General features: G+C 39.7%; 3 protein-coding genes across 4 annotated transcripts in view; 1 reads left to right on the forward strand and 2 right to left on the reverse strand.

Annotated features, from left to right (window-relative positions):
- The window catches only part of kcnj3a (potassium inwardly rectifying channel subfamily J member 3a), a 23,782-nt gene extending 15,075 nt beyond the window's left edge, over window positions 1-8,707 (reverse strand). Inside the window, exons 1-2 of the mRNA XM_028591522.1 lie at window positions 7,867-8,707; window positions 5,966-6,182 (exon numbers count right to left, since the gene is read on the reverse strand). Of these exons, the coding sequence (XP_028447323.1) occupies window positions 5,966-6,182; window positions 7,867-8,544 (895 nt within the window). The 5' untranslated portion in view covers window positions 8,545-8,707. The remainder of the gene's footprint in view (window positions 1-5,965; window positions 6,183-7,866) is intronic.
- Window positions 8,708-18,101: 9,394 nt separating this feature from the next.
- galnt13 (polypeptide N-acetylgalactosaminyltransferase 13) lies at window positions 18,102-58,763 on the reverse strand. Of its 2 annotated transcripts, none has more exons than XM_028590944.1 (12): window positions 58,711-58,763; window positions 53,465-53,758; window positions 46,749-46,917; window positions 44,147-44,313; window positions 43,152-43,359; window positions 41,804-41,974; window positions 36,778-36,895; window positions 35,406-35,586; window positions 33,783-33,922; window positions 31,686-31,784; window positions 29,585-29,719; window positions 18,102-19,276 (listed from the first exon to the last, which is right to left on the reverse strand). In XM_028590944.1, exons 2-12 carry the CDS (start codon window positions 53,604-53,606, stop codon window positions 19,136-19,138), a joined length of 1,671 nt encoding a protein of 556 aa, XP_028446745.1. In that variant the 5' UTR covers window positions 53,607-53,758; window positions 58,711-58,763; the 3' UTR covers window positions 18,102-19,135. The 2 variants fall into 2 exon arrangements, with proteins under 2 accessions (XP_028446745.1, XP_028446744.1); XM_028590943.1 differs by lacking the exon at window positions 58,711-58,763 and adding an exon at window positions 58,259-58,698.
- A 1,972-nt stretch (window positions 58,764-60,735) lies between these two features.
- Window positions 60,736-61,928, forward strand: rprma (reprimo, TP53 dependent G2 arrest mediator candidate a). The gene has a single exon (XM_028591946.1). The coding sequence runs from the start codon at window positions 61,111-61,113 to the stop codon at window positions 61,417-61,419; it is 309 nt and encodes a 102-aa protein (XP_028447747.1). The 5' UTR covers window positions 60,736-61,110; the 3' UTR covers window positions 61,420-61,928.
- Window positions 61,929-72,089: the final 10,161 nt, after the last annotated feature.

Below are 72,089 nucleotides of genomic sequence, written 5' to 3' on the forward strand. Positions count from 1 at the left end.
TGTAGCAGTATGAAATAGAGGGGGTTGACAGAAATCTTTCAAAACAATCAAAATCAACACAAGACATTAAAGAGAAAAGTGTGTTTGTGATTTTATTGCCTTAATATGCCTCATAACCAAATCAGGAGATGAATAGTGACACTGTGTTCCCTGCACATCAGACATTCAGTGCATAATCCTTTACAAACATGGGGGGGGGTTATTAGAGTGTTCGGTAGCAGACTGTTTGCCTGCAGTACAAATGTGCCATGTCACCAAAAGAGTGAAATAAAGCCTAACTGAAAATTGTCTGAGCAAGGAAACACAAACATTTAAATGAACAAGACAGCAGAGTGTATCATTAAGTAAACTTCCTGAAAAAAACCTTTTCAACGCTGCTTAAAAAACATGTCTAAATATGACTTATTTGCAGCATTTTATGCATTTCACGGCAAGTGTAATGATCCCACTACACACATTTGCATGAAAGTCACATCGCTCCGAAAATAAGGGGTTTAATGAGGTTTATGCTGATGATACAGTTTATGCTCATGAATTATTGCGTTTCGTAGCTGATGAGTGAATTTAAAAACGCTTTGCAGAGCTTGTGAAGATCTGCCCCCATGTTAGACCCCAAACACAATACAACATTTCAGGGATAGACTAATGTGCTGACAGACTTCTTTCTGTTCGGTAATGAAAATGAGTTCCCCATGAAATAAATCATCAGCTTGTTCATTTTTGTTAGTTATTAGTTCTCTAATCTGAAAACTTCCTGTTCTTAAATGATATACATACACATTAGACCTTCGACATAAAGGAGCTGCAGCATTCAGGAGAGTTGTGTAACTGCATCACATACTAAATCAGCCCTGGAAATCATGAAATGAATTTAGTTGCAATACACTGATTAGTTCCATGGTTGGAGGAACCTAAACGTCTGTTACTGGCAGCTACAGTTTATTTTGGGTTCTCAAGAATCAGCTCCACTAATGAACAGATTGCCTTTGGCTTGGTATTTAAGCCTTTGCAGTGTTGAGCAGCATTAGTGGTATTAATGGGACATTTATCATAACTTGTGATGTATTTTAAGACTGCATGTAGTAGTTCTGAATCAGCTGATGAGTCAAAGTCAGTTCATCATCAAGCTCTGTAGTGGTAAGGGGAAAATGACCCTACAATGCTGTTATTATGTTATTATATCACAATTTGTGATTTATTTTTCACACGTTCATGATAAACTTTATTAGGCCTTTTCTTTGGATTCCATTTAGCTGCTCCTGGCATTGTGCATGCTGGCTCACTGTGCCATTAAATACATTTCTATCCACCTGTTTTTATACACATTTTAAATTTGTGCGTAGCCTCTTGGCTGAGGGGGGAAAGTTGGAATATTAATAAAGACAAAATGCGACAAAGTGTGATGGACAATTTTGTTTTCATAAATAAATCATGATGTACAGCACATGACTTGGAGCATTGGACTGAGGAGACAAATTAATACATGGAACATCATAAATGCCATATTTCCGTCATGTTATCCACATTGTTAACCATCATTTCAGGTTGACTGGAGCTCGTTTAATTACGTTAATTCTTCTGCAATGGTTCAATTTCACCAGACTGGAGAATTAGCACCACTAGCTGTTTCTCTTTCTCTCAACGCACCAACTGCTAACATTCGCACAGCAGCGATGGATGGAAACACGTTCATTCGCATTTTCATTCGCAGATATAATAGGATCGAACTAAGCAATCGTTAATGTCATTAGTAACACCTGTGGTTTCCTATAGTGACAAGTCAAAATGTCTGCTGTGAAAAAAGAGGAATACTTTCAAGATAGGTGAGTTACACAGTTAATTAAAGGCCCTGTGAAATCACACAGGTTTTTTCAATCACTCTGATTAGCCCAGAAGACTTAAAATGGTGTGCACGTTTTGCTACGGTTATCAACGAAATGTTTCCTTGAAACTGTAAAACGGTGCGCAACAGGCTTTGAGGTACGTTTTCTCTCGTTTGGTGGGTGCGTCTGAGGTGTTACCCAATCAGCAGCCACGTGTGCATACACAACACGGTGTTGTTTAAATACACTTTTTGCTACGTTTTGTTTGGGCTGAACGTGCCCTCTAAGCTCTCCCATGTTCAGCCCCGACAAAACGTAGGATCACGTTTTTTTTAAACTGAAACGAGGGTGCGTTGAGCACCCTGTTGTGTGAGCCTTTTTATTACCACGAGTTTACATTCACTCCTCTGCTGATTGGCTATCAACTGTGACACAGCCAATAAACGAGAGACACACACAACGAGAGAAAACATATCACACCGTTACGAGGAAACGTGTTCAACATGGAAACCGTAGCAAAACGGTTCCCATCATGTCACCAAACTTTATGGACCAATAAGAATGTTGTCCCGTCCTACAGGCGTTACAAAACAAACAGGCAGCTGTCAGTCAAGCCCTGTTCATACACACCGGTCCACAAAGTCCTGAGAAGAGGTCTAATTAGGCAACATAAGTGAAAACACCTGTGTGCGTGTCTACTGTAATAGTTTAAAAGGTGACATTATTACTGTAGCAGATATTGGCTTATCACAGATCAACCCTACATGTTACATTTACAGTGTCAACTACTATAATTTGTTTTGTTAATTATGTTTGGCAAAACAAATTATGTGTTTCCTTGCAATGTGTTTTTCTCGGGTAGTAAGCACTTAATTTATTTGTTGCATAATACTGAGTCGGTCAAGGTGGATGGTGGGCATACAAAGCACAGGACGGGGTGTATATTCTCAGTTGCTTATGTGGTTATGTTTAGGCTCCAAAAGCACTTTGGTTAATGTTTGGAAAAGATTGTTTTTTTTAGACACATTATTAAAGTAACTTTGACTTTTCAGTAATAACTCAAGATCAAGTGCTTTGAGTTATTTAACATAACCATAAAAAAAAAAATTCATAATGCTTTAGTTGTTAAAATAGATATTGTATTGCAGCAGGGTTATTTTGGAGTGTCAATGACACTTTCCAACCGTCCAAATTTTCATTATGCTGGTAAAAAACGTAGTTTAGGCAGCATTATATTTCTTGCTGTTGCAAATAAATAGTATATAAATGTAATTTATTGTGCACAGATATGTGCATATCACATAATAATTACAACTAAACAATACTGAGATAACACAACAGAAACTGTTTGTCCTGCAGACTCCACCGCAGCACAACTTAGCAGATGTAACTGCACTGCGGACTTTGTGAGAATTAATAAACAAACTGTTCATCTGTAAAATCTAGTAGGTGATTAGTAAGTGAAAATTTGTATTTCTTGTACACAATATATTTACTATTAATTGGTATTAGCACTAAACACAAAGCAATATCGGCTGAGACGCAGTCATTACTTGTTATTTACTCTTGCAGTGTTAAAATCCTATCATGCCTGCAATGCACGCATGATGTAGGAGTAACTCAGCTTTGTGTTATTGTACTGAGCTTCACATCAACAAAGTAACAGAGCGGTTGACGTGCTCACACACAGAGCCTGACATGCATGTTTGCTCTGTAGCCAATGACACTGTAGTAACTCTATAAAGATACTTATTGGGGAACGGTGCTGTTTGTGTTGCTCAACAGCTCAACCAAAATGTGCTATTACAGGCTTCATGTTTGTGCTTTTCTTTCTTACAGCTATCCAGTTTTGCAGAGCAAGCAGTCAGACAGTACATTAATTGCAACATGATGTAAAGCCAATTCATCCTCAGCAGCACATCTTCCCGCAGCCGCGTTAGAAAGCCAAACTCGATACCACAAAGCCACAACTGGCATTACTCCAGAAGAAAATCTGCTGCTACCAGACATCCTACATGTCTCATTTAGAAGGTGCATCATACTGAGGTGGTGATCAAAAAACACTTTGGGCTCCTATTCAAAAGGAATAGCTCATGCCTTTTTATACAATGTAGAGGTTGTCAAAGGTTACAGCAAAATGGAACAATTCTTAGCTCCTACGTGCTCTGTACGCGGTTCTTTTTCTTCTTTTCTTGTGCGTAAAGAGAACTTCAGTCAGTCCAAAATATGTTTGTGTGATCTTCAGTAACAAAAGGTTACTATGTCAGAAAGGGTACACTGTTGTGTCTCTTACTATCTAGTTAGGACAAAGAGTCAGTGATTGTGCAGCTTTAATCTGCAGTGGAGAGTATTTTCACTTCCAGACAATGTTTTTTTTTCCACACATAACAAAAAACAACAACAACATTGATTCGGGGAGTTGGGCAGCTTCTTCACTAGTAAACACCAAGTCTCATAAATATTTCATTTTATTCTTTCTCTGCTGTAACACCTGTTCTGGCAAGCACTTTATGGCACTGTAACGCCTCCGTGTACTTTTCATATTTCAGAAGAGATCCTCCTTAATATCAGGCGATGCTGTCAACAAAGCAATTTCATTAATGTTCAGCATTGCATGTTTGCCTGTCTTATTACTGAACTTGTGTTATGATTCCTATACCATAGGAATAAAAAAAATAACTAAGTTTAGGTGCAGTGCTGCAATCCTGAATACTCAAGGAGAGGTTGCCATGGAAACAGAGTTACATTGGCCAAAAATGAAAGCGTCTGAGGATTTAGACTTTCACTGTATATACATTTTTAACCATAGATTGTTTCTACATCAGCCTTTTACATAAATTTTACATAACCACAACTTCTCCTCCATGCAGATATTTCTACGACGTGAGAAAAAAACATGAGAATAACAATCCCAAAACATGAAGCCAAACCAGATTAATTCAAACTAAAATTGTGACTACTATTAATGATACAATGACAGATGAGTCTCTAACAGTCACTGGAAATGCCTGCTAATATATCAATGATAATTCAGTCGCATCGCCACACTGAATATTTTCATACCTTAAAGCAACTTGTACACAGCAGCAACGTTACAATTACACTCATAAAAAAACACTACATGTTTAATGGTTATTTATTGAATTAATAAATAGTTAACTGGGAGAAAGAAAAAAAAAAAAAAGGAACATCAAGTGTTCCAACGGTAGGCATGCAAACACTTCACCCACTGTACTGATACTCTATATTGTAATACATTAAAATCTATGTGCACCATGCTTGAGACTATGTCAAGTCTCATCAAAATGACATAAATGCTGCATGTCATGAACTAAAGAAACTGTATGTTAGATACATCTCAGCTGCAGTTTAGATACATCTCAGCTGCAGAGGAACTTAAATAAAACTGTACTAAATGATCAAAATGAGGAACTTAATATCTTTGCTAATTGCTGTCTGCGTTGTCAGCCTCCCTGTCACATCTCCATATGCTGTTTTCTCTGAACCAACCTATTACAACTGCTCCTCTGTTCACTCCATAACACAGTCTCAGCTGTGTCAAATAAACAGTTGAATTCAAAATGACCAAAGTGTAAAATTTTACTCAGGGCATTACTCAACTTGTGGACATGGAATTCCATAATTCCAAAGGGAACATAAAAAGCATATTATTATACCCTCTGAGAATAGTAGCCATGAGGTAAATGCTGTGCTGGCACAAAGGCAGGGAAATGAAATCTGTTTCAGATGAGACATGGACCCTGCAGGAAAGGCTCATGTAGCTTCAAACTTGGCTCTACTTCCCCAAAACCCAGAAGGTGTTATAATGCATAGATTAAATGATAGATAAATGATACCACTGCTATTACTAGCTTCTCTGTTTGCCACAGAAACAAACATTATTAAAATGCAATAAAGGGGTCAATAGTGAGTGTACTCGGATGGCAGCTATTAACGCCTCTGATTGAGCTCAATATTATTCAGGGGATTTGTTGCAGAAATAGATATTGCAGCACCTCAAAAACATTGTAAAGACAATACAACATTGAAATTACATTTAGCCTGCAGCCACAACATGCAGCAAAATGAGCTCTTATTTTTAACAGCAGGCCTATATAAAATGCATGCTTGTGGTCACTCACCTGTAGTCTCTACTATTCCTTCTAGTATCACCACAATTTCAAACTGCTCTGTTTGCATGGACCTCTGGGAGAGGTCGTAGAAAGGGCTTTTGGTGTCAATCACATGGCAGATCGTGAGTGGTGAGACGAGGAAGAGCTGGTCTGCCCCGGTACTGAAACCCACGTCCAGCTCCAACTGATCCAGCGGAAGAAACTCGCCCTCGGGCGTCTGGCGAGACTAAGGAAGCGTACAGGAAGAGACAGAGATGTTTGGTGGGGGAAGGAAGGGGTAAGACGGACTTATCTACAGCACATCAAGATCCTTTGGGGACTTTTTACATGTTATATGCAATCAGAGCAACCAATCAGCCTATTAGAAAAATTGCTATAATTTTCTTAAATGTAAATGTCTAAAGAGGTATCTATTTAGCAAGAATATCCATCTTAGCATGTGATTTAAAGTACCACTGGGACTTAAAATGTGTCATTTTTTTTAAAACTGAATCAAATCAACTGGTTTAAATTACTTGATACTGCTGGATTCATCTGCTTTCACTATTTACCTCCTGTGTCAGCACATGTAATCTAGAAATAATGCTTATCTCTCTTTATGAAAAAAACAAACAGTTTCAATAATTTGCTGAAATGGATATGGCTGCAGTGTGTCTTTGGTAAAACATACTGAGTTTATACTTACCTTACACTTTATACAGTGAATCTCCTACTGCAGATGAAAATTAGCCTGCATGGCTAAATCTGGCACATTTATATGTTGGACTCTGTGCTGATGTTGATTAATGTGTGTTGTTCCTTTTAAATAAAGAAATCTAAAAATCTTTAATATCACCGTATTCCTATTATATATATTCAATGCATTCTCGTGAACGGTTGATAAATTGGTGAATATTTGCATATTAAAGCCTTTAAAAGTGTTTATAGGCAAAATTGTGTATTTTGTAATGATAAAACCAGAATATGGCACTGAGAATTATGTTGTATATAATTTGTCGAAAAGGCAAAGATCCTTATATGCTCAAGTGAGATCTGGTGTTTTGCCTTTGACTGTTGAAACAGGACGATATGTTAATGTAGAAGAGGAAAAACGTATCTGTCCTATGTGCTGTTTGAATGATGTAGAAAATGAGTTCCATTTTGTTTTCTATTGTCCTTTTTATCGTGAGCAGCGTGATTTTTTGTTTTGTAGGATAAAAGCAGAGATTGATTTGGTAAATATGGATGATGCTGAAAGATTGAGATGGCTGTTCATGTATTTGTTCGAAGGATTTGTATATGCAACGGGAAGATGTTTGTTGAATAAGTGAATTTGTGGTGTCTTGTAATCCCATGTGGGATGGGCCAAGATGTTTGGCATGACACAGAAATAAAATATAACTAACTAACTAACTAACTATAGGTTTACTATAGACTTTTTGGAAGCCAGGAGGTGGACAGCAGGGAAATCCATAGATGATGTTCTCCTAATAAGGGACAGCAGCACTTAACACCAAGCTGTAACACACTACCACTTTAAAACATTTAAAAAATGAGCATATGAACACGTTCTTCTGAATGAACATGAAGGCCTCTTGGTAAACTTTGATGGATCATTTTCCCCCATCAGTTGTGCAAAATATGTAATTTGATTAATAGATAAAATGCCTTCCTTGCTATGGCTTGGTAAATGATAGCTCTTATGGTGACTTGTTGTCTTTTTGTATCTATTTGCATCATTGTAGTATTTGAAGCTTTGTCTATTAAATGCATCATGGCGTCATGTTAGGAGTAGGCTTAAATGCCAGTGTGTAGGCCTTTCAGCATCAGTTTCCTAAAAAAGAAAAAGAAAACATGGACTGGGCCATGATAAACAATGGGAATAGAACTAAAACATTGGACGCCTCCTGACTTAAAGTAGCATCACTTACTTTCAGCAATTTGCAGCGGATCTGTGCCGAGACCATATGGCTGTTACGCAGGTTGCCGACCCTGAACATGAGAGTTAGTTTTCCATCTCGCATAGAAATGACCGCATGTTCACTGAACATCAAAGTCTCGGCCCGTTTTTTGGGCTGAGACATCTTGATAAACATGCAGCCGATCAGAAAGGCATCGACGATCGATCCGAGGATCGACTGGAAAAGAAAGAGAATGATCCCCTCGGGGCATTTGTCAGTGATGTATCTGTAACCATATCCTATAGTGGCCTCGGTCTCTATAAAGAAGAGAAAGGCTGAGGGAAAGTTATAGACATTGGCCACACATGGAGTGTACTTGTCATTGTGGGCTCTGTTGAGGTCTCCTCTGATGTATGCGATGCACCACCACATAGAGGCCATGAAGAGCCAAGCGACTGTGTAGGTGAGGATGAAAATAAATAGATTCCAGCGCCATTTCAAATCTACTAGTGTTGTAAATAAGTCTGAGAGGTATCTGCTGGTTTCACCACCCAGGTTCCCATGCTGGACGTTACATCGCCCGTTCTTGTCCACGAACCGCTGCCTCTTCCTCTTTTTCTCTGGGGGAGGCTGATTGAATCCAGACCCGCTAGATGAGGTGGTCACTACCTGATAATCGTCCCCAAATTTCTTTCGAAGTGCAGACATACTACGATGACAGCAGTGAAAGAAATAACAAAGGATTCAATGATTATATAAAAAAAGTCTGGGTTGTAGTTGCTGCAGTCGTTAATGCCCGTGCGCAATGTCTCGTCTTTGGAAATAGGGCAATAAAAGTCCGCTGTCTTCGCCCCAGTTAGTCTTGCATCGTCCTCTTTCGCCACACGCTAGTTGGTACACTCTATAGCCATGAAATATCAATAATGTAAGAGTAGTTTACAAAACCCGAAGATAGAAGCCATATGAAAAAGAATAAGCGACGCACAGGATAAGGTATCCAAACGCGCCAGCCGCAGTCCAGGTTTTACAGCTTTATCAGTTGTTGCGTCGTGGATTACTCATCGCCCGTGAAGGTTGGGGCTATATCGACCTGTTCAAAACTGTACTCACAGAATAAGTTTTCATGCGAAAGTTCAAAATCCTTCAACGGCCCATAAAACACCAATATCTCTGCGTAATTAGTCGCTGGAAACTGTTTCCAGGATGAAACGTCTCTGTGCGCACTTGCGTCTGCGTCTGTGTTGGAGATTATTCGGTTTCCAGCCCTTCCTTTGTAATATGTATACATAGGAAATGAATTGCATCCAAGGACTGTGAAAAATGACGAGATGGAGGAAGAAAATCACTGTCCCACTGTCGTCATTTTTGGCTGCGCGCATCGACGCTGATTTCCAGGCTCTTTTTGGGCACCTTTTCCCCTGTCTTAGAGAAATGTCGACTGGATTTTCATGGTTCAGCGGTAGAGATCCACCAGATGCTCTTTTGGCTGCTTAGAGCCTTCTTTCCCGTCGATTTCCCTGCGCGGCTCCTGCGCACTTCCACGTTTCCAGTGATGCACTCACTGTTGCCTAGTGGTACTACAAAGACTGACAATTTGGAGGAGGAGGGAACGGGTTCGCCTGAAGTGATCAAATATGTAAAACTGAAGCCAAGATGTCATTTTGACTTTCAAATAATCACCCTAAACGCCACATCTTAGCCTATAAGGAAATAAATAGTCCTCTGTCTCTTTGCAACATTACCAAATCGGTTAATATGAACATAAAAATGGAAGAATAAAAACAGTATTTTACATCTTTATCTCTATGTTGCAAAGACACTCACATGAAGTATCCTGCTTTCCTAATGCTGAACAAATATCCTATGGTATACCTAATTTCCTTTTCAATGCAGTTTAAAGAAAAGTCCTCCCATCTGTAGTGGACATTTACAAATGAACCAAGTTTACTGGTTGTTATTCTGGGTCACCTGTGCTAACAGCCACGATGACCCCGCTTCCATTCCATGGGTGACTGCACCCACTTCATCCAGTGAATGCCATACACCAGAGATCTTAACAGAGTAACAAGTTAACACTCACAGCAAGCTGTATGAGATCTCAGGGGGGACAAAGAGCTGCAACCAGGATGCACTGCTCAGAATTCACTCATCTATTACCGAGATCATGGCCACAGAGGAATACACCCACACCATAGTTACCCTGGCTTTACACACTGTCTCTCGAACACACGAGGCACGATGAAGAACAACATACCAGCACCTCTTTCCTTCTCAACTTGATATATTGTGATGTTGTGTGTTGTACTAAATCAGCAATATTACTCCATGTTAAAAGCAAAATAACCACTTCATCAAGAAATCACTGATGACTGCAGCTTTGAAATTCACATGGTAGTCAGTTTTTGCTGGAAGTGTATCAGCAACAAAGCAGTTTGGGGCTCAATGTTGATTATTTTCACCCCAAAAAGACTAAATATCAGTGGATAGATAAAAGAGTAAGCCCTCCAATTGTTAGTCACCCACTGCAGCATTACACACTCTCATGTGAATATGAAACATCCTTTTTTTTACACTCTGCTGTCATGTCATGCAGCATCTGTTCATCATCTTTTATTTGCCGAAATATCCTAGAGTAAATGTCTACAGCAGCTTGTTGATATGATTTTTTTTGACCATTTTTGGATCCATTGTCTGAGCTCAGAGGGATCAATATGCTGGCAAGTCGGTCTGGTTCCAGGCAAAAACTACCTCTGCTATTATCCTGCAGCTCCCTGTGGTTTACCGCATGATATTCCATGTCCAGGCTGAGCCCAGCGTGCCCTACTGTCTAAATGGTAGCTTCTAACAGCACGAAGGCCTGACATAACTGTTTCCAAATGAGCAATTGCATGGCAGCACAGTGCAACGTTGATGTGCCTCCAAGTGTTGTCTGCGAGGCTCTGTGGTTCGGTCCTCTTGAGGGGGACAGACAGGAAAAGATTTCCCCTTCAGTCACAAGGCTGTCATAATTGCCAGGTAAACATTAGCTAAAGCTTCTGCAGGACTTTTATAATGAGTGCAAGGGGACACAGGTCATCCACCATGCATTCTGGCCCTCATTAGGAAGAAAAGGCTATTCACATATTTGCAGAGCAAAAATAAGGCTATTAGTTTGGACTGTATAACAGCCAGCCAGCCAGTACCAGCTAGACATTTTAATTGCTGTATTTAGAAAAAGCAATCAACTCCAGGATACAGTGTGTTGTGTGATGACACAATATGTATGTGCTACTATCTAGTGCCTTTTAGTTTTAAAGCCCCTGAAAACTTCAAATCAAAGTATTTCTCTATAACCTGAAAAATTCATGACTAGGTTTGGTTGGGTACTGACACCCGGTGCTAATACGGCACCGGTGCCTTAACGACCGTTATCTACCAGACCGAATAGCCATGCGGATTTCGGTGCCTCATTTTGGTGTTACTTAAAGATCCCATGACATTCTGCTTTTTGGATGGTTTTATATAGGCCTTAGTGGTCCCCTAATACTGTATCTGAAGTCTCTTTCCCGAAATTCAGCCTTGGTGCAGAATTACAGCCAATAGAGCCAGTCCCACAATGAGCTTTCCTTAGTATGCGCCATTTCTGTGTCTGTAGCTATGGAGGAGGAGAGAGCGGGGGGGGGGCTGCATGTTAACCAGGCTGCATGTTAAGCTAGTTAACACTACACTTGGCAGCAGGTAATTTTAGCCAGCCTCGTGCTGCATTCAAAGTTATTGGAAAATACCCTTTTCCCATCCAGTGGTTGTTTTTGTCATTTAACAGGAATTTACTGGTGAAGTAAGTTATTGTTATAAGTTATTGTTATTACATTAATATAAATCATTTAATTTTGACCCTGTGGCCTTAGCAATAAACAAGCCGTTTTATATATATATATATATATATATATATATATATACCGATACTTTTAAAAATATAAAAAAAACAATATTTAAAATATAAATATATTTAAAATATTTTTAAACGTAGCGGTTCAGGCACTGTTTAGGCACTGGCACCGTTTAAAAGTACTGTTTTAGTGGTATTTAACGATACCCAACCCTATTCATGACTGAACCTGCAACAATCAAAGTTTAAAACAAACATCTTTAGGTGTTATTTAGTAGGAGTTTAACTTTTAGAAGCTAATTTGCGTCATCAGAATTTTGTGGATTACATTTGATTAACAGTGGCCAAACAATCCACCAAATTCACATTCAAATGTTGCTAAATCCTGATTGGTGCATGTTAAGTATGACATCATCTTTTTCTAACTAAGTCACGCCCCATGTCAAACCTGTGAGAGGAGCACATAGAAAAAAGAAAAGAAAAACAGAAATCTATCATGTGAAAAAATCTAAATCTTGTGACCATGTAGGATCCAATCACTGATGGTTAGTTGATTCAGAATAATTTTTTGCAGGGCCTTTAAGTGATACAACAGTAAAATGTATGTAACAGACATGGTTATAGAAATGGATTATTGTCATGTGCAGTTTCTTTTTCTTTTCAAACCTAGGTGTTTTCATGTTTTTTCAAATTATAAGATCCCATTCCCATGTGGATTCAGTTCAACGTCAGTGAAAGTCCCAGAGAACATTTTACAATATAGCATGTCTCTAGAATGATCAGCCATAAGGGAGTCTATAGAAACCCGTATTTGAACCGGTATTCAAACACTCCCAACCCCACAGAAACACTTTTCTAATTCTGCTCAACACACAGGCTTTGTCACTGACAGCTAAATACAAGAATGAGGTTAAGGTCCGGGATGTTCTTGTCACACCCCAGGAGGCAGCTGATGTATAACACTGTGCACTAAATTAAAATATATGCAGATAAGTTCTTATCTAATAGCGGCTGAATGTTAAGGAGCTGCACATTTTGTTTCTACAAAGCAAAAAGGTTTTTTAGCATCATCCCCAGAAAACGACATCAACGAAACAAAACTTTCATCACCACCATTGAGCAGTGCACTGTATGTGGCTGGTTCTTCTTGCACTAGTGCAAGTCAAACTTCCATTAGTCAATGATCAGAAACACTTTGATGATCCTCTGTAACCCATTTCATAAAAATAGCCCGGGCGAAACCTGAGGGGCGGGTGGAGATGGGATTGATTTATTAATCTAATCAGAACAATGTAGGACACAAGATGCATTTGTCCTCCTCTCCAAATCAGCTCGGCTGGCACTTGAGGTCATCCTCCGAGAAGATCAGCCAATCACTTCAGACAATCTTCTGTAATTTTCCATCTTCCTTTATAATCTCTACAATCAGAGACAGAGCAGAGAAAACCGCCTCAGCTTTGATGTTGTCTTTGATGGATTTGTCCTTCTATTTCCCCCGCCACAAATTTACGACTTCCTCCCTAAATTTTCTCTGTAATCTTATTTTGCCGCTACAATATAGATTTTTTGAATTCTAAACCAACAATCTTCTTCTCATGAAATACATGCACTATGATTTTCTCCCCACAAAGATTAGGTTTTGACATGATGCTCACTTGATGCTGAAGCACTATCAGGCTCTCCTCCATGCTTGGCATGTAATGTTAAGCCATGTGGTGGATGAGCAGAGCAGCATCTCTAAACCAGTGATTCCATGCGGGTACAGCAATTGGGTAAAAATATGAAGCCTCCAAGGGGCACATGAGATTGTCAGCATCTTGTGGTAATCAAAGGACATTACAGCTCTTCATGAGCGACTGTGAAAGAAACAGCAGCATTTAACCACAAACTGAACCCTTGCTGGAGGCAAAATAGCATCTGATAATGACGTTGATACAGCCACACACAGTCATGTCAGATGAGGAATTATATAGGTACAAAAAAAGCGAATGAAAAAAATGAATATTGTTCTGGTGTAGTCTGCTGGTTTTTCTTTCCACAGCTGAAGCGAAGACCTTGTTAGTTGTCACTGTGGTCAAAAATAGCATCCGAACAGGAGTGTTTTGTGGAACAGCTCCTGGAGATTGATGATTGATTACTACACAATTACTGCTGAAAGCAGCAGGGCCCCTCCTCCTAATCACTGCTTTCATCGCTAAAAGAAGATTATCACATAGGAGAAGCTTGATAGAGGCACTTCCTCCCTGCGAATCAATAAAAATTACTCAAGCGATTGCAAGCATACGGCAGACATTTTCTCGGTTTAATCTCTAGGTTGGCTCGGCAGTTAAAAACATGCAGGTACTGTACGTTATTCTGTGTGTGTGTGTGTGTGTGTGTGTGTGTGTGTGTGTGTTGGGGGGGGGGGGGGGGGGGGGGTGTTAAACCATGTCTAATTAAAGCTGCTTTTCAATGCAGGCGCTCTGAAACTTCAGGTCCCCTTAACAATTAAGTGCAGGATTTCTCTGGTCTCGAGCAAGAAGAAAAGGCACATGCAGAGCATTGATTATCCCCCTAGTCCGCCTCTACATATTATTGGATTCACTTAGTTGATGGAACCCCATATGTTGAGCAAGGGAGAGACAGGCAGATCGGAGACACTTGGAGAAATGGGACAGAAATTGTAAAGCATTGTATTTGAAGTCGAGGCACGAAAAAAATGAGTCGTGTTAGGTTAGAGAGACAATCACATAACCAGATGGGAGGTTTAATTTCTGCTACGGTGTCCATGAAAGTTGCCCTGGATAAGAGCATCATGAGCAGGGTGTTTTCGAATTGCCGGAATTTACCCTTAAGTGCATGGGTGTTTTGCTTTTGACTTGTTGTTTTCCAATCATTTATAGATAAATGATGTGTCTGTACATATTTATGCTGTTACCCATAGGCTACTGTTACTACTAAATGATCGTCTTGTTGTCACTACAACATGGCTGTACTGTATGCCTGCAGTGGTTCAATTTGCCAATGGCATCTGAGGTATAGCATTGTCATACTCATACCCCAACTCAAATGATCTGACTGATCACTTGGCACAGAAAATATAGGTCTCATCATCAGTTACTTTCTGATTATCTTCATTTTCAGTATTGCTGTCTGATAGCACAGAGTTGCTTTGCTGCAGTTCCACGAAAGGGCAATTTCCCCTTGAAACTTAGTATATATTATTTTTAAATCATTGTATTGGTACTTTTACTAAAGTGAAGATTTTGAGTACTTCTTCCACCATAGGTTGCTGTGACATGAAGCAACTTCTATAGTCTTTTGTATGCATTGATTTATAGAACCAGCAACACAGAATGAGGCTAATCAGGAAAAAAACATGACTTGCAATTCCAAAACCTGCACCAACCTGCACCAAGGTGAAAATAAAGTATTATTCTCATATATACCTCGGGTCTCTAAAGACCCTATGAATGTTTACGAGAAAAACAACAGGAACACTGGAAAATTATTAAAACAAATAGTTTGAGGAATAACTCTAGGGCTTAACTGAATAAAATGAGTTGAATTATACAGCATGTTCTTAGTCTCTGAAGACCCGGGGTATGTGTTTAAAGGTTTAAGTCATAGCCACAGTTATAATTTTACTGAGCTTAAATGAGCCTATGCTTTATATAGTCCTGTACAACTGTACAGCCTCCATAGTGGGAAGCTCAGATCACGTACTAACCTTAGAGAGCCACAGTGAGCCACAGATAGCCACAGATAAGGCCTCCATTAGGGCTGTTATTTTAAAGCATCTCACCCGTTAATGGACTCCCCTGGCCCAGCCACAGACCCACTATCTTATCCTCACAGGCCCAGTTAACCAGTCTGAGTCTGGCTTCCTACAGGTGTGAGACTGTCTGAAACCACAGTCAGTCCTCACAGAGCCCCTGCTGAGGGTGTGGTAAGGTCCTGATGTGTTGTCAGCTCCACAACAACTATTAATACCTCTGCAATGCCTACTTTGGAGAAGTTTACAAATACTTATTTAAGTGAGAGAAATAAAAAGAAACAATATACGCAGTATGAATTATCAAAAAGGGGATACTTTTCTAGCTGTCCTATAGACTGCAAACTGCTTTTCTGCATGTATTAATATTTAGACCTACCATAACCCAAATGAATTATATATCATATAATACTAATAATACTACTACTACTAATAATAATAATAGTAGTATAATTGTAGATTAATGAAGTGTTAAAATTATGATAAAGTTGTTTGTAGCTTCACACTTAGCATAAAGACAGTGGTATAATCGTTTCATCTGACTCTCAAGAAGGTGCGTTTCTGAAAATGTCATAATATTCCTTTATTAATCAATTAGACCAGCGAAAGAATTATTTCACAAGTAGGATCAATGACTTATTTAAGTAAAAATGTCACACACATTAGGTGGTTCTATGTTCTTAAAAGTGTTGATTTGTAGTGGTTTTTTCAGTCTCATATCATCACCGTGAACTGAATGTATTTGGGTTTTGGACTTTTGGTCGGACTAAACAACCAATTTAAAAATGTCACTCTCTTTTTTTGCAGCTCTCAGATTTTGACAAAGTCAGAGCCACCTGAAAGGTCAAGCCTTCGTTGCTTACATGTACAGAATAATGAGCCGTGTCAGGAATACCTTCGTCAGCTGACGATGGCGTACACCCTTCCACATACTGGACAAAACAGAAAGGTAGCATCCATTACAATGTAGTTCTTCTAACATCCTGTTGTACGGTTGTTGTCCTCAATGGTCACTATGGAAAAGAAGCTGCTATTAGCGCCTTTAAAGCCCACACACTGAAGCCTGGTAATGAGATGTACGGGGGGTCTTAAAAGCTTCAACAACAAGGTTTATTAAACAACTGATGTATTGGTATGATGTGCTTCCTTGACACTGAAATTAATGCTAAATCTATGTTCAGTCTAAGTTTTTTTTTCTACAAAAAAAGGCAAAATTTACAAACAGGTAATGTCACTTTGCAACCAGTACATTGAAGTATTACATTCCTATTTTAACACCATGCACTTCAAGAAAATGAAAAACAATATATGTGTATTGGTAATTGAATTTTAGTCTGAATGCCAAGCAGGCACTTGGCAAGGATTCAGTATTCAAGCAGCTTTGATAGTATTTCAGCAGTAGTTGCTCCCTCATGTAGAGCTCACTTGAGGTCCTTAAGGTGGTCTGAGAATTGGTTATGTGGGGACGAGGATGATTTCCAAAACACACCGTAATTTCAAAATCCAAGGTAAGCACTGGTTTTTATTACCACGATTCCAAATAAAACACTACAATACTGAACCTTGTGATCTTTTCACTATTCAATGTTTTTTCTCAGTGTTCATGTTTTACAGCATCATAGAAAAATAATTGGTTCTGTATGTACAACAACAATGGTGATAGAAACCTGTTAACAGCATTATGTACAATAACATTTGTTGCCTGATCAACAATGAAAAGTACCTGTCACATTTGCATTGGTGAGTGTTGACATACTGAATGTTGACTTCACTGTAACGAAAAGTTTGAGCAAGCATTAATATGATGGTGACATATTCATGAGATATGACAGTTATTTATTATCAATACACAGTTTTTTACCCAAAATGAGAAGAGAAAAAAAGAACATTCTTCTTTTTAAACACCAAAAACATTCTAAAAACCAATAAACAACTTTCTAAAGGCACACGTAACTATCTGGCTCCAAGACATCATTACTTTTTAAAGACATTGGTAGTAGGAATCTGAAAACTTACAGAATCTTTAGTAATGACGCTCTCAGATAGCCGTGATGACACAGTGCAGTTAAAGTATTTCTGAACACAGTCAATCATTTAGGGAAAACTCCTACATTCATTTAAAATCAATGGCAGAGTTTCGATTACTTGCTTCTTCTTTTCCCGCAAACACTTCTTTCATTTCTTCAAAAAGCGTGTTATAAATAAACTTCCGTACAGATCCAAAGAGCTGCCTCACACTTCCATACTGTAATTCCTGTTTCACTAATATGGAACATTATGAGATTAATCCAGGAGGATGGTATAGCTGCACTCTATTAATTTGTTTTTAATATAATGGTTTGAAATATTCAGGATAATATTTGTTACCAAACATCTCAAGAAATCCACCTTAACAACTAGAGCCCGACCAATAAATTGGCAGATCAACTCATCACAGATATATTATCTGCCTATACGTCAGCTGATCATTCACAAGAAACTGTTACAGAAATGCCAAAGATACGTTTGAGGTATTTTAGAAATCGAGTGTCCATTACATAGTTTGTCCATCAGAGAGAACTGATAAGTAAAACTTGTAAATGCCTAAATTATGTTTTCTAATAGCCAAATTTGAGGAATTCTAATACATACACATATATATATATATATATATATATATATATATCCTTTGTGTTTGTTTTGATTTTGTATTTATTTGGTTTCTTACTACCAAAAAAATGGGTTTTACAGACCGCTTAAATCATTAAGGCTTATAAAAAAAGATAATTAAACGATAATGACGTTCCTCGGTCAGCAGCGCACTACAGAACGGACGTTGACGGGGCAACACTGGCTCTCAAATGTCAGTCACCATCTGGGGTTAGAAACGCCCACCAAGAGGCTCCAAGCTTAGACACTGTTTCTACAAATATGTCTGCAGTGTTTAATCATCTTTTTAAATATTGGAAAAATATACACAGCAGCTGAAATATCATTATAGTTTACATTTCCTTACACCAAAAGTGATGAGAATTTAAATTTCAGTTTGACTTTAAAACCAAAGATCAAATGTTTTAACCCTGAAATATAAATATCGGTATCGGCTTCACAGATCCAGTATTGGTCGGGCTCTGTTAACGGCATCACTTTGAATGTTATTTGAATGTACTTGAGACACTGATATGGAGAGAGGGTGAGCAGCAGTCATGACAACAGTCTTGTTTTTAGATTGCAGACCATCGCAGAGACATGCCTTGCAATATTCTTGTTATAAATGCTCTTCTGTTTATTTGTTTGGTTTGTCCAGCAGCTAAGCGGCAGTCTGAGCAGCACAGTGGATGCACGGCTAGCAGCTGGCTGACACAGTGTGAGTGCTTTGATTTCAATGTTGTCCTTGCACAGACCTCACACACCGATCTCCCTGCTTGGACACGACAAGGTCCCCAAAGCCACACCTTGTCGTGTCGCCCGAATGGCAGGTGCAGCTTCTCTCAAACCTGTGGCGAGCTGTAAAAAGAGACGGCCTTCATAATGGAAGATAAGCCGCTGCTGCCTGGATCTCTGTATTAGCTGGCCAGGCTGTTACAGGAAGAGGCGTATGGTGTGCTGTGGTAAGAGCCACCTGGCGAGGGTGTGGAGAGCCAGGACCAGTTAGGATGAGGATAGAGCGGTGGGGGAGAGAGAGATGAGGCGAGGGATCAGACGCTTAGGGTCATGTTACGGAGCAGCCACTGCTGAGCGCGGCTGCCGTTGCAGTCTCTCAAGGTGGGGACCATCTTGTCCTCCTCAGACGGCTTGTCCAAACACTGGTTGCTGTTCACATGCAGCAGGGTGAGTCGCTGGAGAGAGAAGGACGAAAACACAGGCAATTACATGTAAACGTATACACATTAATGTACAAACACACACAATACATATTTTTTTTCTGTTTTGAGAGTTATTTTAAACTCTTCTCGGGAGAAAGTTGAATCCACCTGGGTGACTAAGATGAACCTTCACAGACACACTTCCAAATATTGATTTCCCACATTTTACAAAAATACATTCCGACCCAAGTATATGGCCTGAGCTTGTTACACTCAGTAACTGTAGCAGGAGCAGGGAAAAACAATAGGCACATCAAGAGAACAGGATGTTCTAGTCGAGAAAAAGTGAGTCGTGCCCCTTATACAACACAATGTGCACTGAGACTGCTCAGAGGATTGAGGCTCTCGTCGGTGTGGAGACTGTTGTCCTCACGACCATTTTACAGGAAGGATTTCTTTGTGAACTACTGTTGAGCACCAGAAGCATGAAAAAAAAAATAAAATAAAATCAATAAAGACTAGAATATAACTAATTTCATTACACATTAATGTTCAATCTTAAAAGATTGAGCTTGGTCTGGTGATAGCCAGACTATAAAATGGTTGCTAGTAGCGCCAATACCAATGACAATCAACATCTCAGTCTGCAGCTCATCATTTCTGTTGCTTTTGGCTCAATGTTGGAGTTTGGAGTTGGACACAGAGGTGCAGTCAGGTTGTGGGACTGAACACTACAGTAGGAGGAGGCCAAATGTCCACGCAGCTTAAAATATTAAACTCTTGAAATGACAGACATGTTCTAATATTGACCCTGCAACAACTGATGTTTTGGCCACTTGTGCACAGCAGAAACAAGCTGTGAAGACAACACTGACATATTATCCTTTTTAAGTCAATAGGGTGATCATGTTAGCAAACAGTTGCCTATTTAAACATCCAGGTTAATAGTAAGTTCAATATTCACTCTCCTTTAAGCTCTGTTTTTGGTCTCCACCATCTCCTGAGGAAAATGTCTGGCTCTTCATAGCTTCAATATGCTCGCCAGCTAGTCACTAACTTTGTTGCGGGCCAGAAAACCAAAACAATGAGATAAAAGGCGCTATAAATCTCAATAGAGCTGGGGGGGAACTGCAGTGTCAGGTGCTTTTATGCATTGTGAGAAAACCCATATTTCCCAAAAAAAACTTTCTTGTTTCTCCTGTAGTTTGTTCAAATGACTTCCATGTACAGCTAATGGTTCTGTGTGAATCCCAAACGTTGGTAAAAGTGACCAATAAACACCATTAGTGACAAAAGTAATGCTACTTATTAATTACTACATCAATATTATTGCTCCTTTACTAGTTTAAACCTCATTCAATACAATGCAATCTATAGACTTTATATTTAATATAGTGACACCTCCCAGAGGCCTTTAGCCGGCCTGTGTACAGTTGTGAATTGACACCTTAATGCTAATCCGTGATTATTAACAAAACAGAAATTATGGGCAGTCATTTCTCCTTTGCATAAGGAATGATAAGCTCATGAGTCATTTTATCGAAATGAAAGGTTAAAAGAAGATAAAGAGGCTTACTGGAACACTTGAATAAAACTCAGCCATTGTTAATGTTATTATTAGTAACATCTTCAGCTGATTGACATCAATTCATCCTCAAACTATTTCAGCAATATAATTAATTGTTAATAAATAGGCTTAACTGCCTCAGATGATTATTTAAGGGTAGATTTAGATTTCGATGCTGCTGACCTCAAACAGTCCTGTTATTTTTGGGGTTTACTCTGCAGTATACCACGTCCTCCCAAATGTATCTCCTGCACCACTCCCACATTGTCCCCTCTCCTCTGCAAGTTCTGTCCGTTTGCTCGTCTATCACATAAACTATGAAAGACAGAACAAGCACTTTTAAAATGTCCAGACTGGACAACACGCCTGTTGTGATGAGCTGAACTCAAGCACCACATGAGCAAGTACCACAGAAATCGGAGGCTATCTGCCACCAAGGCTCTAGGAGGTAACACGCCCCCACCACCACCACCACCACCCCTGCTCTCAATAGCCTTGATTAACCATTTATGTTCATTCCTTCAGAAGTAACACGCTTCCGCAATTTTGCTGCTCACTTGAGTTGCTCTTCTCGTCCTAATGATCACATGCAGAGAAGTAGAAGAGAAGTAGGGAAGCTAAAGTTAGTTTGTGAGGAGAAGCAGAGAGGAAAACAATGGCATGAGAGAAACTTACATTTATACACTTAAATTACAGTATGTTAAAAATGAAATGCTAGCTGCCGCTAAGACACCATTAGGTGTTGTAATGTTTGTAAATTACACATAATTTGTTTTGTTAAAAAAAATAAAGCAACTTGCAAGATATAGGATCACAAAACTAGAGATAACCTCAGTTCTACCAGTCTGCACCCAGTTATCTTGGGAGTCATTTTCAAACTAAACGGCACAAATGAAAGAAAAATACATGTGAATATCTACAAACCACAGTCTGCATGCAACATACAAATATGAGCATTGACATGATTTATCTTGAGTTGCAGTTGAGGGATAATTCTATATTAAAACAAGATTGTGCTCAGACTGTTGACAGAGGATATTCAGACTAATGAGCCCACAGAGGTCAGGCTCAGGCCATGTTTGATCTTAAGCTATAAAACACAAGTGCCTGACATTCGCTGCCTGGATACGGAGAAGTGCACACACATACATCTCTCCTGAAATACACATTGCAGACCACACTACAGGGCACGTTTGTTCAAACAGTTCAAGAACAAAGAGAGCAGGTGGCAATAAACCTTACCCACCTGCCAAAAAACTGAAGACAAGAACAAAAAGGGATAGCGCTACACTTCAGACATTTTAATTTTCTTGCTTTGTTAAAAAGATAATTAAAAAATCAGCTAGTTTTAAGAATAGGTAAATTAAATCAGAAATGTTTACTCAGTGATTTGCAGAATTTGCAAATTACTTAATTTAAAAAAGGTACTCGTACATGGAGCTTCTCTGAATTGGAGGTAGATCTAATCTATAAATCATATGAACCTGGTTTAGCCAATAACGAGAATATATTTAGTCTAAGATCCAAACCTACTCTAGTGGCAGAGATGACAGAAGAGGAGTATAACGGCGGAGGGTAGAAAAACCATTCCACATTTAATGAAAATACTAGAAACGTAGAGGTCTTGTCCTTTGCTCATAATTATTTCATGCCCCCTTTGGGGCAGAGAAAACTCCCATCTCAGCCTTCCAGCAAACCAACCAGCGTCTCCGGAGAAAGTCGTAGAGTGTGTGCACAGCTGAGACCAGCTAATTAAATGAGGACCATTTCTAACCGTAAGCCTCGGCTGAGGAACATTATCCTCTTTGTCACCAAGCAGCACAGTGGACCTGCTGAAAGGGACAAGAGTACCTGTTTGACCTGATCTTGTGCTGACTCTGGTTATCCAGAGGGCTGGGCTGCTTTTTGTGGGAAATACAAAAACAGCAGATTCCTTTTATCTCAAGGCAGAGTCAGGCAACAGTCTCATTTGCTCTAATGGTGCCCTGCTCTTGTGTACGCGCTCTCCTCTGGTGCTGGCTATACCACGAGGACCTCTGAGTGTGAACAGAAAATCAGGCCATCTAACAGCAGGTCACTTTACTGCCGCAACTCTGACACACACCAGCAGCCCTGGGAGCTTCTTACCCAATTTACCCTGCTTGTATACAAAAACTGTGGCATGCGACAATGAAATGGCTCTTAAGCTTTTTGAGAAATACAACAGTGCAGGACTCTGAGGCGCAAACACCATATAACGCAGCAGAACAGAATAGGCTACAGACAAAATGACAGACCGGAAAAAGCAGGAAAAAAAACAACCTTGAAACAGACAGAAATGCTGAGCCAAAAAACGTTCCTTACAAAACTATGTAAATAAGAAGGCAGAGTGACGAAGAGCACTGTTAATTGGGATTCACCGGTTTTACAATATGTACATGGCACAGTGTACACAGCTGCTTCAGGCCCATAGGAGAGTGGCCTGAGAGGCCAGGGACATGAAAGGCAGGTTCATAATGAAGGATCACTTCAAAAGAACTAAACAATGGTAAGCACATTTCAATCAGCCATGCACGTAGATATTCAGCTAAAAATAAACACGCTCTCCAGCTCTGGCATCATTCCCCAAATGCAGGCAGTCCAGGGGACAGCCAGGGAATTTCCACATCAAAATAAAATATTTATGTTGGAAAATAAATGTCAAATTAGATCTAATTTAGCATGAAGACTAGCTAAAGGTCTTGCATATAGCATCTTATACACAGATCTGTCTTGATGGGACATCTGTCATTGCTTGATGTGCCTCTGCCCCTGTCGTCATACGTTCTCACTGAAAGGTCACCGGTAAAAGCTACTTAATGCTTCCTAAAACAATTTGCATGCACATTCTGACTAATACCTAAAAGATCAACATTATAACAACAAGCTCTGCATTCATCTGCCCTGACAAAAAGAAGAAAATAAAAAGTCCTCTTAAAAAACAGACAGACACAACAATCAGCTACATACAGTAGGTGCCTAATAAAGCCCCAACAGGTCAAACTAATCTACTTCTAACAACCACTACACAGCAGCTAAAATGACCACCAGCTTCTACTCTCAGCCTAGTTGTACTAACCTGCTCACCTCAGACCCTACAGCTTAGAGTGAATAATCAGTGGGACTGAAGTAAAAGCGTCTTGCGACGTCCACACGTGTGTAGTTGTGGAGGACCCAGGCCTGTAAGGGACTGTTGTCACAGTACTCCACTGTGGGGCCGTAGGTGCCGTCCTCCAGACGGTTGATGGTCAGACATGATTGGGTGATGATGTGGAGGAAGGTGTGCTTCTGCAGCGAGCCAGGATTGAAAGGAACAGATGGTGGTGAAGGTAAGTCCAAGAGTCAGTCAATCGGTTATTGTTAAATTAATCCATCTGTTCTTCACGGCCAACTTTTCCATTTTAATATGAGGTGATTGTTTTCAATGACAGTGAATTTAAATAGAAAAAGGTGTGTTGTTTATTTAAGGTGCAACTTAATTCCGGCATACTATACTGTCAACACTGAGTTTATGAGAGATCATGGACATGTGTTAGGTATCAAATTCACAGTAAAAAAAAAAAAAAAAAAAAAAAAAAAAAACGTTAAAGCCACAGGATGTCACAACCAATCAAAAAGGGAAAGCACATATCAAAACATCTGAGCCAAATTCCACCTGAAATACCACGTACAAATTTGATCACCATAGCCTTAAAATAAGACATTAACATTGCACAAAGTATTTCAAAATTTGTACAATACAGATATAAATAGTAAAATCTAATTTCTTGTTTATACTATAAAAGATTAGATAGGCAATGCACAGCAATTTTTTTTATTGTTGGTTAGTGGTTATTGTCTGATCAGCCTCCTTTACCCCCCCTTTAACCTTTGTTTGTTGATATCACCCATTTAATGTTTTGCAGAATGAAAATTACATTTATTTTTGTATTGTATGGATTTTGACATATATGGTTTGTCTTATTTTAAGGATGTTTTTATTAATTATTGATGTGGTAATTGAGGTGAAATTTGGCTCAGATGTTTTGATATTTGCTTCCCTTTTTTGATTGGTTGATACAACGTGTGGCTTTATGCCGCATTAATGTCATATCAGGGTTATTTCAATTAAGAGTTTCCGAGTGTAAATAGCATTCACGTCAACTATCAAGTTTTAATTACAACTGGAGAAACTCGGAAATCTCCGATATATAGCCGACTTGGCACTTACGAATAAGGAAGTGCCTAATAACAAAACAAATATGGTTGCTTCAAATATTGGCCAAAGACTGTCAACATAATTAAACCCAAATGAAATGGATATGGTGTAATTCTGTCACAGAACAGTCAAAGTCATTAACATGGGAATCTTTCCTATCTCTGCCATCCATCCCATATGACGTGAAGGCGATATTAGTAAAGTTGTTTTTTCATATTGTGAATTTGATGTGCTCACAGTGTGCAGGAACTCAAACTTTTTTTTTTCCATGTGATTGCATTTTCCAAATCACCTTACCAGTAGGGCTGGGCGATATGGAGAAAATCAGATATCAAAATATTTTTGACCAAATACCTCAATGTCAATATTGCGACGATATTGTAAGGTTGTAATTGGTGCTTTCACAAAATATCTTCACATTTAGATTTTAAATAAATATAATATAATGACTAAGTGGTTAAAGGCAAATAATAGAACAGCTAGAACAGTCTGGTAAGTAAAAAAAAAATTACATAACTCTAGTGTAATGCAGCCTTTAAAACCAGGAAAAGACTAAACCTACCATGTAACGATATTACGATTCTTCAAAATCTAAGATGATATATAGGGCCCTATTTTAACGATCTGAAACGCAAGTATGAAACGCAAAACTCAAGTAACTTTGTGGGCGGATCTCAGGTGCTGTTGCTATTATAACGGCAGGATAAATGAGTCTTGCGCCCGACGCAAATCTAAAATGGGTTGGTCTGAAGCAACTAGGTGTGGTTTGGGCGTAACGTGCAATAAACCAATCAGAGCGTCATCTCACATTCCCTTTAAGAGCAGGTGCGCTTGTTCCATAGCGGATTGCTATTATAACGGCGGATTTGCCTGGTGCACGCCAGCGGGAGCTGTCCGGGATGCGGCAAAGTAATAAATGCCCGTGTTGACCGGGTGGCGATGTTGCTGCGGCCTCTCGGACGCATCTCCTCAAGTCTGGAGAGGATTGCTGCATCCATGGAGCGTGGGCCTCCAAACGTACTTGCTCCTGTTGTGCCCCTTCCTCCTCCCCCCACTCCCATCTCCGTCCACCCGCTCCATCAGGAGCACATCGTGCATTGCCACTCCCGGACCCTCAAGTGTCCAATCCCGCCGTAATTCAACATCACGTCTCCTTAAGTCCTCTAATATTTCCTCATTTATGTCATCAACACATCCATGATTCATGAAAATGTTGTGTAAAACACAACAAGCCACAAAGAATGCTGCGACTTTTTGAGGACTGTACTGTAAAATGCCTCCTGACCTATTCAAACACCTGAAGGGCATTTTCAGTAATATTTTTTCCTTGAATGTATGGTTTGCAAAAATGGGAACCGCTGCGTCTGTGTAGATGAGAGAAGCACGGTGTATGCGCGTTGTGCGCACGCTACATTATGGCCAAGCATGCACCCCTAAAATAGCATCTGAATAACACGCCACTGACTTTAGACTAGCGCCACTGATTTTAGAGCAGGTTTTTCCTGGTCAGTGGCAGAATTGTTTTCTGAAACTGCAAAATAGCATCAGGGAACTTTGCGCCTGAACACGACTCCTCTTTTCGCTGAACTGCCCCCGGGGGCGCAAATACATTCCCTATTTTACCGCTGTGCGTCAGATGCAAAATAGGAATGATACATGCGTCGGTGTACAAAGTCAATTGCGCTGGGTGCAAGATAGGGCCCCTAGTCTCATATCACAATATCGATATAATATTGATATATATTGCACAGCCCTACTTTCCAGCTGTGAATGAAATAACACTGAAAAACATAGCTGACCTATCTTTGTCGCTGGAAAAATACAGTAAGTAAACCATTAGTCTCTACTACACTAATGCAAAACTTCACATATATACCAAAGTAAAAAGCAGAGCTGGATAAATTCGGCAGATTTTCCCATTTAAGCTTAAACTCTGTGAGTAAGATTAGGGGAATAAGTTTGACTGCCTCAATGTATGTAACAATGCATATTCATGAGTGACTGTTTGACAAAGCAGAGTGAACACAGCTTATTTCTGGCTGAAACAGCAGAGCAGGTGAAAAAGAAGAAAGGCTGTCTGTCACAGCTGTGAATGAATACAGCAGGAATACGGAAGAGTCAGGTATTCCTGTGAAAGGCAAACTGTTGAGCAGATGAAATGTTAATGGTACTGTAATCACCCGGGATTCGGTCCCTGTCCATCACACTTGGGCTTAAAATAACCTTGGCCACTGACAGCCCAATGCTGTTTACAACAGAGACCAGTCCTCTTCGTTTATGAATTATTCAATTTGTCCATATTAAGAATGCACCCAGAGAACAAAGTGTAATGAAAGGACTTCTCCTAGGGTTTGTTTCATGCTTGATGAAAAGGCCTCAAGGCTTCCTCACCTTGTCTACATGTCATATCTACATGTCAGCGATATGACATCTCAATCACTGAGAGATAACACTGTCCACCCCTGGCCGTATCTTGCACTTAACGCAATTGCCTTTGTACACAGACGCATGTATCATTCCTATTTTGCACCCGACGCACAGCAGACTTTTCTCTCCACAGACGCACGTTGGTAAATTAGGGAATGTATTTGCGCCCCCGGGGGCGGTTCAGCGAAAAGAGGAGTCGTGTTCAGGCGCAAACGTTCCCTGATGCTATTTTGCAGTTTCAGAAAACAATTCTGCCACTGACCAGGAAAAACCTCGTCTAAAGTCAGTGGCACTAGTCTAAAGTCAGTGGCGTGTTATTCAGATGCTATTTTAGGGGTGCATGCTTGGCCATAATGTAGCGTGCGCACCACGCGCATACACCTTGCTTCTCTCATCTACACGGACGCAGCAGTTCCCATTTTTGCAAACCATACATAATTACAAGGAAAAATATTGCTGAAAATGCGCTTCAGGTGTTTGGATAGATCAGGAGGCATTTCACAGTACAGTCCTCAAAAAGTTGCAGCATTCTTTGTGGCTTGTTGTGTTTTACATAACATTTTCATGAATCACGGATGTGTTGATGACATAAATGAGGAAATATTAGAGAGGGATTGGACACTCCGGCGGGATCTGGTCCGGGAGCGGCAATGCGCTCCTGCGGGTGGACAGAGATGTAGTTGGGGGATGAGGAAGGGGCACAACAGGAGCAGGTGGTGCGTTTGGAGGCCCACGCTCCATGGCTGCAGCAATCCTCTCCATACTGTGGAGATGCGCCCGAGAGGCCGCAGCAACATCGCCACCCGGTCAAAACGGGCATTTATTACTTTGCCGCATCCCGGATGCGCCAGGCAAATCTGCCGTCATAATAGCAATCCGCCATGGAACAAGCGCGCCTGCTCTTAAAGGGAATGTGAGATGACGCTCTGATTGGTTTATTGCACGTTACGCCCAAACCACACCTAGCTTCTTCAGACCAACCCATTTTAGATTTGCGTCAGGTGCAAGACTCATTTATCCTGCCGTTATAATAGCAACAGCGCCTGGGATCCGCCCACAAAGCTACTTGCGTTTCATGTTTGATACTTGCGTTTCAGATCGTTAAAATAGGGCCCTGTATTCAGTGCAGTCTTTTCTAACCGTCTCCGAGTGGTTTAAAAGAAAATGCATAAATTGTTAATGTAAAAGATGCTTTTTGTGTTGTATAATCCTTAACGTACTTCAGGTTTTGAGTCAACAGGGCTTGAGGAGAATATCTTCGTTCTCCTATGAGATTCATGTGTCTGTTTAAAGAGCCAGCAACATCTGTGTCTGCGTTTGATAGAATATTTATATTGTAAAACAGCTTGCATAACCAGGAATATTAAGTAAAATGAACCTCTGCAGTTTTTTTACTTTGTCATTCAGCTAATATTTGTTTTTAAAACTAGAAGGAGTTTCTATAATTTTGGCCAGCCCATTTATCTCCAAACTCCATCATGCAGTTGAATCAACACCTCTCTAACATAACATACTTTTTTTTGCAGGACTGTTGCATTAGACTGCATTCGTTTTAGATACATGTACCCGACTGACTGTATTTGCTTTGCTCAATTTTGTGTGATGAGTAAATAAATATAATTAATTTTAAAGAATCAAAATACATTAAAGATTTGACTTCACTCCTCTGCCAAAATATAATAAACCATAAATCATCTACTCTAATAACCACTGACACTTACACAGAGTTATGGGATAAATCACAACACTCAAAGACTCAAACTATGGGGCGATATTCAGGAACGACAACTTGAACAGCTTACCTCAAAATCATATTCCCACTTGCCAACATACTAAGTGAAAGGAGAGAACATGAGAGGAGAGACTCAGCTGCTTGGGGTGGAAAAAGCAACTCAACTTCTGTGCTGCTAAAAAACTGACACACAGCACCATCTGGTGGTAGCAAACGGGTACTCCTTTTCCTACTTTGCACAACCCAAATCCTCCCCAATGACACACAGGAAAACAATCAATCAGCGGTTCTTCAAAGTCATTTTTCCAAACATAAGGCATCAGGAAGCAGAGAATGTCCGCCTGCAATTGCAGCCAGGTTGTGGATTATTTGGCGGCTTTGGAGGAATATGAATCCTACCTCGGCATCGTACTCGAACATCTGATTGCCCTTCATGTGGTGACACTTGAGCATGACGACGGGTCCGTTGATGCGCGAGACGTCCAGACAGAGGTCATCTGTCCTAATTTCTTTATCCGCCGTGTAAGAGAACACCTGGGAAACAAGACGTCTCTATCAGAAGAAGAAGCATCAACATCATTAGCTTAGCTTTCTAGAAATGTATGCAATCATAGTGCTGAAAAGTGGCTTTAATGAGAGCATATGTGAATAATTTACACATTTATCCGTGATTTTATTTTTGATTTACAGTCTTCATGGTTTTTGTTAGGGATAGACCTATTATCGGCCCTGGCTGATTATTGGGCCGTTTTTGGCAGTTTGAAGATTATCTGTATCAACGTTTTATTTGCCCGATATCCGATAAAGTTAATGAATTAAAAAGTGCGCTATTTTGGCTGCGCTACAGCTCTGTGTCTGTCCCTCTTCTTTGGTTTCACTCACCACTGAGTATGACTTAATGTCCCGCCCACAACACTATCTGATCTTTTATTTTGAAAGTTTCTCATTCATTAAATAATTGCTAAAAGCATTTTAAAAAAAAGTTTTGTTTTGGAGTTTGTAAAATTCCCAAATCTTAATTTTAAAGGGGGACTATGCAGTTTTTTTTAAGCTTAATGTACCTTAACTGAACAGCTTCGGAGTCATTGGAATGGTTATAGGACTTTTTTCAAGTTGAAGGGTGGTCATCTCGCTCCCCCCTAGCGCCTGTGAGCTGAAAAACCACCCTTGCAACTTTGGGCCGGCGAGTCACCGGCCTCAGCGTTAGGAAGTATCGCGTGATATCAGGTCTTGCGATGCAACGAATTGCTTCACGGCACTGCCCATTCAGTTACTGGCTAACAAGGTAGCGATGGAGTTTTTCACACTAATGTCATGGCTGAGCCGGCAAAAAAGAAGCAGAAAGCTAGGAAAGCATTGTCGGAGGAACAGAGAAAGAGGAAACGCCAGACTGACCGAGCGAGGAGTTAGACGCAAGTAAACATAGGAGCTGCCAAATATCTATTCCGAAGCCGTAATGGGAGCTCTATAGAGAAACCTGCAAGCAAAAATCTAGAAAACGGCAAAGAAATGGCCAAAACTGCATAACGCCTCTTTATAGCATCACCAAAGCACTTTTCCTCTTCGGTCCCCCTACATGTTGGAAGCGGAATTGTCCATTACCGCTGTCATATGTCTCATTAGGTCTCATTTGAACTACAGATCCGCTACCCGATCTGGCAAACTTGCTTAGTGCGGTTATAGCCGATAGAGGGCCGCAAAGAGAATGCAGAAGTGCCGTTCACCCTGTTATGAGTTGATGAACCACTGAAACCATTTTGGAAACATTAATTTAAAATGGTACAAAAGAATCTTTGGTGTTGCTTTAAAGATTAAAATTTTCATCGGTTTCATTAACTACTAATAAATCGGTACCGGCCTTGAAAAACAATCGGTCGATCCCTAGTTTTTGTGGTGCCAACCCTGATTTACATGTATATAATTTACTGTACAACATTAGCACAGTTTTAGTGCTTTCTACCCCCTTTTCCATGTCCTTCTGTCAATTCAGGGTGTGTCATGCAGTGCAGCTACACACAATATGCAAGGACAGCAGGAACAATAATTACACCAAAGTACAATCAAATTCTTGGCACACACCATCCTAAAATGCCAAAGACTTCGCAATGACCCACAGCATGGAGCCAAATCAACAAAGGACTTTACAAACGAGAAAGAAAAACTTGGCAAAAAAAACAAACTTGAATTGTATTGAAAATCTGTGGATTGACTTAAAAGTTGGCAATTCACACACACTTTGCGTCCAACCTGATTGAGCTCAAGCTTTCCAGGGAAAAAGAAATCCCAAAGCTCATGTATCGAGGATAAAGAAGAATCAAAGGCTCGGCTTGTTCAAAGTTAATCTAAAAGAGATTTATTCTACATTCCACTTACAACACAAAATACCTTGAAAAGTTTCCAGTTAGTGTTCATAGCACATTGTGTGTAGATACTTTTAAAAACAGAATCCAGATTACAACCAGTAAATATTATATGTATTAAGTGTTACTTTTCCCCTCACCTGGTTTCCACCCATGCCGTGACAGTTGAAAAAGCCAACTTTCTCATTCTCTTTTCTTCCCATGTTATCCACGCACTGGTTGGTCTCAACATTTCTGATCTACAGGCAGGAAGAAAAAATTACATAAGTTAATTTAACTCTAATTTGAAATTAACTTTCCGTCTCTAGATGCAGTAGGCTAATTTCATACTTATTAGCAACTTAACCAAACAGAAGCCAGTCAAGTCCTGCTCAAGTGTCTCATTAAAAAATAATCATCTTTTTCTCTTAGTGTTCATTACTTTCTTCTTTTTATTGCTACTGTTGAAGTTTTAGTATCCAGGGAACTTTTAGTGTTACACTCAGATTTTATATTATATATCATGTTTTGGTCCCAGCCTCTCTTTTCTTTGTTTCTTTGTCTTTACAAGTCACAGCTTTGTGGTTGTAGAAACCTTACATGTCAGACAAAACTGACATTTACAGTAGTCATCACAGACTATTTTAGACAAAGTTTAGTGACTAGCGATTCATTTCCAAACTGCAATCATGAAAAATGCATGTTTATCACCATGTCGATCGACAGAATATTAATCGGCAACTATTTCGATAAGCCAATAATTGCTTGTCATTTTATAAGTAAACATGCCAAATATTTGACAATTCTAATTTCTTTAATTTGAGGCTTTGTCATATATCATTATAAACTGAATATATTTGGGCTTTGGACTGTTGGTCCAACAAAGAAGACATTTGAAGATGAAATTATAGCAGGCATTTTTCCCTTTTATTTTATTTTTTATTTATTTATTTTTAGACATTTTATATGTAAAATGATTAATTAACTAAATCCTTCTCTATATAACAGATATCACGTCACAAAGTTATCCATATTGCACACATTATCTTCACTTTTACAGCTGGATAAGTGATCTGACTGCACAGCCTGACTGACTTCACAGTCAACTCAGCTTTCTAATGAACTAATGCTTCCACAGAGCTAAAGCTCAGCTGGCTCTATATGTTGCCTAATATGTCTATCATGCAGGAACAGAATGGTGTTCAGTGATATAAAACCTAATGGTTCCAGCCGTTAAAGAAGGGCTGACTATGTGTTATGGAGGATGAGAATCAGTCGGGAGAGGTCTGGTGTAGAGGAAGACTGGAGCTGAGGCGCTGCAGTGGTAAAAGAGAGAGAATCCGCTTGCAGTAAAGCAGAGCAGCACAAATGAAACAATCTTCTCCTCCTCAGCTCTATGAATGCTGCAGGATTACAACCTATTTCACCAGTTCTTCAACTGACATTACTTTTAAATGGCTCCCATCTTTCGTACAGACAGAGCACTGCATGTCAGGAATGACTTTACCCCATGCTGCACACAGAGCCACGGGCATCAAGAGGCAAATTCAGGCCTCTTAAAAACTTTTCTGTGTGAGGGGGAACTAACTAATAAAAGGAACTCAAACTTCTGTTATCTTAAAACAATTAACCATGAATTCTCACGATTTAGCTGCAAATTATCGCACAGTTCCCACAATCCCCTTTCTCATTTCTTAAGAAACTATTTTGTATGCTCCATCTCTGCTTATTAAAATAATCATTTGATGAAAAATATCCTCTGTTTTTTCAGATTTGTAGAAGAGGGAATACATCTTTTAATAACAAACAGCACAACTTGCTGGTTAACAATTTACAGAGATTTAGAGAAAGTGTTGGACTCAAATGCACTTATTTCTGCCTTTAATCATTCATGCTTGCTTAGTACAACACAAAACTGGGCCATGAGACTGTGTACAATGTATATATGAGCCTTATCTCAGCTACCCAGCATGCATAGCAGAACTGTGTAAACATGTGGGATCAATACTGACTGCGTGAACATGCCCTTGTTTGTTTACCCTTCACGTTCAATACGAACAGCTTTGGATGTTTGGTTTTATCTCGGTTCGTTCAGCCTTTCCTGGATCCTGAGATTTTCTGATTTATCTCCGAGTGATATTGTATCTTTCTGAAAACAACCTACAAGCTACAAGGACGTACAGTATCTGACTGAATTCAGAGGGAGGCAGTCTGCATCTGCTGCATTATGGGGGATTATAGTACGAGAAAGCTCATACTTCACCAAGTGAGTAGTATCTTCTCGGGATCTGGGAGTCTGGGTAGATGTTCTCCAGATACCAGGAGAACGGTTTGCACTTCAAGGCCTCGCGGAGGTCTTTGCGGGAAGAAACGTCTCCGTAGTCCACGCGCATCACACCTGCAGACAAAATGCCAAGACAAGGATTCAGACATATGTACCACTCCACAGTTTCAGTCAGTATTTACATTTTTTGAAGCACAGTTCTGTTTTCCTGCACCACCAACATTAAACACCAGAGGGACCATTTATGGATTTTCTATTAAGTAACACATAAATCACTTCATTTCTGCAAAGAGGGAATGTAAGGAAACTTTAAAAGTTAAATCCCATTTATACACACAGTGTATTTATAAATAGTATAATAGTATACATGATTCAAAACCAGCCAACATGTAAGACCTAGTACGGCGTTGTGTATTTATCTATCAAACACCAGCCAGACAATGCAAACAGCACCTTCTGCAACACCAATCACGTCTTACACTTTAATCTGTGAAATAAAAAAAATATCTCAAATTGGCAGATAAAAGCTAAGAGCTGAAGGCCACTCTTCCTCCCCTGGCTCTCTATGTCCCCTTCTTCTCCCTCTCTCTCTGTAGGGCCTGAGCATCACATGTTGCAGATGATGAATAGTCTCTTTGATCTTGAAATCACCAGTGCAGAAAAGGGACGAGGAGGGAGATGCACTTTAAATAGGATCACTAGATGCCACTACCAAACTCAGCCTGAGCAACATACTGTCTTTCTCTGTGCCAATAAGTGAGGTCTGGCAGCAGCGTGGCCCAGATCATTCTCCTTAACGTTCTGGAGGAATAGACGGCCATTGTGGGGCCACAATACACTGAAAGACTTATCTATCACAACCGTGGCTCCGTCTGCACACGTGTAGGACCTGAGAATCCTGCACAACTGTGTGGAGGAGAAGGACATAATTTGAGCCATAAAATCAGCAGACAACGATGATCCCTATAGGTTGGCAGGCATCTAAAACACTTAACCAGAGATTTACGGGACACGGATGTCTGCTAAAGAGTAATCACATTACTAAGTCGACAGATGGACGGGCACTCATCTCTCAATCTGCACTGTCCTGAGCTCTTTGAGCTTTGTCAGAGAGAAGTCTATGTTGGAGAGGAGAACATCTTTGACAAATTTCTGAACTCAATGTTAGAGGAGCACTTAAGAAATGCGTCTGAAATTAGGAATTAATTAATCCCAGTTTGGAGATGACAAAAGCAGCATTCAATTCCAATGTGAGCCGAAGGGGAGTGAGTAAAAGGAGAAATATAAATTTTTAATGAGCAAGATAAAACGTACCATGGCAAGAAAATGAAAGAATAAAAGAGAGCAGACAAGTCTTTCCTTTTCACACTAATTTGCTAAATGTAATATCAGCGAGCACTGGGAATGAGGATTGTTCATATCTGCTTTTGAACGGTGGTGCGCAATGAATAAAACATCTATCAAATCCCTGACTGAACTACACATTCCCTGAAACTTTTAAAACATGCAGAATCCATATGCCATTTTAGCCAAGTCGTCCACATGTGACGCTTCTATTCCAGTGGCAGAGAGATGCAGTGGCCCTGCAGCTCTGTACCTGGTGATATGATATAGAAGAAATCTTTGAAATCATCCATCCAAACTTCAGCCAGGCGCCTGTTGTTCTTGCTGATGACTTGGCCCGTTCCTCCGGGGAAACTGTACGGGGTGGCCTTCCGGAAAACATGGCCCACGTGCGAACATGTTACAATTTCCAACGAGCCACCGCACTGCCAGATCTGCAGACACATGCACACAATGTAGCTTTATATATACCGTGGCATGAAAGCAGACAAATACAGTCAATACAAAACTGATACAACAGTTGGTTAATGCCAGTTCCCTTATTTGATCGTTCCTCACCTTGAGGTAACACAGAAATTGAATCAAATCGGTCATCAATAAGAACAATAAAATGTTTTTAATTCTGAAAGCAAGAAGGTTTCCAGGAGGAGGCTTCAGCAAGAGACCATATTATTCCCCAATATCTAGATTTTGTGTTTTCTTATACAACATCTAGCTATGACAGTGGACGTGTGTCAACTGTAGACCGGAGACCTAAGAAAGAAAGCATAAGACAACTTTTATGCTCTTCTTGTGTTTCATCATTCATTAAGAGGTTTCTTTTTAAAATCTCTCATTTCCCTTTTAACCTGCATCTTATAGTCCAAGAGAGCAGGAGGTGGTCTTAAGCCTGGACTTTATTTTCCCCATGTCACTGCTGCCTGTTAGCCTGGAAATCCAGACCCAAATTCGAAAGATTAAGGGTCTGGCTAGGAGTAATGAAAATGGCGGCACAAGCATGCATTTGAAAATATCACTGCACGCAATTGGATAACACTACGACCAATGTTTACTGATCGATTTGATTCGTCCTCATCTGTTTAGCTCGCCTCTGGCCCGCTTATATCAGATACACTGTGATTGGTGCAGCTCGGCTCCAAGGGCATGGGTAATGAGCATCATTTCTCATTGCCAGAGTGACTCGCTGAGCAAATTCAAATTGTGCTCTCGTGAGAACTCTGGATTTCCAGTGTAGCTGCCTGTAGCAATAAACACATTTTATAGTCTACCAATGTAATCTCCATTCAGTCACGAGTGAAGCTGCAGATCACTCAATGTGCAATTTGATGTGAGCTATTAATAACCTCTTTTCCTTTTCTCCCTCTAAACATTAAGAGACATTTGAATCAGAATGTGGATTTTGGAGAGGTAAGGACATCTCATTTCACTAAACTTTTATTTCCATGATTCATCTTTCTTTGCATCTCTCCCTTGAATCTTAAGTAGAAGTTGGAATGATTCAAGGAAAAGATGCAAGTAAGGGAAACATTGACACAATAAAGGGAGATGGCATATACCCGTTGATATCAACCAACTCTGGTGACATGATAGCATCGAGATAGCATCCTCGCTGGTCTGTCACTCACTCGAAAAGACATTTCCAGGTTCTCTCCGCCCCAGATATCCATCCCTGGATCGTAGCTTCCTATTTCTTCAAAGTATGTTTTGTCTATGGAGAATAATCCTCCTGCCATGGTGGGAGTCCTGCAAGAAAAGCCAAAAAAATCCTTTTTGCAATAATGCATCTCTTCTTGTTGTATTTATTAGTACTATAGTGTAGCTCTGAGGAACGGATATAACAATAATTAAAGCTGCAAGCAGCGATGGACGGGCCCTCGCGCCTCTGCGCGCGTCGGGGTTACCGGCGGACTCCGCTCCTTGCGACCGTGCATTCGCGCGGCACTCAGACGCCACAAACCGTCACCAATGAAAAGGGAACTCCCCGCCAAGTTCAACGATACCTCACACAAGACTCTACATCATACAGTTCATTAGCTGTGAAAGGGGGCGTGGCTAAAGCATAGGGGGCGGGTCCAACCATCACCAATTAAAAATGAAGCCTCTGCTGAGATGAATGATACCTCACACAAGACTCTTCCTTAAATGGGTCAGCATGTATGAAAGGGGGCGTAGCTTAAACATAGGGGGCGGGCCAAACCATCACCAATGAAGAAGAAAGTCTCTGCTGAGTTCAATGATACCTCACACAAGTGTATACCTTAAACGGTTCAAATGTTATGAAAGGGGGCGTGGCTTATGCATAGGGGGCGGGCCAAACCATCACCAATAAAGAAGAAACTCTCTGCTGAGTTCAATGACACCTCACACAAGACTCTACCTTAAACAGTGGTGCACAATGAATAAAAAAAATTATTCACGGGGGCGTGGCCTGAGTAAGTGGGCGTGGCCATATTATAGGGGGCGGCTCAGTATCACACGTAGACCACACATTCTGAGTTTCATGCAAATCGGATGATGTTTGTCATATAAGGCACATTTCATGTTGCCAGCGGGGGGCGCTATGACCAAAAGTCAACTTTGGCCTGTAGGTGTCCTCAGGCCTGGACCCTTGTCAATCGTGAGAAATTTCGGGCAGATACGACAACGTACACTCAAGTTACAACAACTTCTTTGTTCATCGCTAACCACTGGCCGCCACGCCACGCCCACACCGTCTAACGAAAATATCTTTTAATAACTTTTCATTGTTAAGGTGTTGGGATGGTACAGACCAAGTGTGAAGTCCATCGGATGAAATCTTTAGGAGGAGTTCGTTAAAGTATAGCACCTTGACTTTTACGCCTACTTCCTGTTGCCACTAGGGGGCGCTATGACTTTAAGTAAATATTGGCCTTTATTTGTCCTCAGGGTTGGACTCTTATGAATCCTGAAAAGTTTTGAGGTAATCGGACAACGTACACTCGAGTTACACCCACTTCCTGTTTCGGCGGCAAAACGCACAAAATGGCCGCCCTGCCACGGCCACTGTCAGTACCCGATCCGTTCCACCTGCACAATCCGTTCTGCGCATGCGCAAGATGTTCACGCATGCGCAGATGATAATACTGTTTTACGACCTGCCCGATCTGTTCCACGCTAGCCTCAACCCAAGCTAATGTTAGTTTAGCTAACGGCTAATTCGGCTAACCGCTAGCCGACAAATAACACATGCGCAGAACGGATCGTGCAGGCAGAACGGACAGCTAGATTCAGTCTAAAATAACGTTAAGTCAAACATAATGGGAAAAGCAGGCTACAGCAAAATTAAGACTTTACAGTAACAATAAAGACAAGTATTGAGTGATTGTATTTTAAATGAGCACAAGTAAAGTAGAACTGACGTAACAGCTGTTATATATGTCAACGTTTGTTTTGAAGTTTTATTTTGAGGGTCTTTTAAAAGTTTGCATGCTGTCTCAGCTAGCGGTTAGCCGAATTAGCTGTTAGCTAAACTAACGTTAGCTTCCCAGTGGAGGCTGACGGACGGCAGACCGCTACAATCAGCTAGCGGTCCGCCCAAATTAGCTATTAGCTAAACTAACGTGAATTACCTATTAGCTAAACTAACGTTAGCTTCCCGGTGGAGGCTAGTGTGGGAACAGATCGGGTAGTGTCGTAAATCATCGTACCACAGCGCATGCGCGAACATCTTGCGCACGCACAGAACGGATTGTGCAGTTGGAACGGATCGGGTACGGACAGCCACGCCTTATGACGAAAAGTTTTTCTTTTAACAACTTTTCATCTTTAACATCTTAAGATGGCACAGACCGAGTTTGAAGTTGATCGGATGAAATCTCTAGGAGGATGGTGACAGCATGATGTATTAGCCTTGATCTAACTGAAGACAGAGAGAAATTAGACAGCGACTGGGCACAGACACCAATGAAGAAGAAAGTCTCTGCTGAGTTCAATGATACCTCACACAAGGGTATACCTTAAACGGTTCAAATGTTATGAAAGGGGGCGTGGCTTATGCATAGGGGGCGGGCCAAACCATCACCAATAAAGAAGAAACTCTCTGCTGAGTTCAATGACACCTCACACAAGACTCTACCTTAAACAGTGGTGCACAATGAATAAAAAAAATTCTTTCAAAACGGGGGCGTGGCCTGAGTAAGTGGGCGTGGCCATATTATAGGGGGCGGCTCAGTATCACACGTAGACCACACATTCTGAGTTTCATGCAAATCGGATGATGTTTGTCATATAAGGCACATTTCATGTTGCCAGCGGGGGGCGCTATGACCAAAAGTCAACTTTGGCCTGTAGGTGTCCTCAGGCCTGGACCCTTGTCAATCGTGAGAAATTTCGGGCAGATACGACAACGTACACTCAAGTTACAACAACTTCTTTGTTCATCGCTAACCACTGGCCGCCACGCCACGCCCACACCGTCTAACGAAAATATCTTTTAATAACTTTTCATTGTTAAGGTGTTGGGATGGTACAGACCAAGTGTGAAGTCCATCGGATGAAATCTTTAGGAGGAGTTCGTTAAAGTATAGCACCTTGACTTTTACGCCTACTTCCTGTTGCCACTAGGGGGCGCTATGACTTTAAGTAAATATTGGCCTTTATTTGTCCTCAGGGTTGGACTCTTATGAATCCTGAAAAGTTTTGAGGTAATCGGACAACGTACACTCGAGTTACACCCACTTCCTGTTTGGTGACAAAAACGCACAAAATGGCCGCCCTGCCACGGCCACTGTCAGTACCCGATCCGTTCCACCTGCACAATCCGTTCTGCGCATGCGCAAGATGTTCACGCATGCGCAGATGATAATACTGTTTTACGACCTGCCCGATCTGTTCCACGCTAGCCTCAACCCAAGCTAATGTTAGTTTAGCTAACGGCTAATTCGGCTAACCGCTAGCCGACAAATAACACATGCGCAGAACGGATCGTGCAGGCAGAACAGACAGCTAGATTCAGTCTAAAATAACGTTAAGTCAAACATAATGGGAAAAGCAGGCTACAGCAAAATTAAGACTTTACAGTAACAATAAAGACAAGTATTGAGTGATTGTATTTTAAATGAGCACAAGTAAAGTAGAACTGACGTAACAGCTGTTATATATGTTAACGTTTGTTTTGAAGTTTTATTTTGAGGGTCTTTTAAAAGTTTGCATGCTGTCTCAGCTAGCGGTTAGCCGAATTAGCTGTTAGCTAAACTAACGTTAGCTTCCCAGTGGAGGCTGACGGACGGCAGACCGCTACAATCAGCTAGCGGTCCGCCCAAATTAGCTATTAGCTAAACTAACGTGAATTACCTATTAGCTAAACTAACGTTAGCTTCCCGGTGGAGGCTAGTGTGGGAACAGATCGGGTAGTGTCGTAAATCATCGTACCACAGCGCATGCGCGAACATCTTGCGCACGCACAGAACGGATTGTGCAGTTGGAACGGATCGGGTACGGACAGCCACGCCTTATGACGAAAAGTTTTTCTTTTAACAACTTTTCATCTTTAACATCTTAAGATGGCACAGACCGAGTTTGAAGTTGATCGGATGAAATCTCTAGGAGGAGTTCGTTAAAGTACGACATGTGGAAATGGCCAAAATCACACTAATTTCGAACATTTAATTCAAAATGGCGGACTTCCTGTTGGGTTTAGGGTATGGCTCTAATTAACTTTTTTGTACATCTTGACATGTTACATATGTGTACCAAGTTTCGTGAGTCTACGTTAAACGCACTGCAGGGGTTCAATTTTCTTAACTTTCTAGGGGGCGCTAGCGAGCCATTTTTGTTAACCTATTCCCGAAACCCTTAAAATACGTACATTTTCACCAGACTTGATGCGGCCGCAAAATTTTCGTGAGCTTTTTGAATATATTAAGCCCCTCAAAAAGCCAATTCATTTGACGGGAAAATAATAATTCCTTCAGTTTCAATAGGGCCTTCGCCACTGTCGGCGCTCGGGCCTAATAATAATAATAATAATAATAATAATAATAATAATAATAATAATAATAATAATAATAATAATATTATAAGAATATAATAAAGACCAATTTGTTTGACAATTTGAAGAGGGGTAATTACTTTTATCTTTTAAATGACCCTATGTTAAAGTTGGCACTTAATTAAGGATTTGGTTTGCTGCTGGGAGTGATTTGCATACAGATGACAAAGTGTGCCTAGCTTTGTGTAGCCAAAAAAAAGGCAACTGTCAGCAGAGTTTCTGTTTTTCTATTTTTTAAATAAAGGAGCTCATGCATACTTTGACTATAACAGAGCACAATCACTATATCAGGGTGCTATTTAGGCAGTTGCTTGCATCAGTGGGGATACACAGAGAAAAGAAAGATCTATTTCTATCTGCAGGATAAAAATGGCACTTTTCACAATGTGTGAAGAAATCTAACTATCCATGTCTTTCCTGTAGCCTGCTGCCTCCACAGATATACCCACTCTCAGCTCGGATGAGAAACTAGCATCTGCTAGAACTTAGATAAAGTGTCTCTTCACCTTTATTGTACAATTTTACCTACATTCTCTTAATGCTTAATCAAAAAGCATCACAGAAGCGGAAAGTCAGTAACACATTGCCCTAAAAAATTATCTCAATTTAGCTTCAAAAAGGAGGACATTTTCATTGTGTACCTGACAGGAAGTGTTCTGTCCCCCTTGCGTCGATCCATCTCCCGCTGGGGAACAGAGTACCAGCGAAAATTCAGCTTCCAGTTGAATCCACCATAGGTCATATCTGAGCCTGCCATGTACTCAAACGTCTCGTCGCTGATGACATCGATGATAGGGCACACCACTGATGTCCTGAAAGACAAAAAAATACAATGCAAGATTTAATGTTGAGATGGATTATATAATAAATGCATCACTGCTAAAGATTTAAAAAATTATATATAATTAGATTTTTTTTCTCTGACGAAATGCACAACAGTGAAACACGATCAATTGCATTTTAAAACACAAGTGCCATATCATGATAGTGTATCTCAGAATTGGACAAAATGTTACCATCACAAACCTGATTTGAACCAGCCCTTTTGACCCTCTATGGATCTACCTAAATGACCTGTATGATTAATTATGTCAACTTGCAACAGATTGTATACTATCTGCACCATCTCATTAGTCTGCGGCCATACTTATAGACATCAATACATCTGCTGCAGCATTCAGTAAAAGTGTAATGGCCCCATGATATAATATTCTGAGTTATATGACACTGATTTCGTCCTGAGGGAAAATGAATGTGTCTAACCTCAGATATGTGATGGCTCGCAGAAGAGTCGTAATCAATCCATCCATTCATTCATGTCACACACACACACACACACACACACACACACACACACACACACACACACACACACACACACACACACACACACACACACACACACACACACACACACACACACACACACACACACACACACACACACACACCCTCTGTTTTTTTTTTAACAAGCAAGAAACAATCCCTTAATGTTATGATAAATAACAGTAACCAAATAAACATCTTGTCAGTTTAAAATAACACATTTTATTGTCCCTTAACATGTCTTTGTCCACTTTAATCTGGATCTAAACAGCACCTTTAGCTCCAGTTGAGTTACACAAAATTAAAGCTTTAGTAATTGGAGCCAACTTTTCCCTCTATGGCAGCAGCAGAAGCAGACGATGCAAAATGATTATCTTCTATCTGCAGCGTCAGGCTCAAACTGTGTATTCATACTGATACTTTGCTTTTTGCTTTCCCTACAATATTCAGATAGAGCTTTGGCTCAAGCATGCGATGATGCAACTAAAGTGAAATGTGATGTAAGTAATATTAAAGCATGCTTCAGGACAGAACAGGCAGAAGCTTAACAATGAGAAGCTCATAAGCACTGTAGCAATATGCATCATCATCATGCAACATATTAACGTCTTAAATGTCATCATTCTATTTTAAATATTCCGTGTGGTCTATTTTGGCTCTTACCTGTCCTCTTTGATGCGCGCCAGCAGGGGCTCCAGCCAGCCAACAGTACACTCGCAGTGAGCGTCCAGGAAGGTGATGACCTGACCTTTGGTGGCGGCCGCCCCCCTCAACCTGGCTCGGATTAGACCTGAACGCTGCTCCATCCTAAGGATCCTCACTGGCACCTCCAGAGTCCGCACATAGTTCTCCAGTTTCTTCTTCAAGAAGTCTAAAACAAACCAACAGACATTCCAGCAAGAGTGCTCGTGCAGAGTAATGTAATTCAACAGAGCTTAAAGAATTTGTCAAGTATCCATTAGTCAATAAACTGAAATATGACTTAAAATATAAATTGATTTTCAGAATTGTTGTCAACTAATTTTGTAACAAATGCCAAAAAAAATAATGGCTTCTCAAATGTGAATATTTGCGGTTATTCAAAGTCTAAATTGCAAATCTTAGGGTTTGAACTGTGGGTGAGCAGGACAAGAAATCTAAATATGTCAACTTGGGCTCTGTGAAACTATTATTACTATCAACAGATTCTGATATAGAATAGAATAGATCGTTACTGTCATTGTGCTTAGAATTGCTTAGAAGTAAATAAGTAATAAGTAATAGCTAATAAAAGCAAATACATTTTTTTTGCGAAATATACAAAAACAAGCAATAAAAACAACAACGTACAATGTTGGTTAACATACATGTTGGATATATGTTAGCATATATCCAACATATAATCTCTTAATCCAGAATATAATCGGCTGATTAATCGAAAACACAAACAAGTGTGACTTGCAGCACTATACCTCAATGTAGTTGGTGTTTTTATTGACGGTCCCTGTTATTGTAGTAAAAAGCTACGCCGTGTTTCTTATATTCCATGTTTGGTGATCCACTAAGCCTAGTTCAGAGTTTTGGGTCTCATATCGGTCACATTGATCATCAGCCTACTTGAGTTTAAAATGTATGTCCTGTATACTTGACTACAAAAGCTGTTAGTGTAGACTACCAACCTCGCTCGCTGGCATCGTCGACTAGCAGGACCTCCACTAGCAGGTGTCTGGGAGAGCGGTTGATGACACTGTGGACTGTCCGCAGCAGGGTGCTCCACGCCTCGTTGTGAAACACGATGACAATGCTGGTGTTTGGCAGGTCATCTGGATACAGCTTGGTCTTACAGCTGATGGAGCAACAGTAAAAACAAAATGAAATCATTAAAAGTAAAATTGAACAGAGTAAAGTTAAACAACGTTCGAGTATCACAGGTATGAGGAAAGTTAATACGCAGCTCGACTTATGTCCTCTCATGACATGGTTGCATCTACTGTACGGGTTTGTGGGAATATGTGACCAGTTGAGTCAAAGAGTGATTTCACTTCCTCATATTATTGTTATGTACTGCCTGTAGAGCTAACACTTTATTTCACAAGTGGAAAGATTGGAGAAAAAAAAAAAAAACATAATATTGTGAAGCAAAAGTTTTTTTTAATCATTTACTCATTGGTTTTCATCTGACGAGCCCTTAGATTCATGTCAGGTCCCCTTATGGGGGTCCCGACCCTCAGGTTTAGAACGACTGTTTGAGAGTGCACCCGTAACAAGTTGTTGAAATCACAATTTACTATACTATATAGTATTAACTATAACCCTAACTCATAGTGAGTCACTGTTAAGTAAAGGAAACAAACAAAATCAAAAACATAATTTAACCACATAGGATCCCACACATTTGCTGCTTAGAGCTTCTCAAATGTTTCATATTTTAATTTAACATGAATGTTTTGAATACACATTTGTTTATACTAAAATGATTCATTAATTCTACACACATGAAAAAGCATTAGTAGTGGCTAAACTAAACTTAACTACGACTATTGTAATACCTGAACATATTCATTTGTATCCTTATACAGTACCTAAACCATACCCGGGCAAAATGTGTTGGTCTAAGACAACAGTATTGGTTTTAAACTGCAGTCACAGTGGTTCTCTACACCTGCAGCTCATTATATTGTATGAAAAGTGTCTGAGGTGAGAAACTGAGTGTGTCCTACTGCTATCCAATGCAGCCGTCAGTGCAGAAACATGTCATCCGGGATTCACTGACAAATATCTCCAAAGAAAGTAGAAAAAGTGTGTCAGCACGTCCTCGGCTTGACGGGCTGTCTGTCAAAGCCAAGAGTGAGTATCTGGCACAACTTGGGACAGCGCCGTCATGGATGATTTTGAATAAAGAATGAGCTGCATTTCAGAGGTGGAGGAGGAAGTGGACAGCCGGGGCAGAATGAGGGGTTGTGGGAGGTGACGGAGGGTGACCGAAGCCATCGGAGCAGACAGCATTGCTAGTTCAGTCCTATATATTCAAAGTGACAGCACTGACTGACACAATTAGGCCAGGAGGTTGCCTTCAAGGCAAAATGTTACTGCCGTTCAGAGGCAACGACCGGCAATTCTGCATGGCTCTGAATATTTTTCACTACACAGCTGGAGAGATTGTGCAAGCTAAGCGGTGTTCTGTAATAAAGCTGCTTTAATATTTATATTGAGTAAAGGATAGAGCCATAATGGAAAGAAAAAAAACTGTTGCAATCAGCTGAATGTTCTCAGTAAAATATGTCTTCTTTTGCACTATCCAGGCAAAATATTTTTAAATGTCCATCTCCACGTTGCAAAAAGTCTTAGAGTTGGTGTTTTCTTGGTATAGGCAAGAATAGCATAAAAACTGTGGAACATGGGTGTGAAAAAAAAAAAGACAGACATTCTTGTGGCCTATTTCTCATGGTGTATCTGACTGGCAGAGCCTTTGGCATCCACTTAATGAAAGTGCTGTGGAGAACTAGTGCTCGGTTGGAATATTTAAACATGAATCACTTGGACAATGTCTCCACGAGAGGCGAATGCTGGTGCATATCAGCAGCCCGAGATGAATGTGCTCATGTTTCACACAAATTGCTCCTTGGATTTTCATTAAGTGCTCAAGTTGATCTTGAGTGACAGTAAACAAAACCCTACTCCCATTCAAATGTCAGGGCAAATGTACACACTTGAGGGATCTAATGGATTCTGCATTGAAACAGTGGCCATAATTAGAGATGTCTTTTCACATTAGATAAAGTTATTAAGGCCAATAAAATCTAAAGGATTCAACAAACTTTACATTTACAAAATTACTTTAATCATCAGAATAATATTGTTTTGATAGTTTAGAGTATTTTATCTGCATTACTGTCTGCAACCCTGTTGAGACTCTTTTGACAAGAGAACATATACCTGCTTCCTTGCTGAGCCATCCAACACATTTGTCTGAATCCTGGAACAGTTTGTAGTGAACCCGGCATACAAGTCTGCTCTGCACACAGGAGTGAAATCCCAAGAAATAAAGAAAAAAAAGCAGAAAGTATCAGCCGAAATGTCAGTTTTTTAATAAAGAAACCGCAGCGCCTTGCAATGTGTGATGGTATCAAAGGTTTGCAGGCAGCGAAGGAGCAGGGTGAGGACTGTGTAATGCTGGTCTGCTTGAAAGCGGATGTATGTATGTGTGTGTGTGTGTGTAGGTGTTAAAAGGGTCAGTGGTGTGATTCACAGCATGCATCAAAGACACCCAAGCTTACGCACCCATCCAACCTCACGTCCGGCAGACTTCTGTTGAGTGCGATCATATCGCTGGCCATTAGATTGAATTGGTTAATCTTAAAGAGCTCCTTCATTTTCTCCTGGTCATCCTTGGGGACGTTCACTGCCTTGCCCATCTCCCCGGGGCCTTCATGGCTCCGAGATATCACAGCTGAAACATAGCAGACACAAAAACAAAAGGATATCTGATGAGTAATCAAAACCCTTGTTTTATTCTCACTGAAGATGTGAAAAGGTAATGTCAAATTGCATTGTAAAATAAATCACTTTGTTTGTACAGTATATTCTTGATAGGGAAACCATTCGAGAAGAACTACAGTACTGTACATTTCAAAAGCCCACTATACAAATGCTCCACATCTCCTCTTTAATAGGGCTGAAAGTAATGAGTACTGACTGACCTCCCTGACCCCAGTCTGTTGGCTGTGGGCCCTGTTCTAACAAGTGGAGAGAGAAAATGTTATGGTTTGTCAAGAACTCAAAGAAGTAAGAGTGCAAAAGTTAAATAAATGTGATAAATATAGTGCTATTTTGACTATAAATTAAGCTTTAATGAAGGATAATGATCCACAAAGGCAGGCAAACTCAGTGGCTTCTTTTAAATCTCTTCTAAAGACTTATAGTTTGGCCTTTTCGTAACTTTTTTATATAAGTTATTTATTATATTATATGTATTATAATATATTTCATTGATATTATAATTATGGATTTTGTTTTAATTTATTGTTGTTACTGTACAGCACTTTGTAACTTTGATTTGAAAAGTGCTATACAAATAATATATACAAAAGTTACTATTATAATACATGTTAAAAATTTACTCCTTTGATAAATATATAATCTGATGTGAGAGAAAAAAGTGGGTCTCTAATCTGTTTGAATTGGTCCATGACAAAGGGAATGAACTACAGATAAATTCTGAGAGATCGGTTTTGTAGTGAAAACATTGGGCAGGGTTTATTATCCGACTCTTTGGGCTGAGGAGAGTGCAGCAAAGCATGCTAGTTCTATCGCTGTACACTAAAGGGTAAAGTGTAATTTTCTATACTGGTGGGGGAAAAAACAGAGCATAGATGTAATTTTCCAGATCAATGAGCATGTACAAAACAGGTGTTTCAAGAGCAATTCATGTACTGGCAGCATGCAGGATGTGCACATATGAACAGTGTGTCGTATTCCCTTCAATAACACTAAATAACTGCACATACAGACAATGTAATGGCATTCTCGCTTGCTCTGTTAAATGGTCCTCACACATAAGTGAATGTGGAAACAGTGCAAGACATTTAATACATACTTCTGCTTAAGCTTTCTCCTGGTGGCTGTGGCTGAGTGGGTATGAAGCACTGCATAGTCTGGCAGCTATATTTCATTTTAATGTAATCGATTAGGAGGTCTTGAATTCTGAGATTTAGGAGAACGTATTAATGAATGAATGAAAAAGTAATATGACAGCAAAATCTTTTCTTACTACTAGTCTTCTTTGCTCTATGCTGCTACATTCAAATGCCTGCAAAACATCAGCATTGCGGTCGTGGTTGCTGCTGCTGGGCAAAGCCAGCTCCCTTCACCAAAGGTAAATAACCTCCCACGGATTTATGACTGTGCTCTCTTTAATAATCTCTAAGAGCAGATGATTTCCATGAAAAGAGGGACACAGTTCACATTTGCTGCACGGTCCCAGGTTAAGAGGATTTCCCTTGAACCCATCATGGAGACAGGTTGGTGTGTGCTGGACTGTTAACCTCAACTGATCCTGATCTTTTGTTTACGGCGCTGTTGACACTCTTCATTTGGACACTGGCTTAAATCTGATGGACACAGCTCGAGAGCTGAGCTGGATGATTGAACAGTGTGTCCATCAAACACAGGCTCAGCCTCTCCAATCCATCAGTCTATGACTACAGATAAAAACAGGATATGAATTTTCAGGACAAATCGTAGCAAACCACAGTCTGATTTTAAAAGTGTCAAATTATATTATACAGTATTGTAATCTGACTGTGAAAGGGGATTATTGAATAATGTGTGGGGCAGTACTGTCAGATGTGAAAACTGCAGAGAGCAGAATACTTTGTGAATTTTGTAGGAGACAGTCCTTGAAATAACAAGGAAAACTGTCATTCCTACTTTACCACTACATTTCTGGTCACTTTGTTACAAATTCAATGTTCCAAATAGCATTGATAGACCCATATGTGATACACTTAATAGCCAAATGTAACTATGACTTTGTCAGAATAAGATAATTTGCATTTAAGATAGCATGAATTTTGCTAAAATGAACGGATGATGAATGCCTTTAGTCCTATTTCGAACATGGGGTAATGGTGCACTTCGGCCTGTGGCCAAAATGAGTATTACAACGAAAAACACAAACCTGATCAAACCTGATCATGACAACAAAATTTTCAAAAAATGATGAGCACATTTTTTTTTTTTTCCACCTGTTGTTCTTATCTCATAAACTTAGGGAAAAAAAAAAAAAAAAAACTTAGAAAATGGATCACCAGGGAAAGTCTCATTTGCCTCTTGGGGCTTCCACATAGCACACTAAAATTAAACTACAACAGTAAACATAGCAAACATTATATTTGCTAAACATTAGCATGTTAGCATTGTCAATATGAGCATTTTAGCAGGCTGACATTAGCTTTTAGCTCAAAGCACTGCTGTGCCTAAGTACAGCACAGTATAGCTACTCTTAGGCTTGTTTTAACTAAAGTATGTATTATTATTTGGGCTTTGGAGTGTATTTCATGCCACAGATGAAACATTTAATTGAGCTGATACATCAAGGACCTATTACTATTTTGTATTATTTATAACAAATGTCAGCATATTTACGCTGCATTAGTGAAATTAGTCATTTTTCTTGTAAAAGCTTATTACATCATTATTGAAATAATGACTAGTTAACAACTTAGCTCCCTCATTATTACTATAAATCATAATTTCTCACCCTCCTCGTTTCAAAATTCTCCATATATGAAATGATACAAACAGTCAGATTGAATATAAAAAGTCTAAAAACTCAAATGAATTTGTGTTTGCTTAGCAACACAGAAAGGAGCTGAGGAAACAAACTCTCTGTGGCATTTTCTAAGCCTGACACACTCTCCTCCTGACACAGAGCACTCATTATAAAAGATGACCGTCTGGGAAGAAAACAGTGGCCCGGTCTGTCCTCGGGTCTATCAGTCTAATTCAATGTCCCTGCCTGTAGCTTTATCCCAAGCAATTACAGTGAAAAGGTTCCCCTTGCGCTCACAGGTAATGAGTCTTCTGAGACACAATCACTCACATTTCAGTGCTTAACTAAACATTCACATCTCTCTGTCAACCTGTCCATTATGCGATTATAAACTCATAATTCTGACAAATTAGCAATACATGTGCAACTCTAGACTCTCCAAACATTTGCCACATATAGTAACTGTTAGCCTATTCTATACTATATTCCACATAGTCTTGTTGATGATCAGGGGACTCAGAGGGGCCGACTGCAGTTACAACATAGAAACTGAGTTATACATTTTTTTTCTGCGTTTCTTGCAGTGATGCAACGGTCGGGCTGTGAACACACTACCAATTTATGATGTTGAAAATAATTAAAGTGTTAAATTCTATACAGTCTCCATAAACCAGTCATATCTCAGTCAATTGACCAGTTTGCCTTGTGACATTTTATTTTCAAATACAAAGGAACTAATTGTTGTATCCTAAAGAAAGTTTCATAATCAACAGTTATTCAACTTCTCTTTTCCTTTCATAAATGGCAAAACTCTGAAAAGTTACTGTAGATGATTACCAGAGGAAGTCTCATTAGCTGTCTCAGGACAGATCTCAGTCAACAAATAGATGGTTGGTTCAGGCAAATTAAAAACATGTACACTTGATGTGAGCAAAAAAAAAAAAAAAAAAACTCTCGCTAATAGGTTTTGTAATATAGCTTTGGTCACTCTGTAGAGAGCTTTCTAAAGTGTGAAAATAACAATGATGATGTCAAGGGTTATCTCAGATTGGGATTGAGAAAAGAAACAAAAAGCTTTTTATACACAGCCGGCGTTGAGTTTTCTCTTCTTTAATCTGTCCCTTACGACTCCACCAACTGACAGAGTTAAGTTACTGGTGAACAAAGTCAAACATTTAGCAGCTATGGACCAAGATATTTTGGAGTTGGTGGAGACCATAAAAAAAAAACTAAGTCAACGTACATTCGTCAGGAGTCCTGCAGCTTTAAGGAGTCCATTAATTTTGGCTACACAATCATTAACTGAATGGTAATTAGTGTGACCTAACAAAAGGGCTTATAAAAATCATATAAGGTAAATTGATTACAATCAAAAAGTGTGAAATGTGAATAAGTGCCAGATTAAGTGGAGGCTGTTCAGTTTTTGGCTGAACAAACAGGATTAAACTAAAACACCTGCAGTTTTATGGAAAACCGGTGTCAGACAAATTCTAAAAACATATATTTGGCAAATTATCATGTTTAAGCTATTTCAAAGCAACTCCAACGTAACATTAGACTTTGGTATGGTAATCAGTCTCAGTAGCTGGCAGCTTTGCCTCTTTCTAACCTTAAAAGCAGCTTAGCGAGCCTCTTGAAAACCTGCTTACTGCAGGGCATGTGAGGAAATGAACTCTGCTAAATAGGTACTGTGGTTTAGGTTGATCTCTGTAACAAACGCAAGAACGAAGATCATTTCAAATTTACAGTGCATGCTACAGGTAAATTAACGAGATCTTTATCAGTCCTATTTGACAATCCAATTAGGCTGGTATAGATTCACTACTTCACAAAACTACTGTAACAATCATACCGGTGCTTTTGCATTTTTGAATAACCACAAATCGTGCACTTGTTACATTATTGTCAATGATTAAAAATGGCATTTTTCTGACCTTTCAGAGAAAGTTTGGCCCCTCAGTGAACATCATCGTGTAATAGGATTTGTGAAAGATGATGAAGACTGAGTTAAACAATCTAGTGAAATGTTGGAACGTTTTAAGTCTACAGGTTATATCCACAAGCTTGTCTGACTCGATGCCAAACAAAAGTTAGATTCTACAAGATCAAAAATGCAGAGACCCTAAGCAAAAAAAAAGGAAATTATTTGTTAATTTTACCCTTATAAACTGGAGTCAATAACCCAACAACTTCTGCAAAGTGCTTTTCTTAAGAAGACATGTAATCCTAAAAATAGATTGGTAGATGCAAATTGCTGCCTCAGAAGCAAATCTACTGTGAGTTCCCTGTAGAGCTGGGCAATATATCAATATTTTATCAAAATTGATATTTGAGGCTGGATATAGTCTTACATTTTGGATATCGTAATATCGCAATATAACACAAGTGTTGTCTTTACCTGGTTTTAGGCTACATTACAGTAAAGTGATGTAATTTTCTGAACTTACCAGACTGTTCTAGCGTTCTATTATTAGCCTCACTTAGTCATAATATCCAAGTTATTGATGATTATTTATCAAAAATTTCATTGTGAAAATATTTTGTGAAAGCACCAATAGTCAATCCTACAATATCGCCGCAATAGCGATATCGATGTATTTGATCAAAAATATTGTGATATTTGATTTTCTCCATATCGCCGAGCTCTAGTTCCCTGGTTGTTTTGTAATAATATCATTGAAAGCAATTTTATTCTTCATCCATGCATCTGAAAGAAATACATTAATGTAGTTGAGATTGTCTGAGCACCAGGAGAGAAATCTACCTTCCCCAACTACTACAAAACTGAAAAGCAGGTAAATATGTTCAAATCAAGCTGCACTGACAGCTGCATTACCACACAATGTGAATGTTACCTTGATAACAAATTAAAATGTCATTCACTATGATGAATTCAGAAAAAACAGAGTTGTAGCTGGTGTGCTAGATGTAGTTTACTGTACAGTATGTACAGATGTAAAGCAGTGTGTCATGTCATTACCAGAAACATGCGCAACCACACAGGAATTTAGGAATTAAAATGTCTCTGACTCGAATAGGTTTAATAAAGATATGATTATCATTTGATTCCATTTGAGAAATTACTGCAGGACATCGTCACAGGTCGGATTCGAACCCTGGACCTCTGCGTCGAGGTATAAACCTCTCAGTACATGTGCGCCTGCTCTACCACCGAGCCAACCCGGCCACTAAACTTGATTTTCTACCCTCAATCATTCTCCTAAACATCTGCTAAAGCCCTCAAAATCCAAAAATGGACATTTAAACTTTCTCTGAGAGGTCTTAAAATGCACTCATTGCAAGCCCCTTAATACTCTTTTTTTATAAAAATCAAAACAAAATATTTCAATAGAAAATCCTGAAATCTGAAAAACTTACATCAAAACTTAAAGACAAGAGAGTAGGAAAGGGAGAGGGAATAAAGTGATTAAGTTATTTTAGGAACAACTCGCACATCCAAACACATTCTACTGTGCAGGTGTGTTGGACAATAAAATCAACTACGAAACAAAGGAAAAAATCCTGCACTCTGCTCTTGCTATATAGCATCACCTTTTATTTAGAAAAACTAACATTTTTAAATAAAAATAAATAAAAGGTGATGCTATAGCAAGAGCAGAGTGCAAGATTTTTTCCTTTGTTTCGTACTTGACCCATGAAATCTTTGGGTCCCATCATGTCTCTCCTGTGAATGAAAGGTGTAGCAGCAATGGTGTGGACTCACCTCGCAGGGCAGGGAGCAGCGAGCGGTCTTTCCTTTCATCACATTTGTTGCACTCGCTGAAGTAGAGCAGTAAGAACACATCCACCAGCACCCACACTAAAGAGGTGGTCAGCACCACCTTACAGTAGACAAACCGTCGCATCACCTCCCCGTGATGTCAGCCAGGAGAGCCAAACAAGGGAGGGTCACAGCAGTGCTCAGGAGCGCTCAGTCTGCTGGTGAGACGGTTGAACTCTGAAGACGGGGCGAGGAAACAAGGAGGACACCAAGCAAGTTTGACCAAGAGGCGTCATCCTACGGGAGAGAGAAAGCACGAAATGAGAAGGTGGAATTCTAAATCTAATGACGACAGGAATCATGATCATTATTGCAGTCATCCTGCTGTGATTCGGGATGAAAGTCAATGATGATCTAAAACAATCAATATAGGAACAAACACGTCAGCAAAATCTGTGAGGAACCAGATTAAAAACTGGATCAATTTTTGTCTCTTATAAAAGTGATTAGTAATCACTTTATCCAGTTCAGACTTCACCTTTATGTTTTCATAGCTATATATAAGAGATTACAAAGTATTTAGTTATTTATTTGACTTTTATATTAATGGAATGTCAGAGAAATCAGTAGAATAAATTATTAGACTATAGACAGACACAGGTACAACAAAAAGAACAGACAACACGCCAAAACAGATACTGTGATAGTGTGTTTTACAGAACAAAACCAAGGTTATGAGTTAGATTTGAAACAGATGTGCAGTTGAGTAAGAAGACAAAAAAAAAAACAGAAAGAAAAAAAAACAGAAAAATGCATACAGTATAGCCTAATCTATACTGGATTTCTGAGGCAGATACCATACCAGATGAGTCTTGGGATAATGAGGTGCCCAGGTGGCTTAGTTAAGGTTTAATCCATATTTAGCAGGTCCGGTATCGGCCAGATGTGACTGCTCCACATTGAAAAAAGTTGCTTCGACAGTGTCATCCTAAAATTCAGTATTTTTATTAAGTCATGGCCGGTGGCCAACTCAGTTTGTAGTGCTACAGCTATCCCTGGCATCATGTTACCTGTATAAAATATGGACGTAGTCTCCCTGACGTCATCTATAGGTAAAATGGAGTGCCTCACATTGGCTAACTCCCGAATAATCCGAAAAATGTGCAAAGAGGTGGAGCACGGATGGAGTTGAGGCGAGCCCTTAATTATGTACAACTTTAACCTTCAATATAATTTAAAAGGATGAGTTATTAAAAAAAAACTTCACCTGCCCTCTAGGGGGGGGGGTTACGGGTTTCACTAGGCTTGTTCGAGATGAAGTGCGCCTCGCCTGTAAAGTGGACGAGAGCAGGCGGCAGCAGCCGGCGGCGGTGACAAAAAGTCGCGGTAAAGTCGGACAGTTTTCCAGCCGTTTCCAGCAGCCTTCAGGCTGAACAGGAAGTCACAGAAACACTCACATCTGGTTAGGTCCGATTCCCATTTAATAAAATGTTATCAGACCCATATATCAGCTTGTACACAGTCTCCAGTTGTTTTTATTAAGACAGAGTAGCTGTCAAAATGCTCTACATGCGATCTGTTGCTGATGTTAAACAGACTGTAGATGATCCATAATCTGAACAGATTTAGTCTCTCTGACTTCTAACCGTAACTATCAGCCACACAACATGTGTTCTGTACAGAATAAGCCTTTAAATCAGACAAATAGAAATTAAAATCCCTCCAATTCTAAAACTATAAAAAGTTTATATAAAACGTCATCATGTTGAGTCGATTCTGAACCAATCAGCAGTTAGATGAGCTGAGAGCCAGGCGTTTCTTGTCATGACCTGGGTCCACCTGGGTCTTGCAGTCGGTGAAAAGCAACTGCGCTGCCTGTGTCTCAAACCTGCGGCCGCCTTGATCTCATGAGGTTATCGTTGCCCACGTGTGCATGACATCAGACCAAGTCGGGATCAAGTCGGTACACCAATCTAACCGGCATACATTGGATAGCCATCACCGGTGATCGATTCTGCGCAGACCTGGCTCACCTCCAAGGAGCCTAATGCCTTTGGCCTTTACGAGAGGGATGGTCCATTAGGGGTCACACCCAACTTCCCATACTGGACCAACCCCAAACCTTTCACGTTTTTTTCATTTAAAAGAATGAGTGTATGCGATGAATGTATGCTCATTTCCTCTTTACAGACTTCTCCCACTTCATCAGTAGTGCTGCTCGGACCATCTGGGAAGCTTTCACACCAGAGGCAATTTGTGGAGGTTAAATATCTCTTGGCATGGAATGTATGCTTCACAATATTTCTGATGAAAAACATTTTCCGTCAAACAGGATTTCTACTTGACTGAAATAAGCGTTTTTTGTTGACTGAAAGGCTTATGAAAGTATAATTGGAATGGAAGTGGAATGATAGGAAGAAATGCTTTCAGCCATAGAAGATCAAACACACAAATACCCAGCTTTTTAGGCATTCATAATATACACAGGGTAGTATAGTACATTTAAGTTTATTCTAAAGAGCGATTAGCTAAAATGGTGCGATACATGACATGTGTTAAAGCTAACTGAGCCCCTGCACATGAAAAATGTAATATATACTTTTATAAAAAATAGGTTTTTGCATATACATTCTGCATTTAATTGTAAATGCATTTATGTATAACAACTCACCTCACCCTTTACTTGCACATCTAGTGAAAAATGTCAGAATCATCTCCTTTGGGGAATCTGATTCCCTTATCTTTTGCTTGCAGCGTGGTAATGATTTTGCAACACACACACACACACACACACACACACACACACACACACACACACACACACACACACACACACACACACACACACACACACACACACACACACACACACACACACACACACACACACACACACACACACACACACACACACACACACACACACACACACACACACACACACACACCCTGTCTAAATGTCCATCACAGGGTCTGACACTGCTGCCCTGGGCTAACTCTTTTCTTATTCAAAAACAAGGCAGCCTCCGTCCAGCTGCATCAAGAGTTTCAGACTCAGATTACAGCGTGGCGGATGATTTCAGGCAGACAGAATTTACATGGACTTGATCTACACCACCAGATAATGAGCCTAACGAAGAATAAAAGTCTCAGCAAAGCTCTGCTGAAATCCAAGTCTGTGTGTAGCATATCACCTCCGCTCACATCGTAGACAGATCAATGATGTTTCTGTCTGATGATGTCTGTATGCCTCTCTAACCATCTGCTTTGGTGCATCAGTGGCAGAGACATGTTTGGGTTTGGTACCATTAACCGTGCTGCCGGCAGCTTGCTGGAGTCTCGTCCGAAGAAGTCTGAGTCAATTAGTCTAACCATCTGCACAGAGGAATATTTCTTCTGTGCCGTACAGGGTGCTACATCAGGTCCCTCCAGGACTTCACAAGCCACTTTTTCCAGTATTTAAGACAAGTGTAAACCACCAGGCATGTTTAATTGCTTCATGAAGTGACAGTTAATTGTGCTGTTAGCAACTCCCTCGGTTGTGAAATGTCTGGTGCAGTGCTATGAGCCAAGTTATGTAGGCCTATTCCTTATTCATTCAATAGGAGTGCTTGTACTGTATGCAATTGCCAAACTGTTAACTAATTGCTGTCATGGGTACTTCAGAGAGAGTAGGGCTGGGCAATATTATGATATGTATCATCAAAAACTATATAAAATTGTCTATCACAAATATTTTTCTATTTAGTTTCTATCACAATGTCAAAAAACCAGCGGCCCAATTGTGTTGCAGCAATATTTACCTCATTTGGACGCTTTACGTTCTGATCCTTGCACATTGTGTTCATTTTGCACTAAAGATCTTAATGAAATGTGAGAGAAAATACTCAGTATGTTTTATTTGTAAAGTATTCGCACAGAAGAATACAAAAATAGGCTTTACCATGTGGTTATTTCATGTACACTATTTATTTATTGAATTACCAGAAAACATGCTATATGATGATACATATCATTATCGAGATATGAAATTACCTATATCTGGATCGAAGATAAGAGAGCATTCATATGCTCAGACCTATCAGGTAAGGGATTCAAACCAGCAATCTTCTTGTCAACTATGTATCTACTGTCACAAGCAGAAAGTGTAGCTGTGTGTCGACATCAATACTTTTTAAGTGCAAGAGAAATTGTGTTTGTGGCATCTAGTGTTAGAAACCATCAAGACTTGAAAGTTGGCATTGACTGATTAGTCAACATATATTAAAACAACAAAGTAAATACTGAGATTTTTAGAAAAAGAAAACACTAAAAAAGTATTGTTTTGCTACTGGTACTAAAACTCATCATATTAGCAATGACACAATTATTGAAAAATGGCAATCTATACCCAGCCCTAAAAGGAACAGGAGGTGATTATAGTGCTGATCCCAATAAACCCATTAGGCCAGTGACTGCAGTTTATTTATAACCCGAACACGAAAAGATTACATTTACACTGTGGTGGTTTTAAAAAGGTGTGACGTACATGTAACCACACACACACACAATTTCATTGATTGAATTGATGTTCATGTACATAAGCCTATATTGATTATTTAATGGGATGTTACAGGAGTGAAATGGGAAAAAAACACTAACAGCAGTTAAGAGCCAATGAACTCATCTTAACTGATAAAGATATTAAACATGGTAATCTTGATTTAATTTAATATCAAAAAGCATCATCATTAAATCTAGTGACATGTTGTGGAAGGTGTGTGCACGCGACAGAAAATCAGGATACTCTGTGCTTACCTAAATTATGGATGGAGTGAACCAGTGACCTGTTCCAGCCTCGCTCTCAGGCAACGTGTTGAACGCAGACAACATAACCCAATACACAGTACAATTAGTGGCCAAATTAAACTGGGGAAATAGCTCCTGCAAACGCGCACCGTCTAGAAACGACACATAAGTTCCAGTCCATCTCAATACAGAGTAGTCCACAATGCAGTGTGATACTGTCCGTCCAGTAAAGCCTCCCGTGGAACCTGTTTGGACTCCTTGATATGATTTGTCCCTAGTTGAGCCGCAGTAAACCGGCGAACATGACTAGTCTCCATTCATTTTCCCAATTCGTTTTAACGCTGATGCGGTCAATGCAATATAATGTCTTAGTCACGCACCTGTTCTCCGACTGCACATTATAACGGTAAGAGGACAGGGGAGATGATATTCAGCACAATCTAACCTCAGCTCAGACCGACCTTCAAAATGTCTCGTTGCTCCTCTCTGATTGGCTGAAAGCGACGTCGCTCATGAAATCCTCTCGAAGCGTCTGGCAAACGTAGGTGCGTGCACCCGCACCGACCACCATAGGCAGAATAGCCTACTACTGCGATTTTAGTGTAAAACATGTAAAGAATTATTTTTCATATTATTTTTGTGATTATTTCCAGTTATTTGTCCCTGTAAGTGGCTTGAATTTAAAAAAATAATAATAATAGTGGAGAAGGGGAAGGGAAACAATTAGCATTATATTTAAGTTGCTGTTGTTGTATTCTTGATTGTCATGGATGAGATACATCCAGTAAATTAAGAACATCTTAATATTTTCTCAATTTTGCTTGTCATTTAGCTTAGGTCAGATACAGTAATGTCATATTCTGACCCCTTGGTCAGCTCAAGTAAAGCCTATATGGCTATGGGCCTCTCTCTTGCTGTAATAAAAACAATCATAGAGAGGTATTTTTTAATCAACAATAAATGTTTTACCATCATGATGCATATAAAAAAACATGCAGTCCACACTGTTAGTTTGGTTCCCATTAGTTGATATACGAACAACAGGGAAGCAGAAGGTTGAAGGATACTGTTAAATAATTTACAGTCAGGCAGAACTTAAATCAACACCATACAAGTTGGTGTACGTGAAATTAATTTAAATTCTCAGATTCATACTGTTGTCTACATCACAGCTGTTTAAGGCAGGCCTTCAGAGAGTCATACTGAACAATGCTGCCATCTGCTGCTATTCATGAAAGACCTTCAGTTTGGCCTCTGGGCAATGTGGTAGATAAAAAGCTAAGCCTATTTAGTTAGCATTCAGCAGTTCATGATAACTTGGATGTACTGTCAATGAAGTACTGTCACACACTGTAAAACTACCATTTTATTTGAAGCTCTCATTATTAGTTCATTGAAATTAACTATAATGCAATAGCTGACTAATACACTGTGGTATGCACTGTAAAATAAATCTGACATTCATTCATAATTGCAGACCCATTGTGTCCAAAGCAGACTAACAAAGTCTGCTGTGTACAAAGCATCCACTAGATGTCAGTGCATGTCCTGGTTCATCTTGGTTCCAGAGACGGAGTAAGACTTCATGACATGGCTTTGTGCTGGAACTTTAGTTAGAAATTTGAGAAAACATAAAAAACAACATTTGGGTGGTGAACACTTCCACTTGTTTTTATGTATAAGACATAATTTTGGGTGAAATTATGTCTTATAATAATATGTTTACCGCCAACATCAAAGAACATCTTCAACTTCTGCTTGATGTTGATTAGCTTTTGTTTTATTTGTTCAGTATGGAAGACAGTAGTCTTTTTCAGGACACATGTCACAATAGTTAAACAAAATATTACAATTAATGATGGCTGAATTCTATTTAGTTGCTTCAGTTTCCAGGTCCTGGATATGCATGCTGACTTACTGTCACACTCAAGGGGGAGGAGGGGGAGGGACTGAGTACCCAGGGCTCTCATGTGAGGAGGGCCCAAAAAAATGCTAAAATTAATAGCTGTGGATGCGGGGAGGGGCCCATAGAAAATGGCTTTCTACAGGGCCCAGAATGTTGTGCTACACCCCTGGTCACACTGTCATGGCTTACTAGGACACTTAAAATATAAAAGCTGTAATTGATCACTAAAAAAAAACAAATTACTGTCAATTTTCTTTTTCTTTTTTTTAACTAAAATGTCTTAACATGAATCCAACCTATTATTATAAGCAAACATCCAACGTTACTGTGCTACATTTAACAACAACAGATTTTTTTTATTTTAATGGCTTTGTATTCTTTGCAGTAAAAATGTATATGTAAATTCTTTAGGCCACCCACATGTTATTGTAGGCAAAGTTTAATATGCAACTTAATTTTATATAATATATGCAGTAGGGGGTCCCTGATCCGTCTCCCTCTCAGTTGAGGGGTCCTTGGCTTAAAAATCGTTGAAGACCCCTGTAGTACTACATTGGCCTACTACATGCCTTGGTGGACACTCACGACACGCGCACAGTCTGGTCGTATGGTGGCGCTCTTGCTGTGTCGTCCTGCCACTTGAGCGGTTTAAAGCAGACATGCAGGTACTGTCTGGTTATTTAACCGCGGGTTGGTGGATTCATTCCACTCTGAAACTGGCTACAGACCACATGAAATCTCCAGTAATGCGATGCCAAAGCAGCTTGTTAAACTCCAGAAGTGCGCCACTGCCTGTCTGATCTGACGGAACTTCTTCAATTCAGCGCCTCCTCCTCATCATCATCTTCACTTTTCACTTGAAGACACATTTCTCAAGGATTGTTCCAGGCGCGTGTTTCCCTCTCTGCCTCTCACATCTTTCGCACTGAAAGTTAGATTTTTTTTTAAAGTGGAAATGAATAGCACCGGGTTCAACCAAACGGAGGGCGGACTGCTCAACAAGACCGAAGAGTTTTTTTGCTGCAACTTTTCCTCCGTGGTGACTGATAACGGCTTTGTGGCCGCCGCTCCAGATGAGAGAAGCCTCTTCGTCATGAGGGTGGTCCAGATAGCCGTCATGTGCGTGTTGTCCCTCACGGTGGTTTTTGGCATATTTTTCTTGGGTTGCAACCTTCTCATAAAGTCAGAAGGAATGATAAACTTTTTAGTAACGGACAGGAGACCGTCTAAAGAAGCGGAGGCAGTTATTGTTGGAGCCTACTGACTGACGAGGACCTTTATAGGCTAATGATTTGAATCAGATCTGAAGTCTGGTGGAGACAGAATGAAGACAAATGCGATTATCAACTGCCTAAACAAGCCCCTGTTTCCATATTGGTATTTAGAAAAAGCTCAAAGGTAATAGCCCTGCTGGTGACTGCGGCTCACAGGTGTTCACCATATTCCTTGTGGCTTTTAAATGCCAGCAAAGACGCATGCATCTTCAAGAGGTATTGTGCGTTTTAAGCCTCTTTGTTTAAAAAGTATTCAATCAAGCACTGTTGTACTTTGGAGCACCGTTTGTCATGCAGCACCCTTTGTCATGGAAGTGGCAAAGTATTCGCATTTGCTGCTTAAAAACACCCTCTCGTGTTGCTAATGCAATGGAGAAATTAATGTTTAAACATGTACTGTATGTTGTATGTGTTGTTTTGCATACAATATGCAATATATTAATCGGTTGATTTCTCTGGAATTTAATGGTAATAGTGTCTGCGTGGGCGGTGGAGAAAAAAAGCCCAACATGTATCCTGTTAATTGGAATAAATATGTTCTGTAATTAAAGTTTTCCTCTTAATTAAAGTCTATTTTTCTTGAATATCGGCCCTCGCCACGCCCTCTGCCAAAGTGATTTAGATTTCAGAAACTAAAAGACCTTAAAGAGCTATTTAATTCAGATATTATTATATAGCCTATTGTGGTAATTATAAAAAAGCATGTTGATTAGACAAATTCAGGTTATTTGCTATTGAATCCAATAGGAAGTTGGCAATATTATGAGCATGTATTCAATAAAACTGACATCAAGACGTGTGTTTTCTCTGGCATGCATGTAAGCATGCAGTGAGTGTTGAATGGAGGAGAAATGGCTTCCCACAAAAATATTTCCCTCTCATTTCTCCACAAATGTTAATTAATCTAAATGAACTGAAAATCATTTTTCTTTTATCTAATCGAAAAAGGTACTCTAAAAATACAATATTCCCATTATCTGAATGTGTTGTGTCAAAACTTATGTCTGGGTCAGAAGTTGATCAATGCAACATTTTAAATCCCTTCCTGTCAAAGCATCTGTTGTGCATTGCTCCTGGCTCACCTGGAAACCATGCTCCCCAGGGTGAAACCAGAAGCTTCAGAAATGACTTCCTCATCAACCCAGGGAGGATGAAACCCTTGCCCACATGTGCTCTGTATGCAGAGTTAAATAGTTTAAATCTAGCTTTTTCTAAAAATGAAATAAACAAAAAGTCCTTCACCTCACTTTCCCCCTCCTTCTGTTCTCCCTTCCATGTCCCGCTTATCAAGACCTCATTCTGTCTTATGATGGATGGCTGCAGCTTGTCAAGTTACCCTAACCGCTGTCTCAAGTCACACACTTGATGTCGTCATGTTGGATTTGAAGAAATCGATAAAATATCAAATTGGAGGAGGCAAAAAGATGTGAATTCATTCAATTAATTTGAGATTAATGGTTAATATTTGAATTTCCACATTTGTTTTAATGGTGGGCAAAATCTATCACATGTACTTGGGGTGGACACAATTAAAACAACCTCTGTTCAAAATAATATGATCCAACACAATGTCAGTGAAACAAATGCTACCTTTGTAAAGCTTATAATATTCAGTTTCTTGAGCCTGTAGTTCATAGTAGTTCATAAAATATTAGGTACATTTTGCATTACAGTATAATATAATACAACAGAGCATCAATGGCTTAAAAAAGACCACACTTGTATCAACACTTCTCTGGCACAGTCTCCTCTGAAACTCAAATAAACCTAACAAACACGGCAAAGTATTCATTGCATGTCTACTGTACTGGATTGTATTATATTTTACAGATGTTTTTATCGTGTCCACCCCATGGACTTTCAGCCAGGACATTTTACTATACATTTCTTAAATTATTTTCAACCCCTTTTTTAATTGCCTTATTCAAACCTCCAATAAGAAAAAGGTTGCAATGACGCATGACATCTACGTTCAAACAGATCTTGTCAAAGCAGATTAAAAATGGCAAGTTAAATCGATTCTATACAAGTATAAAATCATACTGAATACGTGTGCACTCATGTATTGAGCTCTCACCGCCACCTAAACTAGCAGATACATTAAGTCTATGCATGATAAGCTCATAACTGTGCAATGTATGTGCCTCATCTGTAGTTATAACACATAACACATAGAATAACACATTAAAAATGTAACCAATTATCTAAAAGTCAGACTGATATGGATTGGATTCAGTTGGTAGTTAAAAAAACTAAAAACAAATCCAAACCTAATATAAATCAGACAAACATTTCTGGCTTTCTAAATTACAAAATAAAACCTCATTCCTAAAAACCAAATCTTTAACCTGATTAGCTATGTTGCAGTGAGTATAGAAGAGTAAGAACAATTTTAACACAATGCAAAAGGGAGAATTTCTTTCTATATGTCACACTATGTTTCTCTCAGCTTTGTGTGATTGCTTTCATTAGGGTGGACCCGGAATAGCTCCCAGGAAAATGTTGAAGAGACAATTTAATATCAAGCGGAGAACAATCTTCTGTCTGCAGCTGAACCATTGTTAGTTCATGCTGTGGTGTCTCATACACATTCATTCATTTAGACCTGATTCTGATCGATTTTGGAGAGCCTGTAAGAGATGAATGTAAAGTTGCAGATTAAAGTTAAAACATTCTGTAGAGTCAGTTTCTTGATGGACAGTTGGTACTGCCAACTTAAAGATTGCACACACCTGTCTCACACCAATGCTCAGAGAGATTTAGGAGATATTACCAGCAAATAGTCATCTATACACCTGGCAGTCTTGCTATCAACAAACTGATAGTCCTCTGCAGGGCTCCTCCTCAGAGCAACTCCTCCTCAGACATTCAGGAATTTAGTTTTATTCTGCAAAAAACAAAAACCAGGGCAAACAAAATATATGGTTCAAGTCAGAACTGTTGCTTGTTTTTACAGTATGTTCTCACATGACTTCCCTAAGCAGAAAGTATGGTGTGTTGAACAAGAAAAACTAAATAATCAAATTGTTATCGTGCACCTGCAATCTGGGTAGAGAAACTTATATCACCACTATTGTACAGGTCAAAACAGCATCACCGTACTTTATATCACGTTTACTGTATGTGAGCTGTGTTCAACTGTGACAGCATCTGCAGGGTGTTGATTGTGGGCTAAAAGAGGCTTCAGGTCCTGGCTTTCTCTCATGTGATTGGCTGTCGAGTGGAGGTCCAGTCGATGAACTGGATAGTGGCTAAAAGCTCCAAATTGCAGCAAGGCAGCTGCAATGTTCTCCCGTTTACTCTTATTCTCCCACAGATCCTCATCCATCCTTCCCCTGCTCGCTTCTTACATTACTTGGGAGATACACATCTCTTAATGTGGTTTATGTTATTAGATTGTGGTTGTTTTATATTATGTTTTCCACCACCGTATCTTTTTTCATAAAAATAATGTTCCTTCAAAGCCAATTTTGGCTTTAGTTAGATCTTTGACCCCAGTGGGAACTACCTTATTACGTAAAAGGAAACTCAATAGATTTGCTTTAAAAAGTGAATGCAGGCTATGAAATGCTGACATTTCCATCATCAGCAATGCCTATTCAGTCTGAACCAAGCTGATGCCGACATCATGTGGCGTCAGGGTTCTACGACAGCAGCAGTAATTGTGAAAGTCAAGCTGTGATAAATCCATGCAGACTGGTTTTGAAGAATGATTCCATTAGTTGACATGTTTGATTGCAGTTATGGGATGAGTCGTGGCTCTGTACCACTGATTGATTCACACTCAAACTTCACAGGGATTTAACACCTGCCACTTACACTTTACTGTAATCCAGTGTGTGTGTGTGTGTGTGTGTGTGTGTTTGTGTTTGTGTTTTCCCCATCCACAGTTAAATCCATGCGATGCCCTTTATTTATTTATTTTAAGAAAAAAAAAGAAAATTCAACTTAGTGTGGATGAGGGCCATACAGTCACATTGTGACCTGACACTTGTAAACTGGAAAATCATATTAAATGTCACACATTCTTTCTTTACAAAAAAGTAGCACATCACAGACATTTTCACTAGCTAAGACATTCCTTAAGTTTTAATGCTGCAATCTGATTTACTAAATCACTAGTTTAAAACTAGCTAGTAGTTACTAAGAATTTAGGAGGTATATACACACAGACCTTGTTATGGATTTAGGAATAGCTGCTACAACCTAATCCAGATATTTTCCTCAGGAGTTGGTGGAGACCAAAATAGAGTTTAAAGGAGATGTGATTATTGGACTTAAATTTGCTAGTAGTACAGAAACATAACTCCTGGAGTATTTCTTTATTGAAAGAAGAGAAACGAACGACACTGAAGGCTGAAAGCTTTTCTCAATGGAAAATATGTTTTTTTGCATTTCCCCCCGACTGGCTTCGGCAAGAGTTTGCGAGACAGATGGTTAATCCTATCATCTGCCAGATATTTTTTGAAAGTGCCTGCCCTTTTCCAAATAGTTTCCAATGACGGCTTCTCAGGTTATTTTGTGTTAACAAACCATTTTAGGCGCCAAGTTAGAGTTCTGCCACCAAGTGGTCAAAAATAACGGATTGATGCACGTTTAAGGTTAGGATTAGGATAAGGGTTGTGCATGTGGTAAAGTTAGGGTTATACTTCAGGAAATGGATGTAAGTGACACAAGTCAGTTGTCTAAGAAACAAATGTACTCTTGTAATGAAAGGCTTTAGCAGATTTTAAACTAAATAATTTCCCATTTGAATAATCTTTGCCTTTCTTTACAAAAGTGACACAATGCAGCATAATTATAGACAACCAGCAGGAACTCATTATTCATTGCAGTCATGCAAATGTGTAATGAGTGTTGCTTGCTTTAGAAATAATAGCTGTGATGATGTGATATTGACCCTGAAATCCATTTCAATTCTTGCGTGAGCGTGTTTCAGGCTTTATTGACCTTCTAATCATGCAGCTCTCTGGCAGCTACGTCAGCTTCAGCACAGCCTTGTCTCTGAAAGTTAACTATTACTTTTGCTTTAAGAGGAAGGTTTCTCCATACACCATTACCACAAAGGTAATAACCTTTTCATGAAAGCACTCAAGAGCACAGATGGAATTTCAAGTGTTTTTTTTCTACAGTAAAAAAAGAAAAAAACATTCAAGGGAGCTTTCAAACTCACTGCTGAAGACTGTGAATACTTTGCTACCATTTTTTAGTGGTATGAAGCCACACTATTTCCCATGTAGAGTACTTTCTGGATCATTTTTTATCTCAGTGAAATCATAATCACAAGTATTCCTCGGCCACCATGAGCTTAAGTTGACTGTTATGTTGTACATAGTACACTCTGTAAGCATACTCTGCCACTATTCAGTTTAATGCCCTTGAGCCTAAGCAAAGATGCCATTAGCTGCCATTTTCTAAATCCACTTTGACTTTGCAAATCACATGTTTAATGCATAGCAGCCTGTTAACTTGGGGATAACCATCACTAATGTATGGCAGTTGTGAGGAGCAAAACTTCCTAATCATTCAGCAAGCTGTTTAATACAAATATACATTATTTAGCCAACAGCTTGTTTCCTCACACATCTGTTTGCTGTTTATATCATAGGTCATGCATGTTTGATTACTACTGTTCTTCCTTTTCTAGCATCTATGCAACAAAGTTAAGCTCAATCCAAGCCCCTCGTTGTGGTTGAATACAAGATGCGAGATGGGGTTAACTGTACAACTACTCGTATGGCGAATACACTGTCACAACAAGAGATACTTGTGGAAATGCTGTAAAGCCTAACATCACCTGATTCCATATGCGTCTGTCTGTATGTGACCTTTGGACATTTTCTCATGCTACAGTATTTCTATTTTAAAGATGACTTCAGCAGACCCACTAACACTTTTCTTACTTGTATGGTTGGTTTGCTGCACCACATTCCTGATCTGTAACCATGACTAAAGTGTATGTGACCATGTATTTTTCATCAAACTGCGCCCAGAGCTCTTTGTGTTGAGCTCTGACATGTGGTTTCAGTAGCCATGACGATACCCCCAAGACCTCAGCGCTACACCTTGCTCACACTGGCATCCCAGATATTGACTCATCCTCAGGCCTTATGCCACCAACATCATCATAATCATCATCATCATCATCATCATCACCAGCATTACTTGTTCCCCTGAGACCTGACCAAAACAGAGAAGCTGTTACTGACTCACAAGTTTCACTACAGTTAGAAAAAACAGGATTGTGTCTAAGAGCAATAAAGAATACTGCAAATATCCATTATTTATAATATTTAATACGTAATATTTGTGCACTGATTCTTACATACCACAAAATAAATCACTTTGTAAATCGTAATTATTACTATTACTATTATTTTCAAAAGTGCAAAGTCTTTTCCAGTTTTCTTGGCTGAGCAAAGATACACTGATGAGAAGCATTCTCTTCAGACCTGACTGTTGAAATCAGCAGTGACAGTTTGGACCTGCCTGCCAAGTAGCAGTGTCCTGCCTGCCTATGTGGCGCTCTCCTGTGCTCCAGCTGTCAGCTGCACTCAGTCACTGTACTAGTTATGAACCACCTTTGGCTAAGCCATGCTTTACCACTACATACAGTATGTCTTCCCCTGACATCATCCTCTAATCACAGCCTCGTTTCTACACTTACAAGATTTATGCATGATGACGATTTTATTCCAGAATAAAATAACATTTTTACATTGAAAATCATCATTGTAGAAGGCTTCACAGTCTATATAGGAAACCTTAACACAGAATTTCACAAACTATGCTGTTGACGTATAGTACGAACAGTACTCTGATTTGCCAGTTGAGCAGTGTCCCATATTTCAGATCTAATGCTATACCTTAGGAATTTATGCCTAATGGTGCGCCTTCTGGTTCTGTCACAGCACATGAAAGTAAACCTGAGTGCTGTATGATAAAACCTCTATAGGGTCATAACTTATTGAGCTTCCTCAAATTGCTTCTCACAGTGCTGCAAGCTCTTCCTCCCTCAGGCCTGGCTCCATTATCGCCTGGCTCTGTCTGCAGGTGCGTTTCAGTCACATCACTGACTCTCTCCATTAAAGCTATGCTGCAGCTTAGCTCCAGAGAAAACAACCATACTGCATGCTGCTGATAATCTCCAAAAAGGCAAATTAGCAATTCCACCAATGGAAATAATAATCATAACGAGAGTAATAAAGTTTAATTGTGCCACTTTCAATGGCATTTTGGTAAGGTAAGTACATTAACTTACTTTGTGAAAGAGAACAATTACTCCCATGTATCATATTTTATAAAAGACAGAATCCTTAAAGGGGAGACTTGGTGAGCAAAGATAAGCAGTTGCACTGACAGAACAGATCTATCATAAAGCAGACGAGATGCAGGGAGACAGAGAAAGAAAGTAAAGATTAGAATGAGAAGGAAGTTGAAGCAAATGAGTTAGAAATGAAGGTGACTTGAAATGAATGAATGAAACTATTACTCTATGACAATGATTTTATCTCAGCGCAGAAAAAGAGTGTCAATCACTCAGTGTCAGAATCATCCACTTAACTTCACAATCTGTGTGCGACTTAACAGCCACTGAACAGAATGACATTCGAAAATTTCACTAATATAACATTGCCGCCCCCAGTTACAGTCAATGTATGTGCAGCAGCCAAGGAATCGACTGTTATTTACAGTACTTATACATGCTCAATTGGTTGTTGTGTTATTTCAGAGCACTTCGTGCCAAAATGACAGTGAATAATCTAGGAAATGGAGTTTGTTAACAACAAAAACCATCCCGATAAGATCTTCCTTTCTGGGTTCTTTTGTTATCTCTACTGTGTGGTGTGTGTCTGTGTGGCACCTTTGTCTGCTGTGCTCATATATGCTATGAGGGTCAGCATCACAGGTGAGCGTTGCAGCAGTATGTGTGAAATGACATCCCAGCCTAGCAGAGGCACACCTTACAACACAACAGCTGTCACAAAGGATCAGCATCCAGCCCGCCACACTCCAGGAGCCGCTTTCTAAAAGACCTCTGCTGTTCTGTTGTCCTCACTGTTTATTCTTACAAATGAAAGGTCAGCTGCATCACATGACCACTAAAGTCCCGCCTGTTTGAGTGTGTCAGTTTGCATCAGCTCAGGTTAGCAGTTCCACAAAGCTGACTTTTGTGGGTTATTTAAGGTATACCTTTCAGTTAAAATTAGGTAACTATCCGTAGTTCCAAACTCACAAATCAATACATTTTTATGTTGATACCACAAATGGCACCAGTTCCCCTGGAACATCCGCTGGAATCTAACATAACATTTTAATCAGTAATCACAAACATGCCATTTAGCTCTAAGTATCTCTTATTAGATGTCATAAATGAGCTACAAACCACAACTCCTCTAAAGCACCAGTAATCTAATCAAGCATTTCAGATATGATTAGCCTATGCATGACTATTCTATGTGACCTCCTTCCATTTACATTGGGGCTGAGCTGTAGAACCACACATTTGAAAAACAAAGCCTGGCTGTAATATTATGAATTACCCACGCAGCTGCTTGAGTCGCCATATAAATGGTTGGATCTCCGGGCTTTGCACCTGGCTAGTGTCAGAGATGCTTTGATCTATTTCCCTGCTTGTTTTCCCTCTTTGTAACCATTAAACAGCTCTCTGGTCCCTGTGAGAGGAAATTGATTTGTGATTAAAAAAAGAAAGAGGATGAGAGAGGCGTCTTTGTGTCCAAACAACAAACTGTCGTCCAGTTGTGTGGGTGGCTTATACAGTATAGAGAGTAGCTATGGCTGTGACAGGGCATTGACGTCAACATTAACATTAAGGTAGCTAAATCTAAAAGGGCAGTTAAAGTGTTAAAGGGCCCCCACTAGCATTTTCAGATTGTTTTTGTAAAAATCTTGAATGAATGACCAAAATAAATCTCCTTACTTGTTGACCAGGCAAACAGTAAATCCTGCACTGCTTTATTGAGATGTCAATCACTAAATTATGAAAATAATCTGACAAAATTAACAGGTAAAATAGGTCCAAATGTTTTCAAGTCTCAAAGGACCAGTGTGTAGGATTGAGGGAGATCTATTGGCAGAAATGCTGTTTTCATTAGTGTACAATTACCCAAAACTAAGAATCGTGTTTTTGTTAGTTTAGAATGAGCCCTAGTGGGTCCTCTTCCACAGAGCTTGCCATGTTACACCACTATGTTTCTATAGTAGCCCAGAACGGGCAAACCAAACACTGGCTCTAAAGAGGCCCTTTCACATTTTTATGTTACCTGAAGGCACCATAGGTAGGGGCAAAGAGTATAGAATAATTGTGAGGAAAGGGGTATTCAAGCTGCAACCTCACTGCTAGATACCACTTAATCCTACAAATCCTTCTAAATAATAATCATGCCTATATGCATGTTGAAAGAGGGGCTAAAAGACTAACTTTGGTAGACACACACTTGATTTGGCCAACTGTTAAAGCTTCATACTTACTTCATTTAAAACGTTGACTTTTGATCTTAATCCTCATCTCTTTCATTGAAGTTGCACTAAGAAGAGATTAATGGCCAATGGAGAAACAACCATGCAATAACTTTACGTGTGTTCAGACAGAATGCGATGTGATAATAGACATGGCGCGATTGCTTTTAAAGTAAATGGATAGATGCGAATGGACGCAATTAGACGCAAATTCCCCCAGAGGCAGCACAAGGGCAAAGAAGCTTCCAAGCGAGTTGAATGTTTCAAATTGAGCAAAAAATGTGCACATATCGTTGGGCTTTATGAATGTACTCCATAAAAGTACAATGACGGGATGAAAAAGAGAACTAGAGAGTTCTGTGATCAGTAACAGGCTAAGCTGAACACAAACACAGCACTCCGACACACACACAGTAGGTGCTAGCTAGATTACAGCTAATATCTGTGCAGTCGGCTGGTTGTTTAGGGCAAATAAACAGACTGCAGAGACGGTCCAGTGGTCAAATTCACACAAATAAATCCAGGCAAACATTCGCCTGGACGTATGTGTGTGTGTGTGTGTGTATGTGTGTGTGTTGAAATGTTAAATTGTGAAATGTGTCTTCTACTTTACACAGTCTCTGGCAATATCTGGGCAGGCATAGGTTTCTTTTTTCAGAAAGCTTTGTTTTCCCCATCCATAGTTAAATCCATGTGATGTCCAATTTAGGGTGAGAAGAAAAATCAGCTTGGTGTGGATGGAGGGCCAAAATGGAGGAAAATGGATGCTTTTTCAAATTCAGATGGCTTAGCTCATCCAGGATTGGCATAAACCAGGCAGCTCTATGAATGTGAGGGAGCTCTAATGTGGACGTACTCGTGAAGTGTGGAAATAAAGGTGTTTAGGGTGCCAACAGCCTGCCACACTACTGCTGCTGTGAGAGAGGTGTGAGAGCCTCATGGTTGTCATTAATCTGAGCCCCGTAGTTGCAGACGATTTCAGCAGCTGCTGCTGGTGTGCACCATTTTAACTCTGACTCTGACCTCCTCCCCTTCACCACATGCAAACCTGATCACATCCCACGATGCCTCAGGGCTTCACCTGACTGATGGTGCCTTTCACTACATCTCTCATCACACATTTACCTGTCAATGGGACTTGCTCTGGTGCCTGACACAGAGCATCTGTCCTGTCTGCATC

The sequence above is a fragment of the Perca flavescens genome, chromosome 11 (genome assembly GCF_004354835.1).
Source record: "Perca flavescens isolate YP-PL-M2 chromosome 11, PFLA_1.0, whole genome shotgun sequence".
Taxonomy (NCBI): Eukaryota; Metazoa; Chordata; class Actinopteri; order Perciformes; family Percidae; genus Perca; species Perca flavescens.

Excerpts from the sequence above, each read along its gene's own strand:
- rprma (XM_028591946.1), top strand. The coding sequence starts at position 61,111 with ATGAATAGCACCGGGTTCAACCAAACGGAGGGCGGACTGCTCAACAAG.
- galnt13 (XM_028590944.1), bottom strand. The coding sequence starts at position 53,606 with ATGCGACGGTTTGTCTACTGTAAGGTGGTGCTGACCACCTCTTTAGTG. Across the intron at positions 44,314-46,748 it reads CCGGACGTGAGGTTGGATGG|CTGTAAGACCAAGCTGTATC; the intron begins GTGCGTAAGCTT and ends TTGCTCCATCAG. Across the intron at positions 19,277-29,584 it reads TGTTCGAGTACGATGCCGAG|CGACTCACCCTGCTGCATGT; the intron begins GTAGGATTCATA and ends TTCTCTCTCCAG.